The sequence below is a fragment of the Balearica regulorum genome, chromosome 4 (genome assembly GCF_011004875.1).
Source record: "Balearica regulorum gibbericeps isolate bBalReg1 chromosome 4, bBalReg1.pri, whole genome shotgun sequence".
NCBI lineage: Eukaryota > Metazoa > Chordata > Aves > Gruiformes > Gruidae > Balearica > Balearica regulorum.
In genome coordinates, this window is record NC_046187.1 from 30126173 (window position 1) to 30190861 (window position 64689).

At 42.2% G+C, this 64689-nt stretch overlaps 1 protein-coding gene and 1 long non-coding RNA gene across 2 annotated transcripts; both read right to left on the reverse strand.

Moving 5' to 3' along the window:
* Nucleotides 1-252: 252 nt before the first annotated feature.
* LOC142601714 (uncharacterized) lies at nt 253-20171 on the reverse strand. Its single transcript, XR_012835282.1, has 8 exons — nt 17098-20171; nt 10101-10250; nt 7351-7449; nt 6894-6964; nt 2915-2968; nt 2232-2303; nt 1930-2027; nt 253-542 (listed from the first exon to the last, which is right to left on the reverse strand). It is a non-coding gene; the product is annotated as an uncharacterized LOC142601714 (long non-coding RNA).
* A 2973-nt stretch (nt 20172-23144) lies between these two features.
* On the reverse strand, nt 23145-48898 carry LOC104630323 (melanopsin). The gene is made up of 10 exons (XM_075751586.1): nt 48759-48898; nt 46295-46428; nt 44597-44800; nt 43997-44168; nt 42038-42193; nt 40784-40891; nt 34933-35107; nt 32449-32535; nt 30637-30786; nt 23145-26801 (listed from the first exon to the last, which is right to left on the reverse strand). The coding sequence occupies exons 1-10, from the start codon at nt 48890-48892 to the stop codon at nt 26412-26414; spliced, it is 1710 nt and encodes a 569-aa protein (XP_075607701.1). The 5' UTR covers nt 48893-48898; the 3' UTR covers nt 23145-26411.
* Nucleotides 48899-64689: the final 15791 nt, after the last annotated feature.

The following is a 64689-nucleotide window of genomic DNA, read 5'->3' on the forward strand; positions in this document are numbered from 1 at the left end:
TATTCTCTAAGAACTTTACTCACTTACGGAAAAACATATAAGCCGGTTCCTGTAGAGGATGGACGATATATAAACAACTGCAAGTGAAGCAGGACCTAATGCAATTGGCTGTACACGCCACCTTGTGCAGTCCACAGCATCTGCGCAGCTACAGGCAGGACATGTAGCGTCCTGGTTTTCGGCTGGGATACAGATACAAGGATCTGTGTGTGAGGGGACACAGCCAGTATAGCTGACCCAAAGGGATATTCCATACCATACGACATCATGCCCAGTATGAAAAGGGGGGGTAGCTGGCTGGCGAGGCAACAAGGATGGGCACCGGATTGCAGGCGGTAAGCAAATTGCATTGTGCATCACCCGCTTTGTATATTCTTTTACAACTACTGTTGTTGTTCTTTTCCTGTTCCTTTGCTGTCCCAATAAACTGTCCTTATCTGAACCCATGAGTTTTATCTTTTTCTTCTGATTCTCCCCCCCCCCCATCCCACCAGGGTGGGGCGGAGGAGCGAGCGAGTGGCCGCATGGTGCTTAGTTGCCAGCTGGGGATAAACCACGTCATGTAGTCAGATTAATCAATCCAGGGATAAACAGGAGCTGACAGTACTTTGGAGGCGCGTGAATTGCCTGCAATGTATTAGCCGGGCACAGGCCTGCACTTTCCTTCTCTTTGTATGAGGACAATCCTCTAAAACATAGCAATACAATCCCCTCATTCTGTAAGCTTTCATTTTAAAGAAAATATGACAGTGACAGGAGGGTGGCATCAGTCATCTTTGGCACGGCATACATGTCAAATGCGTGACCCAGGTTGCACAGCAGTAGCTGCCGTGTCAGTGCGACATGATAGAAACATATATTAGAGACTAATTAAAGCAACAGCTAGAAAGCTGGGGGAAGAGAAAAAAAAAAAAAGAGTGAAGATGGGAGGGGTAGGAAGAGCAAGAAGTTTTAGCCACTGCTCATTGTCTCTAAACTAATTTCTAGAAATACAAAAGCAGAAATCCGCTAGGAAATTTTGATGCCGCTAGGAAACTTTCAGCAAATAAAGGGCCATACCAGTGCCCCGTGTAAAACTGAGCCTCCTGAGCCCCAAGATTGAATCAGACAGCCTTGTCCTTATGCTGTCGCTCAAGGTCCACCATCAGCTTGACTGAGATTTCAAAGCCTGTTAAAATCAAGTAGAAACTTTCTGCGGCTCCAGCTCCTAAGTTTAAAATTGGCACTGGGCTTTGTCTTGCATTTCGCCTCTTCCCCAGTGCTGTAGCTCGATACCCCTTGTTAGCCTGCCCGGGGTGGTTTCTGTCCGTCTCTCTGGAGAACATTTGTCACCTGGGACTGCTCCAACCTCTGCTCATTTTGTGGAGAAGGAATTTTGGCAGCAATTAGCTGAAGCGAGTCTCGGGACCTTCAGCCTGTTTGTTTGACCTCTGGAAGTAGGTGGCTAATTCAAGGACAATGGAAGCTGTCATGTTACCTGTTTCCAACATGAAATCAATCAGCGGAGTGCGGGAGTGAAGTCAGCCTTTCTGTTTTGATAAGAGGGTGGCCAAGGATCTCTGGAATGAGAGGCACTCCAGCAGTCACTCGGGGGGCAGGGGCACCTGCTATTTATACACCCAGGGGCAGGGCCAGGGAACAAAGTGGTTCTGCTCCCATTTTATTTTTATTTGCCTGAAACTGAAGGGGAAGGGAATAGCTTTTATCATCCAGAAGCATGCATGGGCAGTGGTTGTGGGTTTTTTTTCCTTTTTTGTTAAAAAAAAAAAAAGTTATCAGTATAGCGTTATGTTATATACATATTATTGTTGTATATACAACTAAATATTGTTTCATTTTTCAAAATCAGAATCACTCTAAAGGGCAACCCTTTTTTTTTTAAAAAAAAAAAGGAATTAATCCTGTATCCCATGTGTAATGGTGATGTACCTGGTCTGTGCACCGCACATCAGCAAACAGAAGAGTGCTTCACTCTGGAACCAGTTGCCTGAACGACATGGAAGGATGGGGATAGCAAAGCAGAACAGCTGAGAGAGACATGAGGCATACACCAGTTCGGATTTTATATGACAAAAGTCAAATTAGCAGTGTTTCTTAGAGTTTAATTCGCGTGTAGAACTACGTTTGAAACTCAGTTATACACATATTTATGCTAAGCCTCATTGGAACCAGATCCAAGTCATCTCAAAGGCTGGGATTTGTCAAATCAACCTGAGACATAACTTACTTACAGTCATTGCAGTGTGTTTCGCCTTTGAGGAAGGGAGCGGTAGCACTTAATTTCATTCCGAAGTACCTTTTTCCTGTTGACAGAGATAAGACCCAAGAGAGTTGCATCCAATTCTCCTGTGCTAAATCTGACAGAAAAGAGTCTTTGGGAAAAGCAGCCCAGCACAAAACCCTAGGGAACACTAATTGTAAGCTTATTTTAAGGATCTTGCATGGTCTGAATAGTTTACAAGGCTGTTCCAGTTGCTGAGAAGTCAGAAGTCTTGGTAATAAAGACCCCTGGGAAACTGATCCATCAGTTTTACAAGTTTACAGCGCTGCTGGAAAAGGGCCAGTGAGCTGGTCCCTGGAAATGAATGAAATATTTCTGTATTACCTCATATAGCTTGCAACACCGTAGTAGCCGAGTAACTTGCAAGCATTACCGCATTCATCACTGCAGTATCTGAATAATCCAGGGAAGTGCAAGCACAAGTGGCTATAAAAATAGTTTCACCTCTCATTTGTGCACAGGGTTTCCGCCACTCCTAGCCTAGCAGGGAAAAAATCTCCTCCAAAAGCTTCCTTCTGTGGGGCACGACCCAGACCCTACACGTGGAGCCTGGCCCTCCCCAGGGCAGGTTGCTCTCCTGTTCCCACCCCAGCCAGGTCCCAGGCTTGGCGCTAGCAGGGCAGCAGTGCTCACCTAACCTCAAGTCCTGTTGCTCAGTGGAATCGCCCGTGGATTAGTGACAGTTTTCTGGGGAGACAGAGACACGTACAAAAATTACCAGGTTAGCCTCTATGGGCTGGTTTCCCTCATCCCACCAACCATGTGGACTGAGACAATGTGAACCAAACATGCTGCAAAGAACACTTAGGAGCCGTAGGAGCTTTTATTAGATGACCTATAACTTAGGCCTTCTCATAGATTATTACCATTATGTTATTTTTGATGCTAGCAGTCACTGGGTATATATCTGTTTTCAAACAAAAGCATGGCTCCAGCCCAGAGGCTTTTTGCAAAACAATTTGCTGCTCCTTCTCCCTCCACCTCCCCTTTTCCTTCCCTCTCCACCCATAAAATTTACATCCAGATTCAGTTATCTCTGTTTAGCTGGCAGGAAGGGCAGAAGAAAAAAAAAATGATGATAGATTTAAGAAAATAACATGTTGTGTATGCAGTACAGACATACCATAAAATACCTTCAAAATGTCATAAGCCAAAATGTGTGCTACAGAGCAGGATAGTCAGACTTATTTCAAACTAGCTGCTGTTAAAAAAGATGAGGGGAGCTGAACGCAAACAGAACAGAGCACATTTTCCATGTCTCACCAAACTTTTGCAAAAAAAAATAAATGCCTCTAACCAGCTCTATTTATGAGAGGGGAAAACAGCATGAGAAATTACTTTTTTCCTTCTAGCACAAATCAGAACTTGACTTCTGAGAACAATACACCCTGGCCCGCAGCGTTAACCTTACAGCCTTGGGCGCTCTGCTTGAAATGCCTCATAAAGCAAACAAACCCTTCTGGAGTGAACCACCTCCTTATCTATTCAGCGAGAAAGGAAGAGGTAAAGGATGAGTGATGGCAGGAAACTCGCGTTTTATTCCTGTGACTTTCAACCAGCCTTTCATTCCTGTTGCTGGAGATGCAAGTGTTTGAGGACCACAAAGACAGGGATGAATGTACACAGCTCCTTGTAAGGAGTGAAGCTCTCTTTTTGGCAACTAAACATGTTTCCACTGTTTTTCAGTCATCGGGATCGCCAGACGGAGGGTGTGGGCTCATGTTTTTTCTTTTTTTGGATCTGTCTAGCCAGAGTTTTGCATAACTTCCCCCATCCTGCCTCACTGATCTCTCTTCAATGATTTGGGCGGTCCGTCAGCACAACTTGCATGTTCTGGCTAACCTGATGAGTGATTTCGTAGGAAATCGGCTGTGTCAGGAATGCCTTAATCCCTGCGTAGGTGCACCACCGATCCAGAGGCCGGGGCAGGTCCCCGCTCTGCCAGGAACAGCTCTCATCACCAGACCCACCTGCTGGGGCTGAAGCAGCCTTGGGCAAGGTGGGCACGCCAAACCGCAACTCCCAAAATTGTGGGCGTCCCTAGCAAGTGGCGATCAGTCGCTTGAGGTGGTATTAGTAAGGTCTGACTTAAGAGCAAACGCGTGGGGAAAAAGGTGAGCTTAACAGCCATATATAGTTAGTGCATGCCCAGAAATATGCAGGACTGTAAAGAAGCTTTTCATACAATGGAGGTAGATACAGGTGTGAATGAAAGATAGGACAAAATGAAGCACATCATTGGCTCAAAACAGGTGCTGTAGGACGCACTCCATAGCTCTCCTGGATACAAGAGTCCCTTAGCTAGACTGCAGAAATGAAGTAGATTTTATCTCCTTGCATTTCAGGAAAGCATCAGATCTAGGACTGCTTGGGAAGCTATTAAATGAACTGCAGGAAATGGGAATGTCTACAAAAAAGTGCAAAGTTGGTAAGAAACTCCCAAATGGGAAATTTCAAAGAAACTCACGAGTCTTTGAAACAATGTTGAGAAGGGACCTATGGGGCTGCCGGAGGGCTTTGTGCCGAGTTACTCAGGGTAAGTTTTGAAACAGAAGTATTACATACCCCATTGGCTGTGCTAATGCAAAACATCTGTTTTCTTCTTTTTGATGATAAATAACTACGGAGTGTGAGGGGGTATTCTTAACCCAGAGAGAGGGCGGAATAAATTAAGGCTGGGCATTGGAAGCCTTGCAGCCATCAGAGGATTGAAATCCTGGAGCAAACTTCAGAGCAGCTGGGACAAGGCAACCTCACTGATTTTTCTGGATGGCGTTTGGTCTGTCTACAAAACACTGTGTGGCATGAGCAGATTAGAAAAGTGGTGAACAAGGCTGTGTAACGCAAGCTGAGTTGCTGTAGGAGAAATCAAATTTAAAGAAAATGCATTGTGAATTCCTCACGTACTTGAATACGGGTGGATCCTCTTCTCAGCCCCAGACAAAGTTCTTAATTTAAATGCAGTTTCTGAAGCACCTTCAGATTTCTCCAAATAGGAGCAGCCTGGCCCATCAAACTTACTGCTACCTCCTCGTTCTTAATCGGAAAGAAAAACTGCTGAACCTGGAAACCAGTTTTGGCTGTTTGTTTCAGCCTGTGTCTTTTGCGATTGCTGCCCAACCTCTTCGTAGCTGGATGTGGGTTGTGAACCATGAATTGGTCTCTTCTGCCTTAGGGAGCGTTTCGCTCTCTTAAACATCTCCCTTCATGTGTTGAGAATGACAAAGGGTTGGTATCTACTGCCAGTTGTGATGCAGGTTTGCTCTTTAGGAGCAAAACCAGGAGTGCCTCTTTTCTCACAGCCTTGTAACTTCCCAGCGGAAAGCTGCAATTACTCATCCATGAATTGGGATTGTTAAAGCCAAGACAAAAAGTTTGACAAATACCTTGTGAGGTGCTTTGATATCATTCAGACTGCAGAACCTATTGTATCTGTTATCAGGAAGAATAATACACACTTGCCCTTTATATGGATTAATCGGTTTTGGAGGACAGCGGTTTTCAGAGGGGAATGGCCTTGAATAATTTTACATTTTCACTTTGTCTTAAAAATTTGTGATATCGAACATAATCTTTAACCCTTGAAACATTTAAAATACCGGGAATAAATTACTCATTTATGGCTTTTCCCTCTTCTCCATATCTTTGGGAAGTATCAATTTCTCTAGCTAAAGACAAGATACAGCCTGTATCATTCCAGAAGTGATCCTTCAACTTCACTTTCAACTTTATTCCAATGGCTAGAAACCTGGCTTGACCCTAGCTAAATTAAAAGGAGGAACTAAAACAAGCAGGAGTTTTAATAAAAGTAACATTGCATCAGATGCGCAAACTTTCTGGAACAGTTAAAGTTTGCAAACAGAGTCATGGATTTTGGCAAAGCACTGGCATGCTTTGATGGGGTCACCGAAGGTGTAAAGTGACCGCAAGACATTGTATTTGATTATCTCTTAGATTTACGGAGGATTTGCTTGCTTGGAAAGAATTTTTAGAATGATTGGCATACACAATTTGTGTAAGCTAATGGTGTTTGGATTTTAAATACAATTCTATTTATATACAAACTGGGGGTAGGTTTGCTGCTTGATCTAAGCTCGTGCGTAGGCAGGAGGTGTGAGTCTCCATTTGCTGCTTGCACGTTCATTTGGACGCATCCCCGCAGCGAATGCAAAATGATCCCACAGCAGAAGGGCAGCATATTACTCCCACTGCAGGCTGCCAGAGACACAGCCAACAACCGCCAGGGCAATAATGAAATTTCTCTACTGAGAAACGGCATTGGCCAGCAAGGAACCGAACAAGATTTATTGGTGGCCTTTACGTAATGGATGCAGAAGACTTTGTGTACCTTTATTCTAATAATAGCCTATCCAAATGATGGAAGGGATTTAATGGAAAGATAGCTGTAGGTCCTTGGTACTTTAAAAAAACATCTCCTACGCTCTCAGTGTTTACTCTTTATCTCTTTGCTTGCTCTCATCTTTCAATTCCACTCAAAGGCATGTTTAGGCCATGTACATAAATGTCCATAAATTCCTTGTGGCTTACAGTAAAAGGAAGGGAAAAAGTATTAATTTTAAGATTTGAAGGGGACTGGGTGGAGTTTGCTGACATTTGGTTAGAACCCTTCTTCCAAGGGACAACGGTCTCTTCCCAAGGTCTCACCACCAGCCCCAGGGTCTTCTGGGGTGAATAAGGTGAAAAAGATTGAACAGAATTCTCCCTTTTCCCATAGGTGTTCCTCAAAAATGGATCTTGAGCACCTTTAAAGGTAGCTAACTGCTTTCTTCCCTCTGCAGATGAGTAAAGCTACACCCAAAGGACCAATACCAGCATATCTCAGCAGGAACAGAGGAACAACGGCAAAGAGCTGAACACAAACACTTCCTACTTTAAAAGTAGGGATTGCTCACTAGAAAAAAGGTGAGAAAGCCATAGGGTTTTAACTTTTTTTCTTTTTCAGTGCTAAAGGAAGCAGTTTCACAAGGATGGAAACAACATAGGGGGGAAAAGGGAAACAGACTGATGATGGGGAAGCAGACGAGAATCAGAGAAACAAAGCTTCCTACCTGTGTGCTGAACGTGGCAGTGGAGGAGAAGACATCACGGGATTTGTAGGTGAATTTGTTGGAATCACTCCGCTATCTGTTGCTGTCCACCTGGGACACCTAAATGAGAGGCAACCCTGTCATCTCTGTAGATAGATGACAATAGATAGTTCAGAGCAATAGAAATAAAAAAAGTGTATTCCAGCTAAACTTAAAGGAGGAAAAAAAGTGCCTGAGCTAATGCATACCATAGGTCCACAATAGTTTTTGTGCATCTCTTCTTTTAAGAGTGATTTGTAAGGCACGTTATTAGTTAAGGACTATCTTGAGAGCTGAATCAGAGACAAAGATATGGGCAAAGAACTGAAAAAAATGGCCAGCTCTACAATAGAGGACAAAATGTAAACAGTGAAGCATGATTTTTTTCCAATCCCTGCTTCTCCAGAAGCATCAACTTTCTCTTGAAATTAACTCGGTGTTTAGTTGCAGCCACCTTGAGAACCGCACTGCCCGCCTTACCTCCGGCTTTGTGAAGTGCAGCCAGTGCTCAGCAGCATGCGTGGCTGAGAGTTACCACCTAGGGTCATTCAGGCTGGGGAAGCGAGCCAGACTGGGGAGAAAAATCTGCTTCTTCATCAGATGGGGAGGAAAACCTGCTGGTTCGAAACCATTTTAGTTAGGAAGTAGCTGCAGAAACTGGATGGTTACTGGAGATCATGACACAGGATCACGTCAGCGAGCACTGTTCTATGTAGCGGTCCTTTTCCTATCAGGGTCATCTCAAAACCTGCTTCTCTGCTTAACCATAATATTTTATCATTTGCGACTCTCTAAGCTTTATTGTGCCAATTTCTATTCGTGGCAGCATGCTCTCCCACAGGTGCTGCCATCTCCTCTGCTTACAGCTAATTCCTCATGCTCTGCAATTTCCTGAAAGGCTTCTTGTTTTTTTCACAAGTTAAATGTATTCTTACTGTCTAATAAAGAATTTGCGCCAGTCAGCTAAGGAGAACTGAACTAGGCCATACATTTACTTTTCAGACTCTGCGAAGAGAGTTTGCTTTAGTTTCATAGATGCTAGATAAGATTTTAGCTCAAATATAGATCTTAGTTTATAGATGCTACCACTTGAGCCACACTCCTTTTATAGAGGAGGTGTGAAATATTGCCAAAGCTGGTACGGGAGGCAAATTTAAGAATTATCATTAAAATATACATTCAACACAAAACTTCACAAACACTAATCACATCAACAAAGAAAAAGAATTCCCCACACCAAAATCAAAACAACACTATCACAACACCAAACAAGAGTGGACAATCTACACACAAAATCTACCTCTAGTCCCTTCACCACTATATCACTCTCAAGTTACGTTCAGTCAATGTTTTGCCCGTTACCTCTTCCAATTACTATCCTTATCTCGATTTTCTCGGGCCCCGATTTTCTCTAGCCCAGAGCGCACACTCTGCTGTGAAATGTGATGTTACAAAGGTTTTTGAACCTAAATTATGGCTAGACTGTGTGGGTGCCAGGATTTGGAAGTCTCTAGTGCCACTACAGCTGACACCTGCAAGAACTTAATTGAGGATTTGGAGCATCTATGGTGAGTTTAATCCCTAAACACAAACAGATGAAACTCCCTCATTCCTAGCAGCTCAGAGAGTGGATCTCCAAAAAAGAAAATAAAAATCCTAGCTACCTAGAGTGTATTGAAAAAACTCTTCTATTAGTATTAATAATACACATGCATGTCTAGAAAAAGAAGTGGAAAATACATAAAATGACTTTTCTCTTTTTGGAGTTTGTCTGGTTTTGGCTGCCACCTCCATCCTAGTAGTCTTATCACTGGAGATGACCAGGAGGGAGAGAAAAAGAGAAAGGATCATTATTCAGAATGAAAAAAGTGGCCAGTTCCTTGTGGTCAAAAAAAGCCCCTTTTCTTTTCTGGGGTTTAGAGGACTCAGCAGCGGACAGTGAAGTCAGAGCAGAGGCAAAAGGAGATTTTTTTTTTTTTCCTGCCTGAGGAGTTTTAACCTCTTTGAAAGTCGTTGGGGCAGCTTCAGCTCCTTGCATTTGTCTCTGTTCTCCTTGTAATTTTTATGTGGGTGGTTTTTGTTGTTGGGGTTTTTTGTTGTTTTTGGTTTTTGGTGTTGTTTTTTTTTTTTAAAACCCAGGTTTTTAGTGAGGTCCCTCCCCTCTTTGGGGACAGAAAGTTCCTCTTGGACCAGGAGGTTAAGCTGTGCAGATGCACTGCTGTTCGCGTCTCAGCGACAGAAAATATCCTCTCTGAACAACAAGTTAATTCCCTTTTTATTTTAGGGACACAGTACTGCAACAGGGAGCGATTCATGCAGAGAGGAGAAAGAGCAACAGAGAGAAAAGGAAAAAAAAAATCCTCAATAAGATCTAACTGATAACTAAAGAACAAATAAAGGAAAAACTCTATTTCACTTGGTATTTTAATAATGTTTTCATTCTTCATAAAAGAAGGCTTTAAAACATAGCCTTCTATGCACTTAAAAATCAAACCTAATCCTGACATGGTTTTTACTGGACAACGTGAACTCTTGGCTAGACTTGTCTGAGACGGGGATTTTAGAGACTCTTCCTGGCTTTCCTGTAAAAACGCATCAAGATCCTGGGCAAATACTCTATCAACAGCATTGCCGCGGGTTCTCGAATGCAGATGTTACTGCTGGAAAAAGAAACTTCACTGATGACACCTAGTGTTATCCCAAATCACAGTTGGGAGGACTTTAATGGGTACCTGGGAGGAGAACGCCGGTGGGCGAAGCTGCAGTCTATGCCCAAGGGTTCGCTTGTCCACAGCTGCGCCCGTGAAGAACAGCTACCAAAACCGCTTCATTGCCATGATGTCAGCGGGGAAGGAGACCGAACCTCAAGGAATTCACGTCTGCTGACAAAGCGCAAAACCCCACCAATTACAGGCCTTGCCGCTTTCACAGCAATCTGGCAACCAGTTCTGCTAGAGGATGTTGGTTCACTTGCATAAAAAGCAACTCGCAGCCTTAGATACAGTAACATGCAACTTCCAAGTTGACTAAGTTTGCTGTAAACCTGTAACAGCATCTGATAATAAAAGCAACCAGAGGTGCAAAAAGTGGCTTCTAGTGACCTTCAGTAAAAAAAAATGTACTTCTAACTGTGGATGTATAATGAGCCTAAGAATAGAAACTTCTCTTTTTACCAGTTTGAAGAAGCAGCTATAATGAATTAAACAGTGACCACTTTTAGCAGCAGGTATACAGCTGTGCTTCCTGACAGGGCCTGTTTAGCAGCTGTACAATAGCATAGCAGAAAAACACTTGGAGTCAGACTTTTCAGCTGATGTGAAGCACTCAACATCAATATTACGGTATGAACTCCAAAAGTGCAGCTAGGAAAAAGCCAGACTGGGTGCAAGCCCATCGTACAGGCGTCCTGCTGGTGCCTGCCAAGTGGAAGGTTTTGGTGGTTGTGAGGAGCACGATGTAAAGACTCGCACATCTTTGTTTCCATCTCCCCGCTTCAGGCAGGCAGAAAACCAGCCAAAGCAACTGCGAGATTCATGAAAGAATGGAAGAGCAAATGAGTTTTCCCAAATCTCTTAATCCTCAGACACCAGCCCAAACAAACAGGACCAGTCACATGCATCGCAAAAGGCTGGTACCCGGACTAATTCCTGGAGACTTACAGACAGTGGATAAAGCTTTGCAAACTCTTTTTTTTTTTTTTTTCACCTTTTCCAAAATAAACCCCCAACAAACCCAACATGTTTTTAAAGCATAAGAAAAGAGCACTCAGCCTAGCTGAAAAGGGGAGAGAGCAAATTTGTCTTTGCCTTGCACCATTGCACACAGCATCCTGTAAAATTCAGCCATGGTCTATAGATCTTGAAGGCAAATGAAGAAAGATACAGAATTCACATGTGGGAATGCAGATGCTGAGAATAAATCAGCTGCAACATTTCAATAGAGCTACGAGGCTGGCAGAACAACGCATTGGCACAGCCTCTATTTAACAAATGAATCCTCAGGGCAGCGTATTTCTGGGAAAGCTTTTGGTCATTCCTTTCTCATCACTCCCCTGCACCCCGAGTGAAGCGATGACTGAGTATTTACAGCCTGACTGTGTCAGGGGGTTGACAGTCCCACTGATTTAAAGCATGGTTCTACTAGGAAAAGCGACTCTGTGAATGATACCCTCATGGTTTTCTATTTATTGTGTCTCACTGATTTCCAGATCAAGTGAACTGGAAAAAAACCCCACCTTAAATTACAAATAACTCAGCCTTGTTTATCTTGTTTCTTGTTTATCCATCAATGGCAATTAACAACCCATGAGTCAAGCTCTGTCCTTTTTCATAGCTGAGCAAACCAAACCTGAAAGCTTCAGTGTAGCTTTTCTACTTTTGCCATTTAAATGAAAGAAATTACTCCCTCAAAGCTCCCTTCCTGCAATGTCTAGCTCCTCCTTGGCAGCCAGGTGCGCTGGAACCCTTCTCTGAAGAGGAGAGGCTCCAAGGTCTCCCCTCCCAGAGAGCAGAGGGGGAAGGGGATGCTGTACCTGCTCATTTCTTATTGCAGAGAAAAAGCAAACTTTAGGCACAATTTTAGTGAATGCATTCCTCTCTACTATGTTTTTAAGCTCTCCTCCAATCCCCAAACTGCCCTGTACACCTGAAATGCCTGTTACTCTTTTACCTTAGTCCTACTCTGCTAGCTATACATATTGCAAGGCAACATAAACTGTTAGTAACTCCATCAAAGTAGGTGGAACCAAGCCAGCAGAAGAAAAAGAAAAAACAGTCCAATTTTTTCCCTATTAATCTGGCCCATATGTTCTCCATTTTCTTTTCCATTAGGCAAATAGCCATTGAGTATTCAATGCAAAATATATATTGCAAAAATGTAATCAGGCAGCTTAGTTCAGCTGCTCGAATCATGCGAGGCCAACGGCATTTTAAGGCTACCTCTCAATTTGCTCTTGCTCAAACTGTAAGGGGGCTGAGATTTCATGGACCAGGAGCAGAGCTGGCCACAGATTTTTTTCTTCTTGTATTCCATTTTTGCACAAAAAAAAAATTGAATGCAGAATACTTTATTTTGAAGAGATTTTTCAGTTTTGTTTGTTTTCTATCAAAGCAGAAAAGGCTGGATTTCCTGTTGTGTTCTTTCCTCCTACTCACCCCCTTCGCTCTGCTACATGGCCCAGAGATCCTTTTCCATCATTTTGCTTTGTTATGCTGCGGCTTTTCAAAATTTGGCTATGTTTAGGAAAGCACTGGAAAACAGCAAAAGGAAAAAATGAAAAAAAAAAGGGAGAACTGCCAAGCCATAGATGCAATTGACTCTGTTACCTTCAGTGAGGAAGCATGGAAACCAAGGAAGAATGCTTTTAAGATGTAAATACTTCCTTTAGAAGTATTTCATGAGAACTGGGAGACAAACAATCCATATAAAGCAAAGCTTTAACATGTTTAAGGAAATCTCAGCTCTGCTTTCTCACAGGAAGCTGAACTCAAATTTTGACCTCCAGTTCCTCCATCTCTCAGCTTTAGGTAACAGATGGGATCCTGAGACACTCTTGGAGCAATGTTTCCATTTTTACCAGTTAAAAATGGAAAAGAAGGGGGGTCTGGTAATCCCCAAGGAAACATTGCTTCTCTTTGGGCAATATGTTTGAATAATAGCTCATATATATATATATATATATATATATAAAAAGTATCCTTCTGAAAGAGCACAGCACAGAACCAGCAATTTGAGTTCAACTTTTTCTTGCTTGTGCTCACTTTGCATTTAGGGTGCGTGGCCACTATTGGTTCTCCTGCAGGTCAGAGCACATGCAACTACGAGTTGAGTAACAAGCACCACTTCAAAAATGTCTGGTTTTAGAGGACTGATTGCTCTTCAATTAGCACATAGCTCTTCTCTAGATAAACTCCCTTGTATCTCTGAACACAACTAATGGAGAGCTGCACTCTCTCCCAGAAAAGACCCTGGAAGCAATAAGTGGAAAAATTATTAATTATTATTAATAGTTACATTTTCTACACCTACTGCTTTAATAGCAACTCCTGCTGCTATCTCATCCATTATCTTCTAGCAGCATGATGGATGACCATGAATACTGATCAGACTGGGATTTTTTTACTGCACTGAAGAATCAGCTCTTGATAGTAGACAGAGTGGCAGAGTATCCTTTCTGTCTTTTTATAAATTTTGTCTATCATCTATTTCCCTCATCTGGTGTGATTGCAAGCACATATTAACACCAGCAATAATATGGTAACGGCACCGTAAGTGGCAAGACAGCCTTGGCAAAGTACATCAATCACTGGGACGCAGAGCATGACAACCAAGGAGCATCTTGATTAAAAGCTTAATTTTCCCGCATACCTCATAGTTACTGACCTATTAGTGGCTTCTTATATTACTATTAGTATTTCAAAGGCAAGCTTTCAAAGCCATAGCAGAAAAAAGTTAATTTTCCTTGTTTATAGGATTTAATAATTTTCCTGATAACTTTCGTAATTTTCTCCCACGCTGCTTTGTAGCAACAAGGTTGTTAGAAGCCAGTTCTGTACTTCTTACTGGCTGCAGCAAAACTTATCATCATCAGCAATTTTGCAGAAGAAATTCAACTCAACTATCACCTGCAGCTCCAGTGATTGCAGGTATCTTATTTTCACCTGGTAGCAACCATCAAGCATTTTTGACTCTGGATGTAAATAAATAATGTCCAGGTATAACAATGTACTAAGGCTGGAAAACTGTGCTAGAGATTTTTTTCAGGCTTCAAAGTTGTGGCTTATGAATATCTGAGATATTGAAAAAAAGCACTACACCTCTTTGGTGTCTCCTACATAAATAAAAGCGGCTGAGAAACCCCATAGATACCTCTTGTACAACTGCATCAACTACAGATGCGAACTGAAGATTTCCTCCTGTGAAAATAGCCCTGTAGCCTCTTAGCACCATTTCTGCTGGGTGAGATAAATCTCAGCTGGGAGGAGGAAGGTGTGAGGCACAGCACGAACCAGAGCCCGTGTAAGCGGAGGAACGGCAGAGGCTCTCGCACCCCCAAGCTCCCCTTGCTGCCTGCATTGGGCCATCGCGGAGGGGATGCCGGGGCAGCAGGGCTGTGACAACCGCCAGTCCATGGTAAAATGACCTACAGCATGCTGCTCAGCCGGACGGAGCACCAGGGAGAGATCAGTCCCTCCAACAAATTCTCTCTCATTGCATCAGTTGAGCATAGATATATATATATAAAATATGTATATGTGTGCAGCATTTAAAGGCCACGCTGGCAGGCTGCTGAAGGGATGGCGTCTGCAATCATATTATCTGCGACCCCCCCCCCCTCCCCAATTTGAAAGATTCTTTTGAATCTTTCTTTGCAGTGTATTTGAAGGATTTCTCACTTGTCACATCTTATTTTGTTCACACTGAAATATTTCATTATTTATCTCTTGTAGGAACTCAGAGAGATAAAAAGAAGTGTTACCTGACTCAGAGCTGTTTCTTCAAACCCTTTCCATGCAGGAGTGCCCTTCCCAGCCCCAATTTATAAGGGGGAGCAAAACCACTCTGGTGTAGCCTGACATTAACTCGAGATACCTCCACGGTGGCAGAGCTGTAGCAGAAGAGTGTCTGACAGAAAGGCTCAAGTGCTGAAACCAACCGTGAATTATTTTCCAAGTTACCCTGCTGTCCCAGTTTTAGGCAGTTTTCATCCTGCCTCCCTTTATTCCCCACTTACTTCTTCCCCACCGTATTCCCACTTGCTGTTCTCTCTGTGCAACTCTTCCAAGTTTCAGCTCACACCACTAAAATTTTGTCTCTCTTCTTTGTCCATACATTTCATGCTTTAAAATGCCAACACCTCTGTCTCTCCCCCAAAACAGTGTGCCTCAACTATACAATAGCTTTTAGCTATGCCATAGCTTCCAGTTCCGTTGCATATTCATCTTAAAAATTAAATTTTAAAAGGCAACGATCCCTGCTGCTTTTCCTCTGGACTGGGCTTTGCCAGACGCTTTCTCATTATGCCACTCAGGTTCGATTTCACTTTCCTTCAGACTATACATTGCTGCAGATACCTAACACTTTCACTCTGCTGTATAAAAATAGAGAGACCTTTCATCTACTTTCTTTTTTAAAATCTGTCGTGGTTCTTGGATAATACAACAGAAACCTTTGCAGCGAGCGTTTCTGGTTTCTCCCCAAACTACCAACCCACTGCTTGGGTTTAGACGGCTGGAGTTTAGCCCTTTGTTATTAATGTGGCGAGAAGTGTTTCCATTCACCCCGATGCCCGGGAGCTGGATATAGCCTCTGCGTCACCCGAAATCCAAGAGCACCTCTGTGGCATGTGGCACAGGACATTCCTGGGAGCTGCGGGCCACTGCCTCGTTTTTAACGCGCTTGTTTCCTCTGAATGCTTTAGAGCAGCATGAGAATAAAGGGTTATATTTTTAAAAGATATTGCTGCTTCAATTACAGTAACATATGTGGCTTTTCGCCAGATAATGCCACTGAAGGGCCTTACAACTTCCATTGTCCATTATCTGTACAACAGCCTCATTTGCTTTCATAGCTCTCCTCTTGTGCTGCTAGTGGAACTGGGACAACGTGTTTTTACTGGCAAAAAAAAGCATGAAATAGGTGTAGAGACACCCATGACAAACTTAGTGTACAGAGGGGCTCAGTGAGACATAGCCAGGTGTTCAGGCATGATATAAAATCCCTAAATGAGTCATGAGGAATTTTAAATATACCTGAAATACCCTTGTTGTGGAAAGGAAGAGACTAAGCCCGAGGTCCTGCCCGCCTGCCCCCGGCTGCCTTTGCAGACAGCCAGGTGATGCATACGTGGGTGCACTTTGAGTCAGAGCAGCAGGAAAGCACCCAGAACGTATTGGCTACAGAAGCTGAAGTTATCGATGGAAAGGGTTTTTTTAGGGGCAGTTTCTGTGTAAAACACTTTCCCTCGATAGCAGTGGCAGCAGCAAGGTGGAGGCAATAAAAGCAATATTTGAGAATCTGCCCCAAAGCAAGCTCTCTTCTGTAGCAGTTAATGACCCTCTTCTGCTCACCCCATGGGTTTGGTTGTGGGGCTACAACAGATCTGGCGATACCGACGTAGCCACCGCAGCAGCCCCGAGCTGTAAGCATTACTCAGGAAGAACAGCTTATGGAGAAGAGCTGCTCGTTAAATAGGCTATTACTTCATGTAATGAATTCCAGGAAAACGCGTTATATTTTGGTTACGGGCATTCAGAGCGGGAACTGCTAGTACAGCACTTGAGATAAGGAAGAGGCCAGAGAGACTTAAATAGCAAATCTTAGTATGACATTATGCAATTATCTGCCCCCCATCACCATGAGGTCTGCATGTCTCAGGCAGCTAAAAATAGAGCAGCCTCCCCCCCATCTTTCTCTCCGTCCAGTCTGTGGGAGGAAAGACTTGACTCACTTGCTTGTGTCTGGGTGAGCCCTGTGAGCCCCGTCGGCAAAGGGAAGCAAGGGTCACGCATGTTGAAGCAATACTGGTCTCTCCCTAAGCTGCAGCAGACAGACAGACAGACCAAGTACCTTCACGAGTTATTAGCTGACTTTAATGGACCAGAGGCTGCCCTGCAAAGTGTCGCTTCTCCGTGCCCCGGCTCTGGGGAGACAAATACCTCCCGCCGATGCACCCCATGGTCCCAGCCACTCTGGGCTGCAGAAAACCAGCCAGGGCTTGTAGCCACTTACCTTTTGTTTTCCTGGGGTTTGCTGCACCAAAAATAAACCAAGGCTTTTCCTCATCCACCTGCCCGTGAGCCTAAGGGATGTGACGCCTGCCTGCAGCGGTGGCTCTGGCAGGGCATGCTGGGGGCAGGGTGGGCACCGGGAATGACAGTCTTCCTCGTGCTTCACCAGGGCAGTATGAGGACATTTGGGCAGACGTGCTGTGCGTCCTCATCCTTATGCCACCCTCGGGTATTTCCTTTCTGTGCATCCTCATCCTTATGCCACCCTCGGGTGTTTCCTTTCTGTGTGTCCTCATCCTTATGCCACCCGCGGGTGTTTCCTTTCAAAGACAATATAAGCATAATACTGATTTTATAACAGGACATCCCACGCAGCACATTCACAAGATGCTGGGACTTTCACTGCCATCACCAATGTTTTGTAACATTGAGACCAGAAAGCTCAGTTACCATGCAAAAAAGAAAACATCCTAGAGGCTGGAAGAGAAGCATGGGCAACACTTTTTTCCAAATTGACTGTTAAAAACCCCTCTATTCTTTGGGATAGAAGACTTATAAACCCTGCACTTAGAAATATGATCTTTATAATTATTTCTAGTTACTGCCATGAGGCATGCCAGATTAAGGAGTGAAGATAGTATTAATCCAGTACCTGCTACTTAGTCATGTGTCCTACATTGGGTCCCCAGGCATATGTTTTGGTGACAATTCCAGCTGTGCTTTTGATTTAATCATTAAAATTCACTGTGTTATACAGGCAGAAATATTAAGTGGCAAAATTTGGATCCCAGGTGAGATCCAACATCACTGTTGTTGCTTTGTTCGGATGTAGAGGTATGTTTTGTATTTTTGATGTAATATCTACAGCTGAAACCCAAGTATTTCAGTGATTTTGACCACGTGCTGCAGTCAGGGAGGGTGAAGGTTCTGGTGCCTTGGCTTGGGCTGGGGAGAGGAGACGACTGCCACAACACTGCTACCATCCAGGCACACGCTCATGCTATGTCCCAGCCTCTAATGTTAAATGAGGATAATTACATTTTCCTCCTTCCCAGAAGAGCTGGGAGACAGCCTGTTGATAAGTTATTCCCCAAAGTGCTTGCCAACTGCTTAAATAGTCTAAATATTTTGCATATACTCTTCAACTGCAAACACATCGCATTTCCGCTCCAAGTTTTTCAGGCTTATTCCCAACTTCCCAGCGATGCTGTCGGAAGAGCAGGGGCACTCTGGGGTGGGAGAAGAGGGGGCAAGGGTCCAGACCAGGGTGTCTGGGGTGAGAACAAAGACAAATGACCCAGGGCCTCCTCCCGGGATGAGCAACCAAAGCAGCTTTGCAGTTTGCACATGGTATCCAGTGGCTTCACTGCACTGCTGTGCCAATGGACTGGAGCTCCTGCGTTCAGGTGGACAGAGCAGAACCCCTCAGCTGGGAGAGGAGACTGTCAGTGGAGATGATGCAGCCTCAGTGGGGCTCCAGGGAAGGCGCCCACCAGGCAGCGATCATCTGCTCTCTCTCGCACCCGGTGAGAACTGGAGGGCACCAAATGCGATTACCAGGTGTTACCTCAAAACAAGCAAAGGGAGTCTCTGTTTCATGTAAATCACAATTAAACTGCAGAGACCATGGGATATTTTGATAGTTAGGCTTTCACATGAGTTCCAGAACCAATTCCATAAATCCACGGAAGAAAAAGAGGTCTGTGAAGGCTTATTAAATACAATTTCTGGCGTAGAACTGTTGAAGGCTGGGAGAGCACAGCAGGAAAGTATCGGTACCTGTTTTGCTTCTCTTCTTACACACTTGTTGCTGGTCACTGTTGGAGACAGGATATTAAGTCAACTGGATCCTTGGTCTGAGTCAATATGACTTTTTTTTGATTTTTTTTAGTACAAAAAATCATGTTTCTGTCTATTCAGGCTTTGATCAAAGAAGGTCAAGACTTATGAAAATTCACTGTGATAGTCCTCTGCTTTTTACTCAGTTTCATGATTATTTTAGTCTGGCTTGTTTGAGCGTTTGCTGTCACCCATCCTGAGCCTCACCATCTCTGCCAGAGCCCAAGCCTGGACTTCAGGAACACAGGGAGGAGACTTCTTTACTACCTGCCCTTTACCTTGACATGTCTATTGATTTCCACGTGCAGACTGATTTTGTCCCTTTTTTCCTTAGGCTATTGAAACCACCGATTTCTCTGTAGCCTATGGTATCAGAGTTATCAGTGCTTCTAACACCGATGATGTTCCAGCAGTGCACAACAGCCTTTTCTGAAACAGGCATGTGAAGAACAGAGATTCAAACCAGCAGACTTTGTGGGGTGGTTAAAACCACTCTCCAAATTTCCCATTTTCAGCCCTTTTCTTACACAAGTTTGGAAACAGCACTTCAATTGAAACAGAAATATGCCATGGGAGTTTCTCTTCTGGAAATCTTAGTTGCTAATTCTTGCTGGACAGGAAGAGCTTCACCCAAAAGCAAATGTCTCGGTGCATCAGCAGCACCGGAGTGTGGCAGGACGACCCAACTGTGACGGGCTGTCTGCCAGGCACCTTCAGCAGTGCTCAGAAGCTGTTCCAGGAAAAATCATCACATGGGGAAAATAAATCCAGACCAGCACAAAAACAAAGGCTTTCTGAGGAAGCATCCTATGCCAGCAGGGATGCATGCCAAGGCATCTACAAGAAAAAAAGAAGAAAGAAGAAAAGAAAGAAAAAAAGAAAGAAAAAAACAACCAGTCACTCCCAAAATAGGCAAGATAGTGAAACCACGGAAAACCACAGAAGACTTCTTTTCACTTGCCCATTTCCCTTGGCCTCGCAGACCGGCACATCTGGTAGACGGAAGGCTGGGAGGCTGAGGCACGTAGCGCAGAGTCCCAGGGGCCTGTCAGGGGGTTCGGCACTTGCTGCTGGACTCTCCAATGCTGCAAAATAAGGTCTTAAGCTACACTGCGATTGTAAATACAATTTGGGGCCAGGAGGAGAAAGCCAAACCAGCTCAAATCCCAGCCCCAGAAAAGAGTGTGGCTCTTAGGCAGCATGACGGCAAGGAGGGGAATATAACAAAATGCAGGCTTGGCCCTTGCAGGCAGCTGAAGCTCGAGTTACTTCTACATTGCAAAATACCTTAGGGGACAGGCAATTTTTCCACTAAAGTTTGCAGAAAGGATGATAGAGATCCTATTGGTTGCTCGGCAATTTTTCTCCTCAGCAAATCAGAAGCAGTTAATTGCTCGATGGCTGAACATCATCAGGAAATTTGCTGCATTTCTCCATCAGGACTCCTGACAGTCACCCGTGCACTGACACAACCCCAGCCTATTGAAAACTATCAGAAAATTAGTCATTTAATACCAGGATTTGTTTTTGTGGGTATTTGCTCTTTTAAAAAATATATTATTATTCTACTGACGCAATTGGTGTCTGAGACTGGCCGCTGATGGCTGTCACCGGGGCTACAGCTGGCTGGCCAGCACAGCTCGTACAAGGCTCGGACTCAGTATAAAACACAGTTGTTTCTTTTGTCTCCCCAGAATGCACATGCCCCAGGCTCAAAAAAACCCTCACCAACCATGTAGTTTTCAGAATAAGTTAATTCACAGACAGTTTATGCTAATTTATTCCTGTGCCAAAATTGACACATCGCTCAAACAGCTCGTTTTCCTCCCCAGACACGTGTAAAGATAGCAGACATATCCCCCTCAGTCTTTTTCTGCTGGGTTTAACAAGGCAAATTAAGTTTGGTCTTGTAGCAGAAACTTTTCATCTCTCTTTCCTCCACGTGCTGGTGCCCAGACGGTCAAGTCTGATGTCAGTGACCCAAGCATGACAAAGCTGCTGGTGGCTGTTGGGTTGTCCGTAGGTGGGGACAGACAAAAGCACCTGGGTGCATTAGTTGGTTGGATGCAGCTTTTTACATCTTTATGGAGTTGGCCATTTTGCTGCACTCCTGGTGGCTCAACAATTTCCACTATAAGCTGCTGTTTTCATTTGTTTTACATTTACCAAAATCCAATGTGTTCAGTCTCACATTTTCCACACTTGTAGTCTGCTCTGGGCTGGGAGGTTTTTTTCTCCCTCTCAGGAAATAGGGATCATTTGTTTCCAAGAGCACACCCGTGGAAAATTAGTTGTTAACATTAAATACATCCATCTGTTTCTTTGAAGAGCTTTACCACCTGCTTACAGTGGAAAGGAACCTGAAATTTGGCAAGGAGAAACACTAGGGAGGCATCTTCTGCTGTCCCCATGAAAATCTACCCACGCTTAGTTCCCTATAGATTTCTGGAAAATACCAGTTTCACATGCACCCACTAGCACACATGTCTAACTGTTCCATGGGGATCAGAACTGCTCCTTGGCACAGAGGGAAAGGGCGGAGGTGCATCACCCCAAGGACCACTTGGTAATGGCAGGAGCCCATCTCCTCATGTGTTATCACCTACGTCTTTGGCTTGTTTAGTCCAGCACAAGGTCCCGAAGATGACAAGAATCTTCTGAAGCTTTGCTTTAAGGTGAAGAACACATCTGACTTTTTAAATTAAAATGTCCACATGATACATAACCCCAAATAAAGAGTAAAAAAGTTTCAGAATAAAAATTTTGATGTATTGTATAAGACCCTACCAGAAATTTTATCTCAGAAAAATTTACCATGATGTATTTACACCAGGATTGCTGACAAGCAGATATATCCTCTTGCTGGCACAGGGGAGAATTAATAACAGTGGATTTACACCTGACTTTGACATTTTGCAGTTAGCTTCTCATGTCCTGCTGTCACCTGTAGCACTAACAAGCGCAAACAGAGTGCAGAGACCTGTACAACCCAGACACATCATAAAGCAAGTAAAATATATGGACAGACATCCAAAATCTTAGTAAGCCATAGTATATGTGTTAATACACAGGTAAATGTGACAGGCACAATAAAAGCATCCCAGCACCAAACTTTCCACTTAAATACTTGTCCATTCAAGGTGCACAACCCTAACACTGATGTATAGACTGAGGCTATGGATGAGATGAAAAGCGAGCAATAGTCACCAGCTTGTGTTGAGATGACCCAGGAGGGACAGCTACATCTCAGCTGCTTCCACCTTGCCCAACCTCATCCTGCAGTTACCTGGTACATGCACTTGCTGAACTGAAGCACCATGGTCAATTCTGATCTACTCCTAAGTGAGAAAGGAGTCTGCACTTAAAACACAGCATTATACACAGCTCCCCAGTAGCTTGCATGGCTTTCATGTATTTGTGAAAGAACTAGTCAAAAAATAGCAAGGATAACCTACACAGGGAATCAGTAAAGGGCAGCTATAAAAAAAAAAAAAAAAAAAAGGAGTGGGGGAGAGAGTAAGGAAGTTAAAAAAGAGGATATTTATCTTCCAGTATTTTCCAGTTTTATGCATCACATGTTGCCTTGGAACATAAACATTTTTCAGACAACAGAGTGGAAGGGTTTTCTTGTTCAGGCGTGTCTCCCAAAAGCAGAGAAATGGATGGATATCTGGGAACTGAATGAGCTTTCTGGAAGAAAGTGTATAGTTCTTGCTTCATATCAACCCAACAAGGCAGCAGGATTCATTAAGATCCAAGTAAGTGATTTTTTCCTTCTTATGTGAAATCTTTATCTAACCATTGATTTAACTACAAAAAATAAATTCATCGTCCATGGTAAAAGAAAATGTTTACACTTGTGGTCTGAACTTTCTGTTACTTATGAAAACTGGAACATATCCTATAACTGTGCTATACAAAGATTTAGCAGAAACAAATGATTGCTGGTTAACCGTCATTCAGCTTTAGGACAAAGATTAAAGACTGCTGTCACAGTTCTAACGTATTGACTTTGGTTAATTTTTTTTCAATTTTGTTCACCTGATTCCTGACATCCCAGTTGAAGTAATCCTATTTCAAAAGTTGCTGAGCAACTTCAGATTTTACCGAGTCAGTGAACTCTATTTTTAGATGCTCTGCACACCAGTAGGCAAGTGCCTGGTTGAATATGAGCAGTCTAAATGACTTGAAAGGAGCTGCCCATGTAAATAAAGTTACATATGTACCTTACTATTCACTGGATCAGAACACAGATTTCAAAAGCTTTCACTCAGCTTTTTCGTTCCTCCTCCTGGCTCCTGAAATTAATGATTAAATAAGAAAAACAAACAATGGATAGTTTAGTTTAACTCCTGAGAATTTTTTATTCCACTTGAGTGAACCAACACATTCATTTATGAAATGGGAAGCAACAGTCAATATTGTACAGTTTCATGTACCATCTATTCTAATGTGGCAACAGGGAAGTTGGCAAATTTTTTCTGCAGTGTGGTAGTCAATTTAAGATTCATTTAGTCTGTGACTGATGTTTCTGCAAAAATCTCACAGTGAATATAATGTCTATCTGATATTTCATACAACTTTATGTTTTATCTCTCTACTGCTATCTCATTTGGCATTCTAGACTACATCAGTTGAAGTAAACAGTAATCTTGACATCAGCTTCAGAAGCAACGGTACTAATAGCATATTACATTAACAGTATGAAAGTGAAACACTTTGCACATACATCAAGCCCACTAGTTTTCTGAGACACTTTATCAGTACCAGCACATACGCAAGTGATCACTGGAAAGTCCTCTTGTAGACTAAGAAGTAGAATACAAAACTTTTTCTGGATACAGAGGAGTTTCTTGACTGTTACTTTAGGTCTTACTTTCTTCATCCCATCGGAAACCACAGCAATATCCTGCCTACAGTCTTACCAGTACAGGTCTGTCAACATCTCCGTGCAAAATCTGCTCCAGGGCATGTTTTTATATCTTGGAACACCAAATGAATTTTCGTATTGTTTTTTAGAGTAATTACAACAGTAAAAGTCAGGTATAAGACTTGGGAGGTTTATAAGAACACTTGCTTCCCAACGTCTGGCTTGAGAAAAAAGGAGATACAGCAGCTGAGGATATTAAGGTCACTGACTGAACAGTTGATGTAGGAAAAAGAAACAAATCAGAGAGGACAGGTTCAGCAGAAAAATGAAAAGAAACAGAGATGGCAGGACAGTATGTTTAGCCTAGGATTAAGCCTCCCCTTTTTTCCATGAACGTTGTATTTAATTAACATTTGATTACTCATTGTGGCCAAAACCACGCACTGGATAAAAGCCTGGCACCGGGGAACTGCAGGCGAGCACGTCCCCATCCCAGTCCCTGGCAGCTGCCCCATGCTGCCTGCTCACTGCACCAGTCCCCAAATGGAGGAATTGCCTTTGGAAGTGCTGAGCTGACTGCAGACAACCTTGGCACGATGCCGGCCTTGGTAGAGAACCCAGCACCTGGTGGGCACTGTGGTGCAGCTCTGGCTGAGCCCGGACCCCCAGCACCGCGCACCGGGGCTGCACGCAGACAACCACATGCACGACGTGGCTCTACCACCCTTCTCCCCTCTTCTCCACAAGGTAAGGAGGTACGTTGTTCTTGTTTCTGATGAAGGTCTCTAGACAGCAGAGTACCTCAAACAGCAGTGGCACTAAGAGTGTTAGCATTGCAATAAGCAGCCTGTCTCAGCAAACAGCTAACTCACCAGAGTTTTTTTTCCTAAAAAGAACAGAACCTATACCAAAAGCAAGCGTCTCAGTCCTTTCAAAGGTCTGCCATGCTGACACCCTGGCAAAGCCCCTGGTCTGTGAATTTGGAAGCGTTCCTCTCTCTCCTGCACTGCTTTGGGTTTTAGTTCATTCTTCAGTGGTGTTCCTGTCTAGTTAGCTGCAAACAAGATTTGTGTTATCTTCTTTTGTAATAATAAAAATAATTAAAAAAAAATACTTCTACTCTTTCCATCTGTTTTTTACATCAGGAGAACAGGAAAAGAGAAATTACTTCTCGAGACGAGCCAGTGCACACACAAAACTTGGAAATGCTCTCAGTGGTCTCTGCACAATCTAGGATACAGTCAAGGGAATAAACCAAGACTATGAACATAAACTCTTGCTCTCTTGGTGGATGTCTGAATGCCACTAGACTCACTGGACCAAATATTTGCACTACTATATCCAGAAAAACGCCTGGTGCTTTCTATTAAGATATACTAATACTATGTAGAGACCTGTATAGTTCAACTTCTTGTCTACATTTGAAAGTCAGACTGAAAGGGAGGATGTGGAGAACATGTTATAAAAATGGAAAATGAGTAACTAAAGGAAGAATGCATTTAGGAATAAAATGCTAGGAGGGTCTGGTGAGCCTGAGCCACAATGTGAAGCACAGATAAAATAAGCACAATCAGTAACCACAGATAACGCTGTGACTGCAGATCCTGTAGCAAACACCACAGTCCTGTGGAGTTTTCTCCCCGAGATGATGTTTTACCCACTCTGAAGGCTTCTGGTAAGTCACCTGTAGGAGAAGACATCTGCTGGGTCATTTTAGAGGAGGTGAGAAGAGTCTCCTCTGAAGAGACAAGTGATATATAGCAGCCAAGGCTTTATTTTTATCAATGACTTGTCAAGCCAGCTGTGAACATTCACCCTTTTAATCACAGGCTTAGGATCCACACATATTCAATCAAGACTGTAACTCTGAAGGTACTCTAAATGTTTCTACAGGTAGTAGTGTATGTTTTAGCATATAGCACCTTGCATTTTGACATTCAGGTGATCATGCTAATGCTGAGGTAAAATCCAGACTTCTAGCACTAAACTTTAAAAGCAAGCAGTCACTTCCCAGTTACACCGTCAGTTTGTTTATTTACATTTAGCAAGCTGCCTATTTAAAAAAACCCAAACAAACAACAATCCGAACCAAAACAAAAACAAAGGTGAAAATAATTTGATTAAAAGACAGTTCAGATCATCTAGTCATCTGCGTTACCACTGGGGCTGGTGGAAGCTATGGTCTCATGGCGCTTCGCATCACTGTCCAGAAGATCGCTGCCAAAACAGGAGTGCTGTTTCATGTGCAGGTAGCAGAAACATTCAGCAGCTTCCCCTGCTCTCACTCAGTCATTTTTCCTTCTGCTGGCACCTCCATCTGTGCTTACAAATCAGGGCCCCACGAAGCAGGCGGCTGACTCGACTGATGCCACTCGATCATGCTGCCAGATCTTCCACTGCTCATTTCCTGCAGCACAATCTGAAAGAAAGCCTGTTTCCATGCCTGAACTGGTCTGGACAAAGATAAATCTGAAGGCTGCCTAGTGACTACTGTATAAACATACAAAAAATCTGATGATCTAATCTACAAGGCTTTGGTTATTTGGTATAATTAAGTGGAGAAGATGCCAAGAAAATAATTACCGGAAAGTTTTCTTTTGACAAACTTATGACAGAAATTTCTCAACAGCTTCAAGGAACTCCATGGATGAGTTAAGACCTTCCAAGTCCAACAGATTGCCCTTTTTGTCATGAAAGTGAAATAATTCAGTCTCTTCCTCTTCCAATTCCTCTCGAAATAGGTTGGTCTCTGAGGTAGGAATGATGATTATGCGAGGGACTGTACTGCTAATTATAGAGCCCAGGACCCCGTTAACTTGACTTTCTTGAGTTGCCATCTGTGAAGTGTCTGAGTCTCCTCCTTTGCTGATGCTGCTGCTATTCAAGCCAACAGGCAGAGAAGCTGTTCTTAGGGAGCTGGTCACGAGCGTTGCAGAGGGACTGTGTAGAACTGACCACCCAAACACCTTCTCCAAACAGCTGGAGGACAGTGAAACCTAGAGCGGAGACATAAGCTTTGGTGTTGTCATACAGCATATGACTACAGAAACCAGTATGTGAAATTCATTACCACTAGTCATTATTTGAGTCACCAATCATATTTTCTAAACACTTGAATCATTGACTAGAAAGAGGGAAAATCATGATGTGTTAATATCTACAGCTTGGAAAGCAGGATGTTAAATGAAGCAAAAGAAGACGTGCAAAAATATCAGCAGAGACCAAAAAGAAAAAAAGGAAAAAAGAAAAGCCCAATCCTATATCTGATTTATTTATGTTTAAAAAAAAAAATTCTCCATTTTTTAACACATCTCAAGGTACTCCTCTCTCTCATGGAAGAGATCTTGGTCAAAACTCAAGCACACTGTATTCTTTACTTGCCTAAAGCGTCATCATCCTTGTGACAATCTTTATCTTGGTGTCCCAAATGGCTCCTGGTACTGCCTCGGGGCAGTTGGTGGCTTTGCATTCATACGTTAGACAGTACTTCCACCAACAAAGAAGGGAAAAACAGCAACTGTGATTTTGCGTTGCTAACCATTTCCCATCTGTGCATTTTGAGAGAACTTTAATTTCCAACTTGGCCCTGATGGCATCTCCCCTGGTACCTTTCTGTAACTCTTCGCGCACAGTATGCAAAAACCAGAGTAAACTAAGTAAGCAAGCTTTGAAAGTGTTAGTTAATATTTAAATACACTGGAAGCAGAAGACATGAGTGATGAATTTTGGCTTGCATTAGAAAATGACACTTAATGTCATAAAAATCACTGTGCCAGATATAGAGAAAAGTTAGAAGTCCCTCCTTCCTGGGGAAAATCAACATTTAAAGTAAAATGCAGTTTTTACTTCATGATTATGTATAGTCCCATGAAGCCAAATGGAATTCAGAGTATGACTAAGCTTTACTCAAATTGTTATAAAGCATCTTTCAGAGTTATAGCTCTATCTCTCTTCATACGATTGTGAAGTGTATTAATTAGCTACACTGAGTCTCTCCATACCTTGAGCTTCCCATAATAGTTTTGTAAAATTTTTCCACTATTGCAGCTATTCCTGTTCCAGTCATAAACCTCATTAATCCAACTTCAGTCATCTTGAGACACTCAGGCAGGTAATTCCCATAGATTTATAGAGGTTTGGTGCTGAAACATTTTTTAAAAATGTTAGATCAGTTTCTACCATGATTACAGCCCAACAATCGATAATGATTTCTCCAGCCACTGTACCTACCCAAGTGGAGGGAAGCACAAGGTGCTAAAAAAAAAGTGGTTTAAATCAACCTGACAGAGAAGAAAAGTCTGTTCTTCCAAACCAATGATAACAATAGACTGAAAAAACCCCCAAACCTAAAACCACTCTTCCCTGCTTCAAGTGCAGTTTTCACCACAGCAGAAGGATGCATTCCTTTTGGATGTGGCTTAGCGGGTGGGACACCACTTCCAAGTATTTTTTTCAATAGATTTCACACCAGGTAATTCCTTTGACACAAAACCTGGATGTACAGAGCACATTTGTCAACTCTCCTTTGAAATCAAGTATCCAAACTTATCTCACCCCCATAATACAGGTCTGCATTTTAATGCTTCCAAAAAGGCCTCGTCACTGCCACGCCAGGTTTCCAGGTGTCAGTCTACATCAAGTCTGGTGCCATCCTAACTAACTGCACTAAGTCACGGGGCTGGACCACACTTTTGCGGCAGCACAGAAAACAGTCCCGTGCCTTTTCATGCTCTGGAAAGCACCAAGCCCAGGACACTGATTGGCTGCTTTTACTTTCACTTGAGGGATGACTTTTTTTTTTTTTTTTGACAACCCATCTGCAACTGTGCATTAAGGAGACCTGATCTTAGTCAGTGAAAAGAATTGAGAGGCATCTACATTTTTTAGATGTTGTTGAGATGGTCTTTTTAAAGAAAGTGAAGGAAGTGTAAGATTCTTTTCCTAAAAACCAAAAAATCATATTTTGTTAAATCAAAAAGGTGACCCTTCACCAAACTCACACTTGTATTTCCATAAATGAGCATTTTTGGAAGTGCCATAACTGGAATTCAGTCATAGACAATCCAGTAATGCTATTAAAACCTTAAAATAAATATCTAAAAATGCAGTGGGGTTTCTTTAGGGTTGGTTGGGTTTGGGTTTTTTTATGGATAAATGTGTGGCCTTATAGTGAAACACTCTAACTCAGCTTGACAAATAAATATTTATTCTGATAGAATGAATATTCATGCATTTAGCTAACACACAAAGGAGCTTCACACCACACAGGAATCTTTGCTGAAAATATTGAGAAAAGCAAATGAGGCTTTGAACATTCAATGTAAATAAACTCCACACATCTCAGTGAACACCACTGAAAGCCTCAGCATGAAGGTACTCGGTTTAAAGGTTATTTGTCAAAATAATCCAACAGATGTCTTTCCAGGATAAAGTATAGTATCTGAGCCTTTTTGTGGCCTGCACGGTTACTAAATTGCAGAATACAGAAATATTTCTTGTATTACTGAACACTCAGTAATTCTTTTCCTTCTACCTCCTTGTGAGACCCAAAGCTGGTGGTTCTTCAGCACCTGGAGACAATCTCTTGTCTTTGCCATCTGCCTACAGCCTTGGACACACTGGGCTACTGATGGAGGGCAGCAGAGGTGGGTAGTAGATATAAGCCCACTTTGCGTGCCACCGCATCTGAAGCTATTGTTTTTTCCATCAATACTACTCACGACAGTTACAGGAAAAGACCAAGGTTTATCAGGACTTCATCTGAAGGAGACACATGAAAGAAGACGGGCAGACGCATGCAGGAACTGGGTCATTGGATGGCTGGAAATTTCCAGGACAGCCCTTGCTTTAAACTATGGTGTTTCTAGACAATTCACCTCAGCTGGAAGGGAGCACAGGGGACAGAAGCAGATGCTGTAGCTGCCCCCAAGGTGTGTGTATTTCGTTACACATGCTAGAATGACCCTGTGAAAGGGTGCCTCTGTCAAAAAGTGGCTGCTGCTCAGTCCAGCCACAGACAGGGGATTGCAAGTCCTTTCTTTTCTTGAAAAGGCAGCACTGATAAATGCTTGACATTGTGCCGCCCATACAAATACTTGTTTTGAAACTGGTGATACGGTTCTGGCAGAAGCTGACTCGCAAGTGACCTGCTGCTCCCATCCTCAGCAGTTCCTCAGGTAGTGAGGTGGCTCCTCAACAGCATGACACCAAACCTCAGCGGTTTGGGCAATGAGTGTGATGCATCCACAGAAGATGCGCTGAGTACTCACCGTCTCCTCTTTCAGTGAGGGAAGGGTGGCAGCTGCCAGACTCTCCCACCCTTATGGAGAAATGGGAGTTTCTTTCTTGTCTTCCCCCTCAACAAAAATAAAACATTTTAATGTACACTGAAAAGAAGAAAAAGGGTGGTTTCTATCACGTCAAACTCTTGTTTTGAAGCCCTGACTTTTTAATAAAAGGAGGCAGACACAATGTGGACACAAGGAACCAGAGCTGGGGTAGATAAACAGGCAAAGAGGCAAAGAAGTCAACTTCTTACATTTGATGCTACTGACTGTCCTTTAATGCAGTTTTAGAGCTACGAGCTGATGCTGGCTTTTCGAAAACAGGCAATGTATCAGTGAAAAAAGTTAATGAGGCATTATTGGCATTCTCGTTACTCACAAAAAAAAGAAATAACAGCAAGGATGAAGAGGACATCTGAATCAGTGTAAACAAAGCCTACAGATGAAACAGATGGGTATAAAGGCTGAATTATTTTTCCAGCGACGACGTATTGTAGCAAGATTAACATTAAAATGGAGAGTCCCCAGCAGAGACTTTTCCCCTTACCTTTTCTGCAGTTGCTGCATCGCAGCTGCAGGCCTTTGGGAGCAGATCTCTCTTCTCCTGTCTCAGACTTGTTGAGAAAGAGTGACTTCGTCGAGGCTGCAGTTTCTTGTGAGTTGGCTCTACAGGGTCAAGCTCTACATCACTCCAGGTCTAAATCACAAATGATGAAGCATTTCAGATAATTACATTCTTTCTCAAATTCTAAAAGTTCTCAATCTCTAGCAGAAACCATACACACATACACAGGTCTTGCTCAAAATTCCCCTAGGAAGAGGCTTGATTTTTGATCTTGTCGCTTACCCTGGACTATTTTTCTGAACAAAAACAACTCTCTGAAATAATGAAAAATTATTGAACCTCTTTTCACCAGGATGTTTTTCACCCTTTTTATCTCATTGCTTGTACTATGCTGATAGCTGCATAGCATCTGAACTCTAATGACGAGAGCAAGTACAACCAACCTCTTTAATATGGCTTATGGCATTCTACATGACCATCAGCTGGTACAAAACCATGGACATGTGCAGGTCCAAAACCACATTTGCATACATCCTAGCTGGATACTCAGAGCACCCAGGGCTTCTCAAGCCCCATAAGCTTGCTTCTTATTTGAACTGTCATTAGAGGATGGGAGGCAACGGGTGGGCTCTGCACTAATTTTCCAAGAGCGTGCCAGTAATGGAGCACAATCGTGACATTGCAACCATGCCATTCCATTTACAGGCTTGTGCAGAGGCCATCCATCATTCCTAACTTTGTGGTGACTTTTTGATTGAGCATAAATGATGAGATCATTCCACTATTTTCCACACTAGCTTTTAAATACAGATGGATGGATGGATGGAAAGGGCTCTACACAAGTTGGAAGCTAGTGCATAATTCCACTGCCTCACCTTGCTCATACAGCTATGTATTGCTACCTGTTTATTTCTTGTCCCTTGTAGAATCAAACTGTAAATACATCTTTATATGACTCACCAATATGTTGGGTCCCTACACTGACATGTACATAACACACAGATGAAAGTGTCGGTGGCAACAGCTGTGTCTTTTACAGTGTTGCTGGTGTCATTCCTGCCTGTCAGTGCTTTATTGGAGCATTTCAAAATTTCACTCGGTGCTGCTGTCGTGAGAGAGTCATTGAGCTTAGCTTTTATTTCAGCAGCTGCTCTTTAAGCTAAAATCCATACAGCTGCCCTGAGCTCTCAGTTGCCCCAAGAACAATTACTTTTGGCTGTGTCTACTTGGCACAACATGGCACTGCGCATCGCTAACAGCAGGTGTTTTATTTGACACTCCTAAACCAAAGTTGTGCCAAAGGCTGAAGCCTCTTATCCACATTATCCTGTCCCTTTAAACACCAACCCCAACCATACACACACACAATGACACACTAACCCCAATAAACCCAAACCAAGTGGTGACCAACAGTGAAGAGCAGAAAGCTTCTTGGATCAGGATGGGTGATCCAGCTGAAATTACTTCATTTGACATCAAACAAAGGATTAATGGGGAGAGAATTCAGGAATAAACATTAAGTCAAGGAAAATGTAAAGGTAAAAGGAGCAAAAAAGTTTAGAAATATGTAAATGAGAAACCTCCCTGGTTTAAACTATGCCAGAACATTTCCATGTCACTACACATGCTATCTACAACCAGTGAATGAAGCACAAGTGTAAGCAGACAAGTAGTCCCCAGGATCTCAAGAGAGATAGATATGTGTGGGTGCTCTGTTTGCTCAGGCTGTTACACAATCCCACACAAAATACACTTTTTTGTATCATAGGATATTGACATGTTGCAGATACTAACCTCATATTGCAAGGATAATCTGGGTATTTTATAGTTTATGAAATCATCAGAGTTGATTCTGTCATGCATCATTGTGTAATCAGTGGTCTGTGAATGGAATTAAATCAGCAGGATAGATTATCTCATTTTCATTTACATTGCAACAGAAATATTTATGCATTTATTTATATCTTCAAGAGCTAAGACAAATGGTAAATTTTATAGCCCATACAAAGTGAGTAACGCTCTTTTTAATCTCATTAAGGTCTTTTGCACTAACAAAACTAGTAACTAGATAAACATGAAAGCGCTCCCCATGCCCTGAAGACTATGAGAGCCCAGGCAAGCAAATTTGGGGATCCTTGTGCTGTGTGGTGTGGAACAGCAGCATCACACTCCACAAAAATTACATCACACACTTCAAACTCACTTGGGCTCAGATCTGAAAGACAGTATGCTAAAAAAGGCTTTGCCCAGGCTGAAAGAGGCGTTTCATTCTTCTATTTATTGTTTTCATTTAAAAGAAATTTTATGAGAAATATATTTTATGAAACATTGTAGAAAGAGCATGTCACTTCTAGACCAGGGCCCTCCTGAGTAGTAGCTTGTCTATTGCATGGTATTTAAACACCTTCTAATTTTGAATGCCAAAAAAAAAAAAAAAGCCCCATTTAAGTGATTTCATGATCTTTAATTATCATCATTATTACTTGTCTGCAATACTTGTAGGCTGTTCAGTGACAGCTGAGAACGCTGCTGGGATACATGATACACAGTCACAAAGTGGAAGAGGATCCTTGTCCCCCAAAATTTGACAACTTTGCAAGCTGTACGGCTGAGTCTACCCAGTAAAGCACAATTAGTCATTTTAACTGGAAGTCTACCTGATGCAGCTATATGGTTAGCGAGCAAGAGAGGCAGCATCATGGACTGTAAAGTCATCTGTCTTTTGTAATGGGATAGATTCCGTTTCACTGGGCCTCAGGCAGGGAGCCTTCCCCTTAGGCACTTAAAGTGTTTTTTTTGTTCTGTTTTTTTTTATTTCACAGCCAGAAGGCTGGAATTTCTTGTCAGCACCCTGGGCACAGTGCTAGCATTGGCTGGGACTGCTTGGTTTCCCAGTGAACAGTGCATCTTTTGCTCAGGTGTGTTTGCCTTACTGTCTGTCTGCCATGGAAGAGTTCAGAAATCTCCCGGGTGCTGTTAACTGAAAGGAACAACTTTCATTCTCAGGCAGAAAATTCAATACAAAGTTAACTTGTTCAAGAATGGTGCACTCATGCTGGTTTTCCTGGTGGTCCTAGGTTCATTTTCAAAGAAAGGACCCCAGTCTTCCCAAAAATACTCGACATAGTTACGATTTTGGTGAAAAGTAGCTCCAGCGACAGCAGCCCCCAGGTCACAGCACGCCAAGAGCCGAGCCCCATCTGTGCTCAGGCCGCTGCCGTCTGGCTCGAGGGGAGAGCCGAGGGTTTGTTACTTGACCCACGGAGTGATTTATACCTTGGGGAAAGGTTACTGACCGCAGCACCCGCTCCGGGAGGTATCTGATGCCCGAGCTGAGCATGGCGCAGGTCCCCGGGGGGACAGGGGGACAGCCCGGCCCCTGTCATGACTGCCAGCCCTCCCCGGGAGCCGTCTTCCCAGCGCCTCTGCAGGCAAGGCCAGCTTCTTGTGACTTACAGGGGCAGGCAAGGTCCTGCTGAGGGGGGCTGTGAAGAACCCCAAGGGATCTTTTTATTTCTAAGTCCCTCGGTACTATTGCTATGAGACCTGTTTAATTCTGCTTGGTTAGGCAGGAGAGAAAGGGCTCACTGCTTTTTTCTCTCCTAACGCAACCCAAACCGACAGACTAAACAACCTGAGTTTCTAACCTGTGACTATTCCCTAGGAAAAGCCCCCATGCTGTAAGGCAACTGCTTCTTCATGCTACGCTTCAGCCAGACCACCAGCCTTACTGAGACTTGGGGTACGCTGCTTGCAAAACACCCCACCTACCTCCAGGTGTGGGAATCTTCCACTCCTCACAGTTAAAATCCAGGGGAACAAATAAAAAAGTTTCCTGTCTACAGAAAGTGGGCTTCCTTTAAAACACTGAAACAGCTATTGGATACGTTAGAAAAATTTGGATGGAGATTGTTTTTCTGTCCTCCAGCCTCACCAGATACTGAATTATGTAGCAAAGCGTTGGTGACATGGGGAGTGCCTGACAGAGGCTCTTTTTAATTCACATTAAAGACTTAACCCAAACATCCATGGTCCCAGTAATCATCTGAGTCATGCAGATATGCTGGCCTGGGTGCTTTTTCTGATCAGAAATCATAATGCATGAACTCCCAGAAAGGCTTTGCAGAAATGACCTCATATGACCCAAAAAAATTTATCTATGCCTCCCCCTTTTTTTCCCATTCTCTAGTTTTGAATATGTATTTATAGATACACTAATGTTGGGAGTTGGAAAAACGTTATACTTGCTTTCCTTTATGGAAACAATAAAAGACTTACAGCTTCTCCAGTGGAAACTGATGAAACACAAGTGCTCTTGGTCCTGCCAGCAAGAGACTGATGGCTGGAGAGAGAGGTCCTGAACGATGATTCATTTATGGAGCCTCTCAGGAGGTCATTCTTTGATATTCGTATTAGGAACCTCAAGCAGGGAACAGCATTGTGGATGGTTTTTCTGAAAGAAAACAGAAGAAAAAACCCCACAAATGGCACATTGATGGCGCAGCTTTGAAAATCATGTGGTGAAAGTACCGTCTCTTTCCATAACCTCAGCACGACTTCTGTTTTGATTGAGGAGGTCTTAAAGACTATATGGAAACAGCATAGTATATCTAGTGGAAACTACTCAACAGGCTGAAAGGAAAATAGCAGGTGGCTTCTGGGCCTCGAATCAAAAGACGCACGGAAGAGCTGCACGGATAAGTACTAAGAATTGAAAACATCTTGACGAGCATGATTGCTTCTGATTTAATTAAAAGGTTAACCCAGAAAACTTTCAGGTTAGCTGGTATGAAGGTCTTCTCTGTGCAAAGGCACAGGATGAATGGAAAAAATGAAGGGGGAATGGGCCAGAAGAATCAGATATTGTTTATTTGTATGGCGGCAGCTCCTGTAAACTCCTATCAGGAATTAACACTCTGTACAAGCACGGAGGAGAAGGATTATCTAGGCCCCAAAGAACTTAAAACCTGCCTAATTCATTAAATAACAATCTCAATTTTATGACCCTATGCCTCCTGTCCCCAGCCCTGGCCCCGCATGGAGCAGAAGAGCCCAAGAGCCTCCCCTGCCTGACGCCAGCTACCTTGCTCCTCCCTGCCGCCGAGCGCTAGCAGGGCGAGGCATTTGGTATAACACCTCCCCAGTGCCACCCCATTATTTCAGCCCAACAGATGAAGTTAATACTGGCACAAAACTTAAGTCAAGAAGCAAGGCAGAGACAAGGTGTATGGAAAACAACTGATACGTGGGACAATGAAGGATGTTAGTATATTGACGTTACAATGAGATACAAATCAAGTTGATGTACATTGTAAAATCTTTGCTTCTGTAGATATCAGCTTTGTTGAATAACTGGTAAGTCTTAAATCATCATTTCTATTTTCAGAAAAGATCACACACGTTAAAGTCCTGAGGCCTGATTCTGGGATCACGAGATCACTAGTTTGTCAATCAAAAAACAAACAAACAAAAAATCCACCACCACCAAACCCCAATAATTTGACAGCAACACCACTCTCACCACCTCTAACTTCAAAGGCAACTGAACAAGAAGCTCCGTGACTACAATGAAGATGAGGACTGAAGAAAGCTTTCTGCCTGCACCATCATTCCTGATTCTGCCCAGATGCCTGCTGGTGAGCTGGCAGAGCCTCACCAAGCTGCTTGGGGGTGCCGGAGGCTGCCCACATGGCACTGGATTAAAAAAAAAAAAAAAAAAATAAAAAAGAGCTAATGTGCAGAAAATAAAAAGTTTTGAGAATCAGCAAGGGTTTACAGGACATGAGAGAATGCCAAGCTCCCATAAGTTAGTTTTCACGTTGAAGATATCAGGCTGGTGCTGAAAAAGCAACTGCCAGCTTTTTTCCCCAGCTGAGAAGCTGAACCACTTCCCTCAGACATAGATGTAGCTTTTGATGTCTGTCACAGCCTACCTGGGGCTGTCAACTAGTCAATAACTTCAAGTTGGTGTAAAACATATTATCCTGTTTATTAAGTGGGATCTCGTGTGGAGACCTCCTCACGCTGGAGGTTTAGGAAATGTATGTCTGATGGTGAATTTTTAAGGGCAACATAAGAACATTTTTGATGTCTTGAGAGACCAGAGTTTCAATTTTACTAACATTTGGGAGGACTGTTGAGGGACATTTTGTGGGCTGGGATGAAAGCACAGACTTTGAAGAGAGTTTTAATACTGTATGTGTGAAATACAAAATAGGTATAAATTGAGATGCTTATTTAATGATATTTTTATAATCATCTGAAATAAAAGTCACCCAAAGCCAAATATCTAGTAATTGCAAACAACCTCTTGAGAAAACACTGCAAATCAAAATTATTCATTATTATTCAGTTATTTTTATTGAGCAATTTTGACCAAATCATTTTTGTGTACTTGTGCTTCACCTGGGAGCAAGCTGGAAACATGGAGATGCAGAATTTCCCTGTTTCTTATGAATAAATGAGTACAAAACCTAAAACCTCCAAAACCTAAGGAAGTTTCTTAAGTAACTAACACAGCCAAGCAATGTTCCCTCACATACAGGCTGTTAAAGGAGTGAAAAATTTTCTTGCTCACAAAACAACATTTAATGAATTAAAACTTTGCATACCTTTCCTTACGTATTCACAGTTGTTACTTCCAGTGACATCGATCAGGGAGAGAAGTGTTTTTCTCCTTTGTACTGGTGAGGAGTGAGTGGGCAGAGTGGTATATACCAATTAACCTCTCAGAGCAGTTCCTAAAAGCCAAGTGCTAGCACAAAGGTCTTTACATTTTCAGCTACATTCATTGTAATGTACTTTTTTTTTCATTTCTAGAAAGGTTTGGAAAAGAACTTAGTTGCAATACAAAATGGCAATTCATCCCCCCTCAAACCCTTAAGTCTTGGGCCTGAACAGACTGGGTCATTTATCCATCATTGGATAAATGACTTTGAGGGCATAATGTGAATTATTAGAAGATATGGAAATTATCCAGAAACCCCGATCTTTACATACATATTCATTATTCACTGTTCAAGTAAAACTAGTCTTGCCAACATATTTTCACCAGCTGACTTGTTGGTGTACTGTAGCTGCTTTTTCAGTTTTAAAACTGCATGCTTGATTCATCACAAGGGACCCAACATTACTTATTTTCCTGACTGGATGACTCCCAAGTCTATAAAATGTCTTCAACTGCATAAACGCTTCTCTTGTTGATACATCTAGAAATACAAATTAAGAAGCAGGAAAAAACCTCCCACATTTTAAGAGAATCTCCGAAATCCTGTATGGACGCCAGCCTTTTTCTTAATACAATCTTACTTGGAAAAGCCAATGCTAGTAGGAAAAACTCTAATTCAAGCAGTCCATTATACAGTATCTGCTTTGAAAACACCCTCTTGACCTTGCAAAAATAATATAAGAAAGCACTAAACATGATAGCTTTGGGTCAGAAAAAAAATCCAAGGTTCATAATGTGTCAGCCAGCCATGCAAATCTTACTCAATGAACTTCTGCAAGCCATCAGAGAGTAGGCGTTGTCTTATTATAAACTAAAATCCTCTACAACCTTCAAAACTAAGATGGACTCAGGTTTTTGGAGGGTGCAAAATGGTGTTGGTTATGATCACAGACATTTTCAAACAAAATATGTTTTCACCATTTCTGGGTATATTTCCACCAGTCTTCTGAGAAGTTTTAACTGTTCTTACAACCACACCTTCACTCATCAAACATTCAAAACAATGAACTCTCTTTCCAGCTCCCAAATCTTAGTTTTCAGGCAGTATGACCTAGCAGCTTTTCCTATTCATGGGCGAGACAAACCTCGTACCAACGACTAACCCTGCCATCTAGTGGCACTTACACATTTATCCCATTTTTCACCACGGTATCCCCGTGTTTTGTCCGAACTGCTGGCGAAGCACCCTTTTGTGGTAGATACACTTTGAAAGACTTGCAGAAAAATCTAGAGATATGCTGAATAACAGTTCTGTTACAAGATTTTCTCCTTTTATATAATAAAGTAATTTTCACTGCCAACGTTTCGAAACCACATTATGTACAGCTATGGGAGGACATTGCAAGCTCTGAACTTTATATTCCATGTGAGGTAGAGCTGCTTCTGCACACACTGCTGTGAGTCATAAAGGTGAAAAAAATATTTAGGAGCGCATTTGATGCTGGAGATAAGGCTGAGAACACAATGGAGTTGTATCTCTTTTCTTACATTAAATGAACCTCCCAAAACAAATCCCAGAAAACCTACTGTTGCTGGACTTTTGGAAAACAAGTATTTTAGAAGTTTTAACAGAAGGGACTGACTTTGCCAGTACTTGAACACGTTTCTCAGCTGAACCTGGGAGGTTCTAAATAAATAAAATGTTGACTTCAAAAAAGAAGTTTTAGCTTACACAGTGTCTGGGAAGTGCAGGGTAAGTTTGTCCTTGTTTGAAACCATTCAGCAGAACACTGTGCCAACTTATTCTCTTGCAAAAGTACTTTGTAACTCCTTTTAGGACCACATGACTGAAGACACAATAATTTTTGATGTGTTGGTACAATGCATGCCTCCAGGTCCTAGCTTGCTCAAAGAGCAGGTGACCTTTCTGAAATTTAAGGTGGTTCCTTCTCCTGCTTTCCCTAAATGTTGGGGAAGGGCGAGCTGGTCTCCAGAGACCAACTGGGATGCTTGAGAGCTCTACAGAAGTTATTAATGGAGATGATAATGGACGTTCTTCTATGAAGAGAAAGGTTTCTCATTCTTTGGAGGAGTGTCTTTATATTAAATTATCATTCTATTCACCTCATCTTGTAGGTTTCTCATCAGGGCGACATTATGAAAACCTTTTTTTACAATGCATTGTTACCTTTCTAATCATCTGCTCTGGGGGAACACGTTATCTTTATACTCTCTATGCCTTACCTTACTGCAATCAGAAGGCCTGGATAAAATGCAGGATTCATACCTTTAAGCTCAGAAACTCATTCCCTGGCTGTGAAAGAATTGAGAAGGAAGTAAAAAGGCAAGATAAGTTGGCTAACCGTGCAGCTTATTGAGACTGGATAGTGTTTGGTATTTGTTGGTGAAATAGTGCTGGTTGGCAGTTTTCTGTTTTAAAATAGACGGTAATTGATATCTGTATTAAGTAGAATTAAAACATAGCATAATTTGCTTATGAAGGCATAGGTTCAGAAATATTTCACATCTGCAAAAATCATTGAAGCATTTCAGAGAAACATTACATTTTGCCCACTGAATCCCATTAATGTAGTGTAAAACTTTTTTTTTTTTTTTTTTTTAAGTCAAAGCTAGTATTTTTTGAAAAAGATAGAGCCTGGAAAGGCTTTTCCCTGAAACAACTAAGTGAAACAAGTATGAGAACTGAGCCTTCAGAAGAGACTTTTTTGTGGAAAGTAGAGTATTTCAGAAACATCTGCTTTATTTTTTGAAGGTAAATACTTGTTGACCAAAGTTAGCAAGCCTGCTAATGAAAAAGCGGTATTTTCAGTATATTTGGAAATATTTCTCAATTGCAGGAAGCTCTGTCTGGATTACTGGTTTCCTACAGCTCTTGCTTTGTACAGAACTTCTATGAAACTGCTGTTTGCTTCTTACAGAGCTTCTCCCAAAGACCAGCAACTTGTTTACATTAGTACCGACGCTGGTGTAAAGAGAATAACTTAAGTGCTTCAGAAAACCAAACATAAAACATATGCATATATAGCTTCTAAAATTGGTGATGATGTGATTTTTGAGCCTCATTGGTTGGGATCTATTACCTGGAGAGTGCTCGTTAGCGGTCATCCCTGATACGGCAAAAATGACCCTGAGCATCCTCCTCCCAGCAGTCGTGGTGTTGTGCAGCTCCACAGGACAGCGCTGGGTTGTGAGGGGAAAGTAGGGTGAAGGGAAGGACTGTTCCCCACCCCTGAGGCCACAGCTGGAGCTCCACGTGCAGTTTGGGCTGCCCTGTAGCAGGTGGATGCAGTGCTGGGTTTGAACACCCGGATCCCACCATGGGGTGGTCAGAGCATGAGCACACACTGCATGGGCTGAGGCTGAGGGAATGGGGGTAGTGTGTTCATTGTAAAAAACACATTTGCATGTACAGTTATACACATACCTATAAGTTTACTGTACCTGTATCTTGGGTGAATTATTGCATAGATGATGGGGTTGTAGATTGCAGAAGCTTTGGCAATAACTGCTGGCACAGATTTGGAATATGGTGTTAGGGTGTTGCCTCGACTAAAACAAAGCAAAAACATTACACACAGCTATGCCATACATTAATACTAAATTACTAAAACAGATTACTCTTTTTGACTGTTTTTATGCTGTGATCTTTCAATAAGAAATACCCTCGAAACATTAACTCATTCAAACACATTCAATGCAATTGATCAGATGAAAGGCTTGCATTTGACAGCGTGTACTTGGTTTCATTCATTGGGAGAAGCTGAAAGACATGCAATTAATTAGTTATCTATTTGAGGATGTCCAGGAACATAAAGAAACACCTTCCCTGTTTCTACACAAGGCAAGAAAACCCCTAAAAAGCCAAAAAACAAAACCAAAAAACCCCCATTGTGACCATCTGGAAAAAGGGAATGGTGATAAAAAAGAATCCAGAATCAAAGCTAAAAACCTTCAGCAGCAACGTGCGTGCTGCACAATAATGAGTGTCAGTGACTCAGGTGCAAACACTTGCAGAAGAAAGAGAGGATTAGAAGTGGTTTGAAACCAATATTCTCCTCTTGACTTCAAGGTGCCACAGTCAGTCACATCAGTGCAGGACAATCACAATATCACAGAATCACAGAATGGTTTGGGTCAGAAGAGACCTTCAAATATCATCTAGTCCAACCACCCTGCGATGGACAAGGATATCTTTCACTAGATGAGGTTTCTTAAAGTCCCATCCAACCTGACCTGGATATCGAGAACATGCACTGACAAGACCACAGGTCCCTTTGGAACCCAGAGCTGTTTGAGGAAGATGAGAGCTCAGAAGTGAAGGTCTGGGAATTTAACCTCTTTTCTGCCCTGTGTCAGAGGCAGCAGCATATGGAGGAAGCTTCTTGAGAGAACAGGTATTAGGAGAGAAAAAGAGGTAACTCCTCCAATTCATACAAAGAAATTGTCATGGGGGAGAGCAAACAATGTGTACCCAAAATGCAGATAAAAAGTTGCAACAGTTTTAAAGTACATGGACAAATAATCCCTTTTCTGGCTTTATCCACAAGGATCCAATGAAGAATGCAGTAATCACCTCTAATGTAGTTAAGTATTCAAAACCCTTTCAAAAGGGAGATCTGCTTCTTGTGGGTGACAGTACTAATCACATTTATATTTCAGAATAACCCACGCTCTTTGGATTACATTTCCACTTACCCTGCCCAGGCAATCAAGGTGACACAGGCATATGGAGACCAGGACAAGACAAACACAACGATGACCACAAAAGCAATTTTTGCCAGTTTCCATTCGTTCTTCATGGACTGAGAGAGGTAGGATTTCCGGCTGCAGGACCCCAGCTTTTGAATGTCTCTGTGAGGGGGGAAAACCCCCAGATGTGTCAGCAGGAGTGTGAAAAAGCAAGGTGCAACATCTGTAATGCATTCTCAGCAATACACAAAATGAAACAGATTTCGTCTTTCCCTGCTCTAACTATTCTTTTGTCTTCTGATATTTAAAAGCTCTAGAAGATAATCAGTGTAGTAAAACAGTCCCAGGCATTCTGTCTGAGCTTTGTTTGCCTGTGGGACTGAGCCAGAGGAGCCCCTGGGACTACAGGATGGGATTTCCATCTCCTTATGCTGACACAAGGAGGGTTTCAGGTTGGGGGGGTGTGTGTGTGTGAAGAAATTGGTATACCCTCCCCCCTTCATTACTCTCAGAGGTGGAACAAGCAAAGGCATAGCTGGGATGCAAAACCAAATCTGATGGCTTTTCCTTTTCAAGGGAGGAACAGCTTGCAGAAATTCCAGCTCACAAGGTAACACATGCTGGAATACCCTGACCACTCTGAGGAACCTGGCCCCAAACACTTACGGAGACATTTTTACTTCCCTGCAGGTTTACTCACTGGAGAAGAGTATTTTCAGGGGAATACAACACAGTCCTAATATTTTTGCCAAAAACCGTCCCATCAAATTATCATCTTGCATCAGATAAACATCCCACACTTTGTCAAAAAATGGTTTTATATGGTTTAGCATTTTGTATAGTTTAGCATAGAAATAACAACTTTTACATATCAGTGTTGTTAAATTAAGATATATTTCAGGCTGAAGACAGTAATTACCAGCCAGCAGGGTAACAAACTGCTTGCTGGTGCACTCTGAACATACCCGTAAAACGAGTTTACCGCATTAGTGAGCAAAAGGCATAGAAAAAATCTTGTGGCCAGTGTGCTTCATGGGTGTACAGGACACCATTGTTTTAAGAATGCATTCTTTGTCCTTTGCTTGGTATCAAATATGCACACACAAAGCAGAGTAAAAACCAAGACCAAGGCCAAAAATAGAGTTCAGTAAGAACTTCAATTTAGACAGACAGCTAAACATGTTTGTAAAAATGGAATTTAGCTTTGTGAAGCCAAATGACTTCAACAAGTGCCTGCAGATAGGCACGGAGAAAAGCCGTTGGAGCTGATGACACCGTGAGCAGCGGGAACGACTCACAACTTCAGCTGGTGTTGGATCAGACCAAAGATAAGTCATGTGCTCATTAGGAGAAAAATAACTGACGGAATTAAGTTACTTTACAGGTCTAATACCCTGCTGATTCTTTTATTTCAAGTACAGACCAGGAATTTTGGAGGGAAAAACCCCGAACTGTCCTAACAAGCACAGCCAGATCTTGTGCGTGCAGTTGTGATGCTTGAGTAAACCATGAGGTTCTTCTGGGATGCCTGCCTTAAATAAAACTGTCAAAAAATATGAGGACTATTATGTTTACAGAGCAGCTCAAAGGCAGATGATGCCCCCATTGCTACATGCTATTTATCATCCCTTGGGGCTGAAAACTGTGCTGGAATGCACAGGGACTGTGTTCCTTGTATTGCAAATCTGAAATACAAATTATCTGATGTACTATTAATTACCACACTCTGGGCTAAGATTAGAAGCACCAGAGACTTCTGTCCCTACTCCAAAATACATGCATTCATTCCAGTTTTTATACTGGCAAAGATATTTTTCCAGTTACCACTATTAATGATCTGCTACTTTATTTCCAATTTCACTTCAGATTAATTTTTGAATCAGATTTTTCTGCAGCTAAAGAAATTAAGAAAAATTTTCTAATGCAAGAAAAGAGAGATTTACATATTTCAGCTACATTGCTTACCTGCCAGTACGTCTTATGGCCAGGAACATGAATAAATAGCAATGAAATATTATTATCAGGGGAATAAAAAACACGCAGCAACATAAAATCATGGTGTAACTTCTGTTTGCAGGGGAGTAGGTTACGTAGTCCCATGTACAGGATATCATCAAGCCCTCAGGCACATAGGAACCTATGAAATACATGGAATATATTATTCACACATACACCCAAAGCTTGTGCAGTTGCCAATCCAACAACTGAGCACTTAAAATAAACCCCGTACTGTATACGTAGTCTTCGAGAGCTGTGCTGGCCATATTATATGTGTGGTCTGAGAATGCGAGTGCACACGTGAAGAGGAGGTCCTGACTGCCAGACTCTCAGGTACAGTGAATACTCCATCTGCAATTTGTTCTGCTTGAGTACAACCTGGGGGTAGGGGGGAGGAGGGTACCGATACTGCAGTAGGTGCAGATACATGGTATGACAACAAACCATCAGGTGGTGGCTAGGGATCCACCTGAAAACTTATCAAAACCCTCATTTTTTCATACCCTGAGCAAGGCAAAAGCAGACTACGTAGGGAACTCTAGAAGAAGTAGAGAGTAGACAACATACTCCACCCGAAGAGCGGAGCCACGCTCCATCCCAGTGAGTACAGCCAGACAACAGCAATGATCTGCACGGTGCGCTTCTTTGAAGTCCACTGTATGGATCGCAGGGGCTTAGTGATCACAAGGTAGCGGTCAACAGAAATAGCTAGTAAAGTCATCATTGAGGTTATTCCAAAGAGTGCCCCACAGAAAGCATACAAGTCACAGCCTGAAGCAGAAAATGCCAAATGTCAGGGATTTTCTTAAAACAGATGCATGATTTCTCTCAGAGCCTGACATGATAAACCTCCTATTTTTTCCTGGCTCAGGACTTCTCTACCCTTAGAAAAATTTTTTTTAGCCTCACAATTTCATAATTATTAAGTGTTTATTAGAAAAAATAAAAACATATGTATTTAGCAAGTCCTACTCTCCACTGCGGGCTGCAACTGGGAACCTCTTGTCAATGGAAAACTGCCTCAAAGAAAATCCAATCTAATTAAAGTTACATTTTCCTGGACGGTTGCCCAATGTATTGATCTTAACAGGCTGCAGCAGACATCTGTCTGCTAATGACAGATGGATGTTTTGAAAAATGACTTTGGTTTATGTGGCTTAAAAATGTAGAAATGGTTTAAATTTGATGGTTAAAAGACCAGCTGTAAAACATAGCTCCAACTTCTATATTTAATAGCAGCACTTTTTTAAAAAACTGTCAATTTTTACATGAAACAGATTTATTTATTTTTTTCCCCCTTTTTGCATTCAGACATTGCACGAGCAGATGAAAACTTGCCAAGTTACCCTGTCCCTAATCTGATTCAGAAACCTCTGCCAAATGACCATTCATTTCTTGAGATCTTGCATCACCCCGTGTGGTTACAGACAACAGCCCACCAGGAACAGGAGGCAGTCGAACTACCAGATTCAACCTTAAAGCAGACTTCTTCTAAAGTCCTTATAAGTAACCTGCAATTAAGGACCAAATCCCACTTAACCCAAGTCAATTGCTTCATTTGTGATAGCATGATAATTTACACTAAGCAAGTAAGATGTGGGCTGATTTTATCTAAGGGGATGAGCATGACTGAAAACATCCTCAACCTAAAGAGTAGCCCCTTCTGTGCTGCCAAATAATACAAGGTCTCTGGGCTTGCTCCACCAATACACGACCACTAATTGGTGCAAATTTGCACCCAATGATCTGATGAGCAGTACCAAGCAGAGCATTGAGCCTTCTGAGGAGCTTGCTGTACTCACAATTCAGCTATCACTTGAACATGCATCACCTTGTCCTTCTTGCAGTTGGAAAGAAAGGACCTTACATTTGCAGACAGTCTTCAACTCTTATTTAAATAAGAGGTTCCTAGGAGCTTGCTAATAGATAAACATACATTTCTAAATAAAAATATGAACTCTCTCAAACTAATACGGAAAAAAATATTTACAACTTAATAAAACTTTTCTACCTATCTTCAGCCATAGCATCTGCCCATACAAACTAAAGAATAACACGATTACATGTTGATGTTGACTCCTTTCTTTCCAAAATAAGATGAAAGAATCAAACCTATAACACAAAAACATGTGCCAGTATGTTAACTAATGATGCCACTCAAGAGTCTTGTGCTGCAGTCTCCATGGCACAAGCCAAGATTGTTATGGCTAAAATAGGCTGCAGACAGCGTAGAGCTGGCAAGGAACGAATTAGTGTTGAAAATACCTATATCTCCAAGTATCCACTCTCTGTGCAAGCTGTTGACAAAGCACATGGGTGCCTGAGAAGCCGACATCAAGAAGTCACTCACAGCCAAATTCATTATAAAGTAGTTTTGGGGTGTCCTCAGCTTCTTGTTGCTTAAAAACATGAAAAATACATGGTTTTAACCAGACAAAGTGAACAGTTACCTTTATAAAACTTTGCTTACTAGCACAAACAAATACTATCCAGGTTGGAATTGGTGGTTACTTACAGTCAATCGATTGCTAATCCTCAGTCAATTACTGCAGCTACAGAGTAGTCATTTCAAAGTGATGACTGAAAATAGTGTGTGTGTGTGTGTGTAGAAGATAAAATTGTTTCCTCTTCAAACTGAGGAGAATTTCAGCTGTCTTGAAAAATATGGATTTGTTCAGGAGAAGAACAGTTCCTTATAAGAGCAGTAACACTGAACGTGTCCTGCACTGCACGAGACCAGGATCTGGAGCAGGTTACAGAGACAAAGGACCTGCTTTGGTGAATTTTTAAAAGCTGCTGACTTGAAGAGTCACCACATTACCGCTAACTAAATGACCTTTTGCAAAGTGCTACAGCACAGGCAGATCACAAACACAGATTTGGGGAAAAAAAAAAACAAAAAACCAAAAACCACAAAAACAACCAACCACGAACTTTTGTTCATATTCATCTTATAAGAGAGAACAAAAGCACTCAGCTGCAGAAGAACAAACAACATTAAATGTCGCAACAAGGAGTGTGAAAGCGGCAGCCAGTCTACAAGCAAAGTTTATCCAAAGAAAACAAACATCACTTCCATTTTTTACCCCCCACATCTCACCACCTCACATAGTTTTACTTCTTAGGGTTATCTGGAGTTACAACCTCCTCGGAAACTTTCATCTGGTATTCAAGATTACCCTTGAGCTCTGGCTAAGAGGAACAAAGACAATGGTAACGTGAGAAAGAACCTCTCACCTTTACTTGGGGTTATTTGGTTGAATATGCCCTTTTTGCTGTGATCACATATTATGCCCCACTAGGAAAACTAAATTAATTTGTGAATTCAGCTCAACCAAATCTACTGCCACTTTTGAGGGATATACTGAGAAGTTGTAACGCTGAATTAGTAGTCCCTCAACATGAACCGCTGTATTGGTTGCATGGCAAAGTGAATAGCTTTGATACCTAGAGTTTGAATTCAGGATTTTTCACAGTGTTGGGTACATACAATACAAAACGACGTGACTTGGAACACTGAGACACAGGGAGGGAGCAGGTTTTACGAATAGCTTTGTTCTTGGAACCTGCATGCAGTAATTCTCAATAGTTTGAAATAAATGCTTCTTTTCTCTCAAATGCCTCCTTCAGTGTAGAAAGTTGACCATCTGAGGCCTCTCCCCGTTATTTGCGGCTAACATGAATTTCATTCTTCATATTGAAATACTGAGAAAGAAATGGAGAAATTAATCTCAATGCTTCTGCAATTCCAACAAAATCTTGGGTCTCACAACTGCCTGCAACAACTGGATGAGAGGGGGTGCAGAGTTTACACCTTCACAAGTGCTTGTCTGCCTACAGAGATTTTCCTACTTTGACAATTTAATGCTTTTATTACTCCAGCTAAGCCAAAAAAATTTCAAGAGAAATGGAGAGCTTGCACTGCATTTCAAAAATCATGAAGGTATCTACAGTTGCAGACAATTCAATTTCTCTTCTACCTCATATTAAAAGCCAGTTATTCAAAATAATTAAACTAATTTATTCTTCTTAAATATTTAAGAATAGGAAACTAATGCTTGGTTCATAACCCCACTGGTGTTTCTGACATTGTAAGCCCCCTCTGCATCACCATGCATGATGACAGCAAGCAGTGAGAAAGAAGGATTTGGAAATCCAGCATCACAGCGTGGGACGGAAGGCAGCTATTTTTTTTTTTTTCCACAAGATTTTTGCCTACTCCGGCTGCAGTAGCTTTGGCTGTCTATTCCACTGTCAGAAGCCAAGAGAGCGCACAAACTGACAGAAATCCTATGATCTGCCTGAAGCAGGGAATATACTGATGGCATGAGCTCATTTCACGTAGCACATTACTTTCTTGGTCCTTCCAGGACATCTGGGCTGCTGGGAGGAGTGTTAGTCAGTTTTTGTCAAGTATTTCTGCAAATTCTATGGGGTGAGTCAAGAAGTCTGCTGTCTCTATCCTTAAAAGTATTAAACTCTTCAGTAAAAGTGTTAATAGAACACGGTATTTATTTTCACATTTTCTTTGGTTCCTTAAAACATGAGGAATTTACGCTGAGGTTATCAGTGATGTGAGGGGGGTGGGGGCATGTTGTCTTCCCCCATTTAATGCCATCAGTCTTTGCTTGGAGATTTAATCCAAGAGGGAACCAATGCAGGACATCTGCACGCAGGCACACATGAACCTGAAGGCCAGTCAGATTAACTGTAAAGGGAACTTCTGTACCTGTAAAACGCATAGAGCACCAGGAGGTTTCCAATGACGCCAATGGAGCCAATAATGAGCACACACGTTCCTACGGTGTAAAGAACATGGTCAGGGATCTCTGCCTTGGTCACAGTGTGTGGCTGGGCACCCATGTTCAAACCCTGAATGGAAAACGGAGGAAAAGGAGAACTTAGCATATTTAGGATGCTGACACGTGCTGAGCCTGTTGAAGGAAGGCAGAGCATTCCCTTCCACTGTTCGTGCAAATCAAATACCTCTCTGCTCCTTTCACATCCCCTGTAATCAAGTTTCTCTCAAGTAGTCTTCATTACCTTAACAGTACATACTTATATATTAAGAAGAAAAAACAACAGGAAAAATAGACTGGAAAAAAAAAAATTAAAGAAGTTGCGATGACAACGTGAAAAAGGCAAAGATGTGCTAGCATAAAATTGTACAATCTTCAGTTCAACAAGGAATAGCCTGTCGTGCTTCGATTTTATGAGGAGCACTGGTATAAAATCCTACATTTACAAACATTAAATCCCTTGGGTCTCCCCAAGCTCCCTAGCAACTAACTTAGTGCTGCAAAACCTAGGAATTCCCCATGGAAAGGGTAGGAGGCCACAGGTAAAACAGTAGCAATATCACCTGGGTAAACACAAATCATTAATCTTGACACCTCTTTCACTGCCCTTTTCCTCTAGCACATGAATAAAACCCCACCAACTCTCTACTTTTTTTTTTTTTTTTAAACAAATTCAGATTTATCACCAGCTAAATTCAGCAGAAGGGCAGCCTACAGCTAATCTACTCAGTTCTCATTAGTGTTATCGATTAGAAGAGTCCGAAGTTCCTGATGGAGATTCTTATTTACCGAGTCAGAAGAGCTAAGCCACACAGAGCGCTCACACACGCGGTCAGATCCGCACAGTTTAGTCAAAGGTATGGCACCTTGTCACAGCTGAGGACTTACTCTGCTTCGCCGCTGTGCAGGGTGTGGGACAAGGCTGATTGTCACCTGTGGGAGGGGAGTTGGGTGACAGAACAGATTCAAGATGATAGCTATCGCCTTACTGGTAGTATTTAAGCAGCCATTCGAAAATGGTGAGAACAGCCTTTTTTTTCCCCTGTTGCTAGCTCCTAATCTTCCATATTGCTGCTTCTCCTTTCTGCCTTCTGTTATCCCTTGCTCGTCTATAAGTGCACGCACTACAGCTCCTTCCTTGTACAACAGTTCTAGCCGTGGGCATTATCCGTGGAACTGTGCGATCCCACCGGGGTGCTCCCCAGGGCAGGTTGCATTCGGCGATAGGGAGCACCCACCGTGATGCACAGCACGCCCTGAGCATCCACAAATCAGGGGGTCTGGAGCAGAACCCGTGACAGGAAAGCTCCTGGAGATGAAGTGATCTTATAAATGGTACAAAATGGTTTCAAAGCAGAAAGCTGCTTTCAAGCCTTCTCAGTGGTCTGACAGATTGTACCCATAACAGGATGACTACCGCCAACATGACACTTCACCAAAGATAACATCGCTGTAAAAGTAGAAAAAAAATGAAAGGGATCGTCTGCTGGTGCTGGCTGCACCAGGAGGCTGTCACTGCTATTCCCAGTGATTAGGCAGCAAGAAAAAACATCACCCTACGTAGCATTTACCCTTGAAGAAGGTGTGAGAGGTAGTGTAAAAGCGGGCAGCCTGTGGGGAGGTGGCCCAGAGAGGAAACGCAGCCGTGGCCGTTCGGAGGCACCAGGCACAGACAGTGCCATGCTTTCGGAGTGGTGCTGCCTGGGCATGCAAATTAACCCTGATAAACTCCTTTCCTCTTCCCTCAAACCTAATCTTCTTAGCAGCATGCGTGCGCTAAATCAGAACCCTGCCTCATTTCTGGCAATGCATACCAAAGAGGCTAAACTGGGGAGAAAGGAAAAGGATCTTTTTTTCTTCCTTTCCAGCTTATCTGTTAGGCACTCTCAAGATCTACCTCTATATAGAGGATTATTATATGGAGGAGTATTATAGAGCTGTTGTGATTCAGGACAAGTAGTACTTGCCTGTTGCACGCATTATGCTTTACTTCATCATATGGGAACTCACTGTTGCAGAAATTCATTTGAGAAATGGTCTATGAATTTCACACCCAAAGGTGTCTCACCTTATCTCTCTGCTGAAGAAAAGCCAACATGGACATTTATACAGTTATGGGTGGTGAGCTGCGTCAAAACATGAAAAATGTCTCATGTGACACATTTGTAAACTCAGATTACAGTTTGTTGGCAATGGTGGATGAAATATAAACTCTTGATGCTTATAGAGTGGAATTTGGAAGGCAATACGTACTGGGGATTACACAGAACCTGCAATCTCAGCGAGAAGCTAAAGCGAGGGATGTTTAGATTACACAGGCTTTGGAGAAGGGATCTTGCCTTCGGAGGAGTCCATAAAATACCACAGCCCCTTTTGCTGTGATGTTAACAGCAGTAAGAACAACGTTAAGATCTGAATGAAAAGACGGCTACTTACTCTGCCGGTGTTACCCTGAGACAGCAGGATGTGGCAGGCATCCAGCTGTATGAAGTGTGGCATGCTGATAAAGACAGAAAACCATTTATAACACTGAAATTTGGATCTAAGACAATGAATGTGCATAACTATGTGTGTGTGCAAATATATATTTCAACAGAAAACCTCAACTTTGATAAAAAAATAATTTCATTAAACTAGTGGGAGTTTTCTAAATGAAACAGGCTAAACCAGTACAAGTGGTGCAAGCTAATCAAAGATAATTTATACCTCATTTTAGTCACACAATCATTTTCACTAATTTGACATAATTTCAAAGTAGAAAACTGTAAGAATAAAGATTTAAATACTTTTGAGGTTGAGAATTTAAAATCTACTTTGTTGAGCAAATACTGCTTTTCTAATACAGACCCTTTCTCGCTAGAGAATAACAACCAGTTGGAGACAAACCATCAGTATCATCAAGACTTTAAGATATTCACAAAATTTAAGGTTTTTCTCTTTTCCTACAATATCACCTCTGAGAAGCTGGCCTTTTTGGTAACTTTGAGTAACAAGCTAAATATTTTCTGATGTAAATATTTTACTGTATGAGGGTGAGGTCTAGAAATATGAAAAAAAATCTGAAGCCCGGTTTTACTGATAGTCTCAAAAACTGTTATGACTCTGTACATTTTTCTGATATTTTTAGTTTCTCCCAAGTCATAAGAGTAAAACTGAACTATAGAAGAATATTCCAAGTTGCTGTGACTCTTTCCAACTCAAAATCCAAATAAGTATTACACATCTTTCCAAATGACACGGTAACCAGGACAGCAGTTAAGTACAGCAGGTTGCATTAGGTGTAGTCACTGTCATGTCTTACCAGGTTAAGTCTATATTAGCCTCTTTTACCACCAAAATGACGTACAGTCAATCAGCAAAAAATCCATTTATACTAGGGGAAGGGTCCTGCCTTTTAGACTTAGCAAAGCGTGGGTTTTGTATCCACCTCACGCCACCGCTCTCTGACTGCTAGAACACACTGTGCAGTTATGCTTCAGGCTATTCATTTTATTAACAGCCAACTTTGACCCCCTGAGAATGCAATCGGAAATCGTACAAAGTTGAAAGGTGTGCTGTGAGATGCTCCCCTAGCTCCAGCTGTTTCACACTGCCATGGTGATGCACGGCTGCCCTGGATTCAGCACACCTATCTCAATAAATGTGTTCATGGGTGCTCAGTATCATTGCAACCACGTACTGTACAACGAAAAGCCTGTTGTGTACAAGCCACAGCCTGGCTCCTTCTCTTTAGCGATGTGATTTAAGATAGAGATAATAAAGGAAGGCCTTACATTTTATTCAACCGATATATTGAATCTATAATGGGTGAAGCGAGTTTTCAAGGGCTCACATGAGATGTGTTCACCTGTCCATTTTCCCCCCAGGCTGGCTTTGCCACCCTCCGTTTGTGGTCCTGGGACAGAATCCCAGGCAACCTGCTGCAGGCACATCCATTTCCTAAGTAAAAGTTTTGAAGACACCATCCAGAATGACCTGATTGTTTCACTCAAAAATACGAATGTCAACAAGCAGCCCATGAAGATGCCAGTAGTTGCGCTGGGGCTAGCTTCTGGCATACTTGCCTATCCTGTACTCACTTTGCTCGACTCCTTCTAAATTAATCTACAATCACTTGTGTTTTGACTCTGTGAGATGTTGGACCTGACAACTCACATAAATCATGATGTGGCCTTACCCTTATATGCGATGCGACTACAACATCAAAACGCTGTCACCTACGTAGCTACTTGGAGGGCTTTCCTGGCAGTTTAACTAACTGCAGGCAAAAAGAGGATAAACAATTAACAGCTGTCCCTCAACTAGCTGGCAAAGGAAGCAAGCACCAGATAAAAAAATAGACTTGGTCCATTTCTCCCAAAATAAAGACAGAAAACTTAACAGAAGAGAAAAGTTATTCTAGGAAATCTTTTGTAATTTGATTTTTAGTGATAAAAAAAAGTCCAAATAATTAGACCCATCTGTTTCTGCTTCTAGCTGGTGAGATTAACAGAGATTGCAACGCAGAAGACAAAAAACTGTTGTTAAAAAAAAAGGAGGGCAAGGGCAGGTCCTGTTCAATGGATAGGGGTAGAAAATAATGGATCGAATTCAGAAATGGTGGTATGATTGGCATTAGGTGGATATAAGAGTATCTAAAGCCTTATTTATGCTCTGATTTTGGTCACGGATGCAAGCTCATCTTGCGGAAATGATTTACATTGCAATGAGCTTAAGTAAGGGCTTGCTTACATGGGGGATTAATGTGCACTAACAAGAGAGTGAATTAACAGCATAGCAGTCTCCCTGTGCTGACCTGCTACGTGGATTCGCAAAGTAGGACTTTGATTTTACTGTACTAAAAACTTAAGTCTATACAGTCATGCTTGGAAATTTCAAAGAAAAACAATAAACAATGTTTAGGTATAACGAGATAGGAGCAGTCCACGTGTGCCAGTCTGCAGATGTTTTTGAAGCGGTTCATTGAACTGAAGCAGTTACCAGGTAATACTTGCCAAGTTCTTTGTAATTTCACTGATGGTCAGCATAGAGGTAATGTCAGTGTGAAGCGCCATCTGGTTTGAAATTATGACAGCATTAGGGGCTTAATGAATATCTTGTACATACGAACTCTTGAATCAGCAAACAGGAGACCATTGTTATGTGGCAAGTATTGTAGAGCTAGTGGTGGTCAGATATTTTTGAAAATATGATGTACTTAAAATGAATTGCTTACTGAAAATATTGGTAATACCTCTGGGTATTTAAGAAAACAACCAAACCCAAACCCCTAAAACAACACCTTTGTTTGCTCTGGTTAACATTACAACACCACACCATGAGTACAGATTAATTCGGTCCTCAGAAAGTCAAATCAAACCACAATCATCCACATGTAGAAAAGTTACATTTTTTATCAGTCTCCAGGCGACACTCTTCTTCCACAGCTCATTCCAATCAGTTCACATGCCAGAGCCAGAAGCACTCGAACACGTATTTAGGGCATGCATTTAATCAAGAAGACAATTGGTTGAGCAAACTGAACTGTGAATTTGATGCGGTTCATCCAAAAGTGACAAGAACAGAAACTGCCAGTGCTGTGTACAACAAATAGCAAAGGCAGCCGGGTACCCAAGTTAGGCACTTGCTCCAGACCTAGGTGGGTATTTATCCAGACTGAGGTTGTAAGTTTGCTGGAACCCCCTGATAATTAGGTATATATTTTATTATAGAAAAAATTAATTCCACTCCAGTAAGTACTTCTGGGCTGTTACTGAACTGGACAGCCAGTTGAGAAAAAAAGCCATGTAATATTTGACTTCAAGACTCATTTGGGGCATATATCTTTAAGATCTCACATTTAGCACATGCCCCACTTTGACAAGACACTTTCTTTCAGGTCGTCTGTATCCGTGCTTAAACTTCTCATATTTGCAAGCAATCTAATGGTACATGGTTGCAGGGGGGAGGGTGTGTGTGTAGAAAAATCTCAAAAAAACTAAAGAGAAAACCATCAAGACCCAATCAAGTTCTCAATGTCATGAGAATAAACCCATTAGATACTCAACGAGGTAGGCAAGCTCCTAACATATAATTAATAAGACATGATATAAAAATGATTCACATGAGACTAATATAACAATCAGAAGTAAACAATAAAAGTGAGAATAAGTAAAGTTTTAATATCTGTCTGCTCGTTACAAAGTTATCTAACGGCATATTTTCATCTCTCTGGAGACTAACAGAACCTTAAAATGTAAAGTCTATTCTGGAAAGCAGATGGACATTGTTTTCTATGTACTTCCTGAGCCACACCGCTGAAATTAGTGATAAAAGATGGGTTTGGTTCTCTGAGTACAAAAAAAAAAAAAAAAAAACCACCCCAAAAACCCAACAAAATCATCCCAGCTGAAAAACAATGAGCTGGCTTGTGTTCCAGCTCGAGCGCTCTCTGCGCCACTCAGGCAGGGGTTAGCAAACGCGACGGCTTACTCCAAGTCTTGCAAGTTACTCTGCTGAGCGTGGCTGCACAGCCTGGCCTTGGGACGAACACTGTGTTACTCGCTCCCTTGTTTTTGTCGGGAAGCACTGGCAAGTAACTAGCACATTTTTTTCCCCTGCCTTAATCTGAGTTACAATAATCAAACCTTGAGGCAACGGATTTTTTTTCTTTCCCCCAAGACCAGAAAAATCTTAAACCAAGATACCAGAGAGATGTTTGCTGAGGACATTTCTGTTCCAGTACTGGTGTACTTGTATAATCAAGACAGGTAGCATCACCCAGGTCTTCACAACATTTTCCTCTACACAAATTTTATGTTCTGTTTAAACACATCTAAATCTATCCTTAGAGTGCAAAACCTAAAAGAACTTAGTTCAACCGTGACTTTAGTGTTTTGGAAAAACAAGCAAATAAATGCCCACTACCAGAGGCTGTTAATACTCAGTTGAGTCGGAGGCTCAGTCCATCTTCCCCTTCTCTCGTCTCACAGGCTCACACACCAGCACAGCCAGTTACTTAACATAACCTCTGAGACACTCACCATATTGTCCCCTTAGCCATAAACACCTGCAAAATTGCCTGATGCTGTGCCCAAAGGCACCCCACGCTACACGCCAGCTAAGCGTGCCTAGGCGGGCAGCACGTTGAACAAATCTAATCAATGCTAATACTGCATCAAAATTATCCGGACTATTACAGTTCAATGCATATTTGTTTTGTCCATGAGGGAACAGATAACTCTTAGCATGGTGAAACAACAAAGCAATAGGCAGAAATCTCAGGATACATTTTTTAGAGCATGTTAAAGAAAGGCATGTGTAGTCAAAACATGATACAGAGTTATTTCCTTCAATGTAAGGAATCTCGTAGTCTTCAGGGAGAAATAATTTACACTCTACAGCAAATATGTAAGTTTTTATCTTCTCATGCATTATGCATCATACTTACATAGGTTATTTTTCTCCCTCTGTGCACCTTACTGCTAACTGCAGCTCAAGAGCGCTCTAAGCTGACTGGTGCTGTAACCCTTTGGCATATCATGTGCTCCTCACCTGAGCTGCTCTCCCCTCTCCACCTCCTTTGAGCTCCTGTAGCTCATCCTGGTCCATTGTACTCATCCCAGGCTGCCAGATGACTGCTGCTCCCGTTTCACCAGCCATGGATACCTCTGCCCGGGATGCTCCCGCTCCAGCCTGCCCACCGCGCAACCGAAGCGATTTCATGGAACGCCACTGTTTGCCGATGGCAACGCGGTGCTACAGCACCCGTCGCCTGCCTGGACCGAGCCCCTTCCCGCTCCCGCGGCCCCAAGCTTCGGGCCGAGCAGCAGTGAGCGTGACTGCTAGGTGATGCTCATGTGTTACTGGTTTCAACAGGAGCACATGAAGAAGTATCTTTGCCTTTTCACAAATGTTGGCACCACATTTTGAAATCCTGATCTCTGCCAGTGGATATAACATCCTGCCCTCAGGTTTCAAAGAGCTTGAACATATACTCTGCTTTCTGAACAGCTAGACTTCTGTATTTTATTTTAGAAAAAAGCATATTTTCTTCCTTACTGTTGATAACAGAGCAAATCTTTCACCAGCTACCTCTGGCTTTATGCATCTTGTTTAGACTTTAGTAGTCTTTTCATTGCACTGTTCTGCTTCTCAGGAAGACCCACTGAGCTGCTGCCAGAAGATATCTGTGCAAAAACTGCTCTGAGAAGTGGGCCCTGCATTTAAATAGATCCCATGGAAACATGTGCTTACTTTTAAGGATTCTGAAAAAATTCAGAAACTGACATCAGCTTTTCAAAGGGTGATTACAATATGAAAACACATCCTAATAAACCAGTTAAGGCAAGATGTAAATAACTTATACTAAACCTATATAGTCTTTCTAATGCTACTTTTAAAAATACATATAGCTAATATTTTTCATCACTGTAGTCATTTGGTTCCTGCTGGATTCTCTGCTCTATATTTTTTCTATTCTGTCACCTGTGATGAAGTATGGTGAATAATGAAGGGAGCACTATGATAGTAGTAGAAACACATTTCCTCTATTAACCACATTTCAGTGAAGTTTTTTTTATTTTATTTGAGGACAGCTACGCTGTCACAATAAATGGGAAATCTTCCTACCTACCTTCTTTTACTTTCACAAGGAACTGGGGATAGACAACAAAAGCCAAATGAACCTATATGCATGTTTTGTACCCAGGCGCTGTAGGCTAACGTCAACAGATTAATCTGTACAGGGACCACATTTCTGGGATAAGAAGTTTGCTCCATTTAATTTCTAACAGTTTCTGCTACTGTGGCTTTAAGCCCTGCATGAAAAGGCAGACTTCCAGAGGTTTTTAGGCACTTCACACCTACCTATGGATTGCACTGGTGGCGATGCACCTACTCTTCTCCTGTGTTGTTGAAAATACTCCTTGGTGTTTATCTGCACTGTTAGATGCCCAAGTATCATGAAAATCTGGTTTTGGAATATTTTATGGTTAATTTTAGAGATCACCGATACATTGTTTAGTCCAATGGCCTACACATTTTAGTCTGAGAGATTCCCACTAGATTCTCTAAATACTCTGTGTAGAATAAAGCACCTAGCCACCACAGGTAATGGAGATAATGGAGATGACTGGGAAGAGAAGGAAATTATGAAGTGAGATGGATTCAAGGCAACCCATCTCTGCAGTGAAAGGCAAACCTTTGTTCCCAAATGAAAACATTTGGCAGTAGCACAACCTTAACTCTCCAAAGCAAGAGTAAAACAAACTCTCATCCAGAAAGCAGATCATTACTTTTCTAGTTGCCTGGAGGGTGAAGCACTTATGAATTCCATGTGGATTTAGCGTTCTGAAAGGAACAAACAGACCAATATCCAGCGAACAAGTGAAACTGGTGACTCCATGTTTCAGAGGACGATTGAAGCAGCACTGGCAAACCAGTAAGGAACTGCAATATGGGCATAATTAGAGAGCAATTACAGCAGACTCCCAGATTTATAAAATGCTAAAATAACAAAGCATGATTTTATGCATTTGGTGGGAAGAGGTATGTATAGGAAAAGTTACCTTGGTATCACTCAGAAAACTTAATTATGTCATGGGAGCGCTCATCTTGGAGGAAGAAACAATATCTCACACAAAAGCAAGTGTCTTTACTTTGATCCAGAAAAGCATCACAACAACTTTGTTACAGCAGCGAAGGAATTTCAACCTTTCTCTGCCCTCTGTCGTGCATAGCACACTGAAAATAGGGACTACGTAGTTGTTTTAATGTGGTCTCTTGTTTTAATTCTGCAGACCACTTTTAAAGACTCTACAAAAGGTAACAAAAGTTTCAGCACATCTGTATTAGGAAACATCATCTTCACCTCACCCTCACAATACTCTCCAGATGTGGGGTGCATTTGAAGCAAGTCTTGCATTGCCTTTGCAACATCAGCTTGGAACCACGATGAACTACCAGAAAAGAAAATCTCAGCACAAGGCAAATTCCTTTTCTGAGTTAAGGAGAAAGTGCTATTTTACAGAAACAGAAGCCCACAAGCTGATTAGGTTCAAATCTGGTTTTACTGTGCCAACTCAGAAAGCATCAGGGAGTCCCCACAAGTTTTTTCTGCAGAGCCCTACCTCTCATCTCGAACAAAAACTAGCTCCTTCTGAACCTTTATTTTTAAACGGCATATAAGCAAGCCAGCAAAGTAACATGCACTGGAGAATTTCACAAACCAAACAAAATTAAGTCTAACAAAGCATTGTGTAGGTCTCAAGTCATGTTCGTACTAGATTTAAGCCCACACTGGCCTTTCTTAGTCCACTGACTCCATAAAAGCATTGCACTAAAGAGCATCTCTCCACAGAAAAATGGGTGAAGGGATAATCTGCTCACAACAGCCATGGGGGTGAGAGAGATACTCAAAGTTTCTCCACAAGTAAAGAGCCCGTTGAAAACAAATACTTACTGTTAATTGCAAACTCTGAACTTTAATAGTAGTTCATTGCTGTTAGTTTTGTTGTGATCAAACAGTATACACTGAGCTAATAACAGAGTTCAAAAGCAATTTCACAGCACTTGTACAGTCATTACGGCTGAATAGAAAAGAATTCTATTGCAAATGGATTACCTAAGGGTCTTGAAGCATCACCAGGACACCATCAGACTGCTACCTCATGCACTGTTGAGGAGGGACTGCAAATACTACAGATCTTGCAGCCCTCCAGCACTTGAGACAACCCGTCTTCCCTCATCACCTGCTTTAGGATTGGCACTTACCTGCAGCAGTGCCACTAGAGTTTTCCAAAGCACCAGCACTAATCCAGGGGCTCCCTGATGCTCTTGTTGTGGCCGGTAACCTTTGTTTGCTAACGCTCACCTCCTGTGCAATGGTCTACTGCAATGTCGCGGAGGGAGGGCGTTGGTAAGGCCAACAGTGCATGTTTCTAAGCCACGTTCACTCTCTACCGTGGCGAAGGTTTAGTTAGGTACGTTAATTGCATATGAGCACAAGTTTCAGTATAGAAATTGTAACAAAAGATATCAGGTATATAAGAAAGTATTCATGTTTTTCTTTCTAAAAAAAAAAAAAAGGCAAGTAATTTGCTGATTACTGGGGTTATTGTTTGCAGAAAGTTCAAAGAAAGTACTTTTTCCTTTTTATAATTAAAAAAACAAATAAATTTCCTTCTCACCTGAGATCAAGTCATTTTTCAGGCACTGCTAACTTAACACAGCTCAAAGACAGCACACTCCTTCCTGTTACTCTGTTAGCCCTAGATTAGCTGTAGCTGTTTAAATGAAGGTGTTTCTATCATCATCTAAACCAGGTGGACTTGGTTTCATCTAGCCAGTTATTTCATTGGCAGCACAGCCGTGCTGATGGCAGTCAGTAAATTTCCATGGGCATCAGGCACATATCCCCACCTGGCATTCAAGTCTTCTGGTCTGCATCCTCCATTAAACTCAGCAGCCTCTCTCAGTGCCCTGTCTGTTTGCAACGCAAACATCAGAAAAGTCATCTGCCTCTTTATTCGGCTTTCTACTAGGGTGTGTTTCAACTTTGCAAATGCTGTCAAACAAAGCAGCTGATACCTTTCCCTGGATCTGCTCTCAGCAGTAGAGATGGTGACTCCAGGCTCGGACCTCACTGCAGCGGGCTGCCCCAGAGGCATACGCAGTGCTCCATCTGCACAGCAGCCCACCTCTGCATGCCTGACCCACGTCGTACATTCTGCATGCATCTCATTGCATGTTGAACTACTGACCACCATCCGATATCAGGCATTTCTGACTGGTTAGGTATCTACCTGCTAAGCATGCTGTCAAGTCCCAGTATCTACCAAATCTGGATGTTAAGTTTGAATCATATCTTTTTATTTTGATGTTTCCTAGGGTGACCGTCCTTCTCAAAGAATTCATAGAATGTGTCTAGCGGCCATATTTTTGAGTGCTTTGGTAGAGTACAATCATTCTGTGCAAGTCAGCCCGACAGTTGCCTCTCAACTGCATTATGAGTAACTTCTTCAATTCACTTGCCCCAATATACTAAGTTTTCCTACTTTTCAGGGTTCAGAGAGCCGTGGCTTGGATTGCAGCCGCAATGCCTTGCAACTCCGTGTTTTCCTGTTAAGTTTGCATAACTCTGAGAAACTCTTGGATACATTCGATACCAAAGGCTGAATCATCTCATCTAGTAACATTGCTTTGTCATGCTCTGGTGGTTCGAGAATGTTACCAGCCTCATTTAATCACTTGCACTAATATGCAGACACACATTTCTATTCTGGGCCCAATCTGGCATGTGCAAAGAATTCTGCTTGAAACTCAGCTTGGCCAAGGTCTGCTAGATGAAGCAGACCATCTTCAGGAGTCACACACTCTCTGCAGGCTGGCACCCCAGCACATTGGGAGTACAGTAAATCCCGGGGGAGATCATTTACAACCTCTGAAGGCAGTCAAACAATGCAAAAAATATTTCAACTTTAAATCCTTTGATCAACTTACTGAGGTATATTTGGACATGCGCATGTTTTTGTACAGCTAAGTTTACGGCAAGAGAAAGCAATACAGAATGTGAACTAATTCAAAATGTGGCGAATACATAATGACAGGGAACAAAACTTGGATTCCCCAGGAAACTTTAGAGAAAGTTTAACAGCAAAAGTAATCCCCACAACCGCCATGATAAAGATGTGATGAAAAAGATAAAATCAATTAGAACTGATGATCTTCACTCAGTGCATTTAAATGATTTGGAGTTAGGAGTTACATGCTCAAACTCCTGTTCGCTTGCCAGTTATTTGTTACCTAACTTAAGAGGACTCTTCGAAAAGCTTGCCCAATTTTTTTCTTTCTGATTTATTCCAGGACAATGACCTGTTGTGATGAGATTACATCCACAGCGTCCCTGCCAAGCTGGAGTTTCTCCCAATACCACTCCCACAACCCTTTGTCTTCCACTCTTAAAACTGAAAAAAGAAGCAAATATTCTTGGTAGACTTCTTGGAATTCCAGGTCTGGGCTGGCTAATGAAACTAACTACAGGCAAATTATCAAAGATTTAGTAGGGAATCTTCTATCCTAAAATCTATACAAAGAATTATCATAGTATAAGGTTGGGGTATAACAGGGATGAGAGGGAATAAAGACAGGGGTACACAAATTCGTCATGTTTAGTTTGCTGACCTGTCTTAGTTTTCTGCCCCAAATCATCATAACTAATTTGCAATGCACAAGAAAATCCTCTTTTCTTTATGAATGTTTTCAGATAATCCTAGCTAAACACACAAATGATTGACAAACCTTCCTGCAGTACTTCATTTAGGTCACTTTACATTACATTAATCAGCTCTTCAAAAGGATAACAACTCTGAAATCTGCTTTAAGACTTCATTTATATTTCCTTTTTCATTGAAATCTTCCTGCTATTAATGACCAAATCACAATAAGGTTTAACCAACTAGATCTTGATGATGCAACAAGTACCATCATAAGCCATCACCTGCTACATCCTCCCCTGCATAGCCAGGGTCTTCCCATCAGCCAAAACTCCAAATGCATCCTGAAAATCTAAACAAAACAGCACAAAGAATATACATTTCCCTTTGGGAAGAGCTGGGTCAACTGCACAAAAAAATAAATCAAAATTCATTACATCAACAACTTCAATGAGATTTTTTTTTTTCCTTTTAAAGCAGCAGCAATTCATTTAAGCCATTCCTTAGAAAACAAAGCAGAAGAGAAATGCTCCCTTCCCTTCTCCCTGCCCAGCTCCCACTTTCCAAAGCCTTCCTCCAGGCACGTACTTTTTTGGGCTCAGCCGAAAGCATCTCCCTTCTCTCCGCACATCCGCTCTGTGCAGGACTGCCGAGCTGCGACTCATCCCGAAGAGCATTTGAAATCCCAGGGTTTAAAAAGCCACTCACAAGCAAGCCCTCCTCCGTTCCCAGCCTGACAGCTCCGGGAATATATCAAACCGCAGCGCTAGCCCCCAGCAAACCACCGATCCCATTAGTCAGCCTGACTGACCCCCACCATGACTGTTTCAAGTGCAAAAAGATGACTTAAAAAAAACCCAAACCAAATACCCCACTTTTTTTTTTTTTTTTTTTTTTTTTTTTTTTTTTTTTAAATGTTGGAGGGTTTTTTAATAAGGATGGATACCGGGAAGAGCTCGTTTCCAGGGCAGCCGAGCCCGGGAACATCCGGAGCTCCGGAGGGTACCACCTCCAAGGCTGGGCATCCTCAGGGGGTTGGTGCCCGGGGTCCTGCCTGCCCCATACCTGCTCCCCGCGATCCCGGGCAGGCAGCCTGGGCAGCCAGGGACGGTGGGCGGCGTCTGGGATTTCCCTCGCAGCGACTCTTATGCTTTTGCTGTGAGGAGCCTGGCTCTGTCTTCTCTGTAACCCCCCTTTAGGTGGCTGAAAACAGCAGCCGAGCCCCCCCCGCCACCTCCCCCCGCCCCCCCCCCCGCCTCTCCTGGCTGGTCAAACCCAGCTCCGGCTTTCTCCTTGCAATGCCCTGTGCTCCATCCCCACGGCCCCCCATGGCTAGGTTAGGGGGGCTCTGCCCTGCTGCACGTATGAGCAGCCACATGCCGAAACCCACAGCTGGGCTTCTTGCAGGGTTGTCAAGGAACAGGGATTGGGCGTAAAACATAGCCACTGCCCAGCAACTCACCCTGGAGTTACCGGAATTTCATCAGCAGCGTATGGCTTGACATTCAAGCTTTGCCTGTCCTGGAGATGCTTGAATAACTGTAGAAAATAGAGTGAACAGCACTGAATGGGGCACAGGAATTTCTTACCTCACAGTGTCTTGCTGATGTCATGTTTGTAAAGCTGAGCTCTTCAGAGGTGCTGAAACGTGATGAAAAGAGCGGGGATCAGACGGCAGGGATGCTCTTTGAGAGCCTCTTTCTCTTGCACTCGGGCCAGAAAGACATCACAAAAATAGTTACATTTATATCCCTATATTTTTTTTCTTCAATGCATTGACAATATTTTCAACATAATTGGTTTTAGTGTTCCCCTTTTAAAAGACACGAATGGAGAGGGTTTGTGACACTGAGCTTTGTCTGAAGAAAAAAAGGCTTGAAGTAGTAGAGGGGGGAGGAGAAATAGCAATTTAAGCGTGTTACTCAAAGAACTTACATGACCCCTCCATCTGGGGCGTGATAGCGGTCTCAGCTTTGTAGGAGAACCTTAAAACTATTTCTGCCCACAGATTAGGTCTTTTAACTGATAATTTTAAAGATGATAGAAATTCAACTACAGGCATAAAACTTACAAGTATGGTGAACACACACCATATAGATGATCTGTAAATGCTAGAGAATACAGCATTTGAACTTCCTAAACTGGAGGTCTATGTTTCAAAACAAAGTTTGCTTTGGCATTTAATATCCCAAAGACATGATGGATATGTTACAATAACATGAATAATGTGCCAGAACAGGAAAAAAAAATAAATATATATATATGTGTGTGCTTCAGTGAAAACACAATATGCTGTTATGCATTGTATTATAAAAGCCAAAATTATGGTATTATTGTCATACATAAATGTTTAGACATTGGTATTGTATGTTGATCGTTATTACTTCATCCTTGGTTTCCATTCCTTATTGAACCACCTTATTTCCATTCAATGATTTGACTTGACAGGTTCTACTTCCCTCCTCCGAAGATGCCCAGTGAAACAAAAGATTGGTATTAGCTGCTGTCTCTTACAGTCAGTTGTACCTTGGCATCTTGATGCTTTATTTTTGAGGTCCACCTGCTGACTTGATCTCTGTGATCTGCTGGTTGCGGATGGGTTTGGAAGCAAACTACAGTTCTTTCCATTGCTTTATATGCTGCAAGCTCTAATCCACCAAATGACACA

Bases quoted from the DNA above. Each gene is read 5' to 3' on its own strand.
- LOC104630323 (XM_075751586.1), bottom strand. From the start codon at position 48,892: ATGGGTGCCCAGCCACACACTGTGACCAAGGCAGAGATCCCTGACCAT. The intron at 40,892-42,037 runs GTAAGTGGAAAT...GCTTTGTTTTAG, and splicing joins ACCTTGATTGCCTGGGCAGG to TCGAGGCAACACCCTAACAC. The intron at 35,108-40,783 runs GTACAGTAAACT...GTTTTCTTTCAG, and splicing joins ATAATTCACCCAAGATACAG to AAAAACCATCCACAATGCTG.